Here is a 72,089-nt window from a genome sequence, read left to right as displayed (position 1 = left end):
TGATAAGAACTTCATCATAAATACATATACTTTATTCATTTTACTCACGAAGCTAAACGTCTTTTCCCACACGTTTTTCCAACCATGTTACTAGTACAATATGATCAGTTTATCATGAATAAAAGGCATAAACCAAAAAACCCAGCAATTTATGTCAGAATCTTCAAAGACCCATCATTTGCCAAGCAATTCTTTTTACGCCTTTGTCAAATTAATTCACGACAATCGGCTATCTAATCCAGTAAAAAATACTGACAATAAGACACGTGACAAAAAAAAATATGAATGTATGGATCGGTATAATTTTTCGGAGTTGTTTTGGTTTCACATGATGCATATATATTATGTTCAAAATTAAGAAATTGTAAACTTTCTATGATAGTGAAATTTTGAAATTTCGTCCTGTTCGTCATAGCCTGTACTGATCTAAACAATGTTCTTCTATCTCTTTATAGGATATATATAAAAAAAAAACGTGGAATGAAAAATGAAATTGAAAAATTATTTTATACGGCTATTTCTTCTTACCCATGAAAACAAAAATGAAGTTGCAATTTCATTATTTTCGTCAATTTATATATTTATGTCTTGTGCAATTGCTAACATACCAAAGAAATACCAGGTCTTTAATGATTTTTATTATAAATGAAGTAATACATATATTATATGTGTATAAAAACAACTACATGTATAACTGGCGTTCTTTTTGTCCTTCTGGAGACGTAACCTTCACCATTGAAGATATCACCCAATGACTCACAATATTTATTGAGATCTACCTCCGTTTCAGTGTTTCAGACTTAGATCCTTCATTGTTAAACAGAGACACTGAGTGGCTGAATTAAAGATGGCGGTATAAATGATTCAAATTTTAATCGTGTTTCTCTTCAGACACTAGCACTTGACACAGTAAGGAATATGAAGGCTTTGACAAAAAGGTAGAGGACTACAATACGTTTTTCTTTACTTTGCCTTTTCCACCTCTTTGTACGTAATGTCAACTTTAACAGGTGCTGGTTTCCACAAAGAACTCAGATCAAGATGTTGAGTAATATGGCGATTAGTATGTGAATTAAAACGTGGAAGAGGTGGCTTAGTCGGAATTGGCGGTTGTGTAGGAGCACCGAAGAAAAGGTAGTCGAAAAATCCCATTACCGAATGGGTTGTCGTTGGAGGCCGAGTTGTAGAACATGCGTACCACTTATACACTCCATTTTCTATATACCAGTAATCACAATTTGGAGAATGGTATTGTATTGGAGCAGGTGTTGTAGTTTTAGTCGTGGTCGTAGTGATTCGTGGAGTGGTAGTTACCACTTGTTTGACGGTAGGTGGTGGACCAGTCTTTGGCAACTCACAGGGGAACCATTTTAGTACCCCTCGATCTACAGTAAAGTAATTGCACTGAGGATTTGCCGGTGGTAACGTAGTTTGAGTGTGCATGTGTGTTTGTTGTTGTATTGGCGGCTCTCGTTGAGCCTGTGGTTGTATCTGAGGTTGTTGTGAAGGCCTGAACTGTTGCTGAACCTGAGCGATCGGCCTATACTGTGGTTCTGTTGGAGGTTGTTGTGATGGCAGAAAATGTGGTTTTTGATGTACTTGAGCTGGAGGTTGCTGAGGCGTGGGGATTCGCATATATTGTGGATGCACCGGGGGTTGTTGTGAGGGCTGAAAATATGGTTGTTGATGTACTTGAGCTGGAGGCTGCTGAGCCTGGGGAATTGGAATATACTGTGGTTGCGGATGAGGTTGTTGTGATGGCAGAAACTGTTGCTGTATTTGAGCTGGAGGTTGCTGAGGCTTGGGGATTGGCATATATTGTGGATGCGGCTGAGGTTGTTGTGATGGCAGAAACTGTGGCTGTTGTTGAGCGGGAGGTAGCTGTACATACACTGTTTGTGGATGTACTGGAGCTTGTGGTACAGGGTAATAATATGGGTATTGTTGCTGCATTTGTGGCATTGGAACACTTTGTTGCTTTGGTTGTGATGTTGTCGTGTGACCTTTTGATTTGATTTCTGTTTCTCTTTCAATTTCTGGTGCAGTGGTGGTAGTAGTTGTGGTGGTTGTGGTTGTTTTGGCTTTAGTCGTCTGTGGTTGTCCAGGTGCTTGATACATCGGCTGATAGTGAATTGGTTGTGGATGATACATAGGGGGAGGATATTGCTGGGGTAATCCATACTGTGGATGGGATTGGCTCATCATATGCTGTGGTGGTGCAACATATTGCTGGAACTGTTGCATCATTGGCTGCTGTGGTGCAACATAATGCGGTTGAGATTGTTGTATTTGCTGATTTTGGGGTATTTGTAACTGTTGTTGTGATGGCGGAACATAATGAGGTTGTGGCTGGGGTATTGGATGTTGCGGCGGTGCAACATATTGAGGTCGGGTAGGGGTTTGTTTTGGTTGGGACTGGGGGGATGGTTTGGTAGTCTTCTGCTTTTTATGTTTTCTTTTTCGTTTCTTTTGATTTTTTATTTGCTGTGTCGGAGATACTTTGCTTTGAGGCAAAGGAGGCTGTTGGAATTGTGGTTGTTGGTATGTTATTTGAGAGGGAGAGAATTGAGGTTGAGGTGGTGGGTGAAATTGCTGAGGAAAGACCTGATGCGGGGGTTGCTGATTTTGCGGGGCTTGGAAAGACGGTTGAGGTGGTGGATGGAAAAGTTGTTGTGGTTGTGCTTGATGTACACGTGGGTGTTGAGCTGAAAAAAAGAACACAAGTAAAATCATTTGGAAATATAAAAGTCAGTTTCATGGTCAAAGAGATAAATTTGAAATAGTGAAATGGTAACAAAATAGTCTTAAATTTCATCATTGTATCTTTATGAATGTCTCCTCCTCAAATAACTAATCACATGTAAAATGCAACTACAGCATGTTATCTAGTCGTTTTAAATTTATGAAAAGTTTAACTTTAGATTGTATCCCCTTGCAAGCACCTCTCTTAGATTATGAAATATGATCTAAAAAGCTTAGATTGCTTCATTGACAAAAATAACACTTCTTTCCTAAATAAGTTTTCCTAAACAAGCAGAAATCGATGGTGTTTATTTGAATATTAGTACCTGCAACTGAAATTAATTTTAATAATGTCAACAGCAGGTCACATTATTAGATTGCAAGTTTTGCATTCCCTATAAATAAAGTCCAAAAACATTCCTCTGCGAGATTGTAGAGTGCCTTTAAAAAATGTAAGGTGAGCTAGCGTTGTAGGTATTTCTAGTGAATGCATTATACACAGAAGTAGATATCTAAACAATTGTTAGGGAAGCTTAGAAACAATACTATAAGTTCTAATTGTATTTTATGCAATTTAAAAACATTTTTATTTGAGTACGTATTACTGGTATCAGAAAACCCAATACATATGTTACCAATATCTTTAATATTTTATGCCCCTTTATTCGAAGACTCGGGGTATATAGTTTTTGTCCTGTGTTGTCTGTCAGGTTGTTTGTCCGCAAAAACGTGGCTGTAACTTTTAATTGTATGGAGATTTGGCTTTCATATTTCATATGTTTATTACTTGGGAAATACCAACGTATTTGATCTCCTGACCTTGGAGTTTGACCAGCTTTAACAAAAATTACCTATCTTCGCCTTGACTTCTGAACAGTCGAAGCTAGGATTTTCACACTTCAGATATGTACTCATTGTGACAGGACCATCCCTTGGGTATAAATATTTTTTACGTTTTCACCTTTACCTATGACCTACTTTGAAAACCTTTAACCTTGGTCATAACGTTCAAATAGTTAGCACAAGGAATTTCATCTTTCACTTGCGTAAGCTATGACTGTTACAAGACTTTGACCCCCTTGGAGTTTAACCTATTTTTGAAAAAAAAGTTTCACTTGGCCATACATGTATATTTGTACAGTTGTAGCTAAGGACTTCATATCTTAAACATGTTAAACATGCATTTTTCTTATGAAAAGGCCTTCCCATGAGAACATAAAGTTTCACCATTTTTCCTTAATCTAGGAGTTGGATCAACAAAAACAATTATAAATATGGCCATATCTTTTGAACGCTTAGTTCCCAAAACTTCAAACTATAGAGATGCATTTAATAGTAACAACATGTCTCTGGACTTCGACCTTTGAGTTTGACTTGTATTAAAGAAACAAATCTTCGCTATACGCTGCCATATCCGGGGCATAAAAATTTTACAAACACATCTTGTTTGGTCGTGGATTAACTGTATGGAATGGACTATAATCCTTATTCATATTTATTTATTTTTGTTTATTTTTTATGTTCAGAACATAAAAAGTTCTCATTGTTTTCCCCGATTTCTTAAAGTTTTACATGTAACTTCGATTACAAAATTGAGAAAATTACCGCACAACAGTACTTTAAGTACGTTTCTTGAATTGTATTGAACATAAAGACACTCTTGTATGTTAAATATGTTCGCCCTTTATGCAAATTATCCCACGTTTCCAACTTTCGTTGATGCCCTCGCATACTCTACTAACTAGACAATTCCTTAAATATCCCTCTATTTATTTTAATGTTCATGAAAATTCGGGTTTTCATGGATGCCTAAGTAACACGTTCGAGGTTCTTTTCCAAAAAAAACTCAGAAAGTTGCTAGCGCTCAAAATCAAATTTTGATATTACAAATTTATTAATTATATTACAAATTTAAAAGATCAACGATTCTAAAGAAGACAAAGATGCTCATTAGTATGTGTTTTTGCGTTTGTGCTTGTATAGTGTTAAATATCCAGTATTTGAGGGTTAAAGAGTTGAAAATTACTACTGGCATATATATTACACCTAGAAGGAAAATCTGTCAAGGACAAAGCTGCAGAACTGTAGCTCTTCGAAAAAAAGATAACATGTATATTGACAGAGCTGAGAGTTACAGTCCCACCCATTAAAAACCGTATATTTATTGCGCACAAAAAAGTGCGCGCTCGGTTCTTGATTTTTCTATCTCAGTGTTTTTAAAACTGTCATCTCAAAATATTACTATTCGTGTGTTCCTAACATATTCTTTCATTGTTTCCACAACAAAACATTTTGTATAATTGTTTTTTTAATAGCCCTCCTGGTCCTGAAATGGAGACCATCGAAAATTTCGCCTATTTATACTGCCATTTTGGTTTGCTAGATAAATCGGTCCAACGTGCTTCGTACAGATTTAAACTACGAGAGTAATTGATGGAGGAGTAAGGACGTTTTTTGAAATCTAGCTTCTTTGCAATTGAGGTAAGAATTTGGAAGAATTAATCAAGAACCGAGGGCACATTTTTGTGCGCAATAAGTATACAGTTTTTTCAATGGGTGGCACTGTAGCTCTCCGGGTATACTTTTTCGGAGAGCTACATTTCTGCAGCTATCAAGGACACGAATTGGTTTTCATATTTTCAACACTTTCTGTGCTATGTGAGAAGTGTATTTTTTCTTTGAATGAAAATTAATACATGTAATGTTACACACTTCTTCATTTCAATCATGGCGGGTAATGTTGTGTACCTTGATACACGTTATCTTGTCCTTTAATTTTTGCATTTTATTACTTAAAAAGAGAGTCACGTATCCTCAAAACTTAATGAAAGCATTGGATTTCTGCCTTAAAGAAAACAAACATCTCCTTTCAAAAAGGGAAACTGGTAATTTATGCCACCATACTCGTATCCTTTATTCCTTTCATTGTTCTTGTTAAAGGATGGCTAGAAATGTCTTCATTTTGATTAAAAATCAATGAAAAATATCAACAACATCACATACATGAACATTTCTAATCTACAAGAGTGTCACTATGTGTATACTGCTTCTTCTTACCTTGATCTGTCGAGAAGGCAGCACGGAGATGCTGAGGGGGCGGATGTCCCTGGGCTTGAAGTGTGGGTGGTACCGTGTGGTACACGAATGTAGGGTGAGTCGCTTTAGGAGGAGGCTTATTTCGTCGTCTGCCTGGTGCTCCCCATGGTTTAGGGGGTGGGTTGCTTGGTTGTGGATTCACTTGAACAAACTGAGGTTTTGGTACTTTGCTTGTCGGTAAAAGATTGAGTTGATTGCGTATGAATATCCGGTCTCTTGCCTTTACTCGGGGAACGATCTGAATATTCTTTGATTTGGGATAATTCAAGTATTGACTGTTTCCATGGATACTAAAGGACGGGGCAGGACTTGGGGCTAAAGGCTTATGCGCCGAAAATTGTCTACCACGTTGCTTAGCAGACAACGAAGCATTTGGTTTATCCGAAATAGGGCGTAAAAACTTAGCACTACTTTTGCCTGAGATAAAGTTCTTGATTTGCGTGGATAATGAAGGTAGACTAGGGAAATTCCATTCACCGATAAAATCCACATTTGGCCTACCTTTTTTAGCCGCGTCTACTGCGACTAGAATTGATAGCAGCAGAACAAGCCCTCGTGTCATCATGTTGACAGGGACCTAAACGGAAAAGAGAAAACAATGCATTCAATGTACAAGACTATCTGTAGCTCAAGTTACAAGTAATTATATTTTCTTTAACTAAAATGCTTCATTTTACACTTAGAAATAGAAATACAGCTGTTAAGGTTTGGTCATTGTGTAGGTTATATTTTTTAATACTAATTTTTAAGAACGATACATATCATCTACATGGAAATGATTTTGCTATTGTAGCTTTTGAAGTAGTTTCGCCTACTAACTTTGCCAGAAAAGCTGTATAAGGATTTCTAACAGTGAAAATTTACATTGACATTACGCATTTATTATTGTTTGGTGGTCAAAGAACAGTAAAAACATTTCTTCTCAAATTAATTTCTTTCAAAAAAATGTTTATTAAATCCTTCTCGAGAATTTTTTTTCACTCATACACCATTTGCCGGTGGAGAACTTCAAATTTTGTCCTTTACTCGTCACTTAGGGCCATGAAGCAATGAGGGATCTTTTTCGTGCCAGCACCTACTGTGACATGTGACATGAGTTTATACGGTCCCATCCGAAGGACAGCTCACCATATTATACAATGGGATTCGAACCGGCGACCTAAGAATCACCAACTTACTGCGCGACTCGAGCGCAGATGCTGTTACCACTGCGCCACGCGGGCGACGTTACGATGTGTAGTAAAAAGAAATTTTTCTATGATTTTATTTTGATAGACAGATCAATGAAATATGTCATATCTGGTCCAGACATTAGCAGTCATTTTCCTGATTTTTGCGTCTGTTTTGGGCCACGTAAAATTTGGTTTCAAAACACTATCTCGTTAATCACAAACTTGCTTTTATTATCCAAACCAAATAAACTGATTTTTTTCTTTTTTCAAAACTAAGATTCCTACCTTTTTCTGCGGCTACAAGTATGTCCAAGCTAAGTCAGTAAGTATCAAACATTGAGACGCTTTAAGGGTTCACTGAAAAACCTCGGACAATAAAGAGATCACTAGGCTCAATCAGTGATTGACGGCCATAACACGCCAACGGACCATAAACCGGGACAAAACCAGATCAGGGGGATAAAAATAAACCAATGACTGATCAATAATAAAAGGCAAGTAGTTGTAAACGGCACAGTTTAATGATGTAAAATATTAAATAAACAAAAAAAATTAATAGCATTCAACGTATCGATGCATCAAATGCTAATTTCTCAATTCTCAAAAAGAAAAAAAAGAAGCTGGTTTTGGATTTAATATCGATTCTTTGCAATTGGTATTTTGTCAAATCTACGTGAAAGTTATTTTCAAATCAAGGTACATGTACCAAGTACCTGATCTCCCAATGAATCAAAGATTAGGGGCTACATGACTTATAGTTTTTGCCCTGTCCGTATGTCTGTTTGTCCTCAAAAACCTTAACCTTGACCCTAACGTTTAGTACTCTGGCTTTTATATTTCACATGCGTATCCCTTGTGACAAGACCTTTTTTGGGTACCAACCATATTGACCTCTTGACCATGGAGTTTGATTCATTTTTGCAAAGAATTACAAAACCTTTTGAAGAGGTATGATTTACTAGGAGTTTCATACTTAATATATGTATTTATTGTGACATGACTTTTCCAATGGTACACAAATTTTTGAACTTTTGACCTTGTCCTTTGAGTTCGGCCAATTTTTCAAACTTTAACCTTGGTCGTAACGTTGAACAGTCAGAACTAACGCTTACAATTGAATGTGACAAGACCTTTGTTTGGATACAAGGAATTTTGACCTTTGGACCTTGATCTTGGAATTTGACCTTCTTTTGAAAAACTTTAATTTTGGCCATAGTATTTGGAAAGTTCGTGTTAGGGCTTTTATATTTTACCTTACTTGGCACCATTAAGTATGACCCTTGTCCTTGGAGTTTGGCTCTTTTTATTTCATATCTAACCTTGGCTACAGTGCCGCTCATTGAAAAAAGTATTATACATTTATTGCGCACTAAAAAAGTTTCTCGATTAATTCCACCCTACTATCTGTTTTATCACGCTCTTCTTGGGATCAAATGCAGCATACTGTAGGTCTTTAATTTTTTTTTTTCTGATTTTCTAATTAGTAGAAACATAAAGAACAAAAATGCAAAGTAAAAATGAGAAATTTATTACCATTTCGGTCGAGGCTATCTGGTACCGCTTGCACGGTGTATCCCTCCAAATTCGTATGGATACGATTTTCACGTTTTCTATGAAATGGTCACGCTTCGGTTAACATTGTAGTTATTTATCAATTAAGACATTTAAATGCTTTATTTTTTGTTTATGTAGAATAATAATATATCAAATACATCATAAACAAGTTTTGAAAAGTAAAATATAACTTTCGTTTGGTGGTGCGTTAGCATACGTAAAAATCCCCAAATTATTTTTGATCATGCACAACATTTCATGTGGCATGTATACAATACAGTAATCATATACAAATGGCATATTTGCTTTGGAATAAATCACTTCAGCTTCAGTTTGATATAGACTAGAGAAAATGCATCATGTTGAATTTTCATGTGTTTTAGATATATGCAGGAAATATTCGATAAAAGGACGGCTGGACTGTCTTTCCTCTTTTATGAATTTGAACCCGCGTAACGTTGGCGATGATGTGTACGAGGGCTGTTCAAAAATTACGCGGACTGTGCTATTATTTACTCTTACAGACGTCATATAGTTATGAAATTTCACAGAAAATTGTATGTTAAAGATTCCAATAAATTTAGGGCAAAATTTCTGTTTTTTTTAAATTCTACTAAAATTATCGGTATGTTGATATCGCTGATGGAGAGGTACGGAGCACGACAAAAAACTTGAAGCAAAAGCATGCGGAATTCAAAATTTTACTCATTAATATTCTATAATTCGCGATATTTTTCGACGTTCTATTAATTATTATTAATTTAGATTTCTGACGTGATATTTGAAGTACTAACAGAAATATAGTGATTTTTCTCCGATGCGATTCCCGTGAAAACGACTGTGAAAATGACGTCTCCTGATTTGACGGCGCACCACATTTTGTTAAACTAGTGCTAATTGTAACGGGAATTGTTCTCCCCATTTTTGGTGCCATATTCCCTATTCATTAAATAAGACAGCCCCTTTAGATTTTAACAACATTAACAAAGAAGTGTACAAAAATCATTTAAACTTTAGCATTGCACGATATTTGAAGTATCATAACAGAAATTATATTTAATCCAAAATTATTTAAAAAAAATACGTGATTTTTCTGCACGCATGCGATTCCATACGTGAAAACGACTGTGAAAATGACTGTTTAAAGTTTCTCAGATTGCAGCACATGTACACGCACGTTTGATTTGCATGGTGACCATACCTACTTGTAGAAGTCCATTATATCCATGTTCCAAATTTCCTGTTTGGTTGAAATTATAGCTGTTTAAAGTTTCAGCCAATCAGAGATATGCACGTGTTTTCATGATAATTGCTTTATTTCACCTAATGCATGATGTTCAAAATTTCAAAGGATTTCGTCAAAAAACAAGAAAGATATCCATCAATGCAAGCGCGTGACATGTATGTCAAACTAATATATCCCCACATTATGAGTTTCAAAGCATTTCATTTAAAAATAGAACAGTTGACTATTATATTGGTCATTTCACGTGTTGCACGTGCACGCTCTTGCAAGCACGTGCGCACAAAATGACCTTGATTCCGCAAATCTACATAACATGTCTACTAACCCTAAAAAGGTTTTACCTATCGGACGAACAGTTTACAAGATCATTCCCGGACAAAAAAGTTCCAGGAAGAAGAAGAAGAAGAAAAATAATAATAATAATAAGAAACAGAGTAAAAACAATAAAACTTTATCCGGACCCAAAATATCCATAATAAGACATGTAAAACTAGATTCGCATTCGTCCACAAATAGCAAATTGAAATTTTAGATCGTAAGATCTATGTAAAAAGGCTATACGGGGGGACAATATTTATCACAAAAGAGCGCGTGATATCACCAATATCACACTATATCTCATAAATACCTGCAATGTTTGGTTTTAAAACAAAAAAAGAATGTTCTTTACTTGTTTAATAGATTCTAAGCTTGACAAGAAATGGTGTTTGGATGTTGAGTAGATAAGGTAACTAAAACTGTACAGGTACTCTTGGGAAAATATTGAGAAAATGAAAGCTCAATCACATATTTTTTATAATGCCTGTGACGTCGAAGATTTTGCTGCTCCGTGACTTAGTGATATGTCCTGAAACCAATTTACCAAATTTTGATATCAAATTTTGAAGACCATATAAGCAAAGATTCTTTTGTATTATGTGTGACATTTTGCCCGATTATGTCGTCAAATATTTTTTTCTGTGCAACAAGTCCGCGTAATTTTTGAACGGCCCTCGTATATTGCATTTGATCTCGGTTACTTAATTCCTTTGATGTGGTGACAATGTGACGTAGTATTTAAACTTCTCGATGAGCAAAGCGTCAGCACGTCACGAACAGTGAAATCCTTAAGATGTCACAAAAGCTCCGAAGAATCCTCACCCACTACTCAAAGACCTTGTGTAAAGGTCTTATTTGGTATACGAGGACGTTTCTGTTTGAGTGAAATATTCTTAAATGCGTGGGACGTAAAACAGCATAAAATCAATCACCAAGCAGATAAAGTACATACGTGCTCCCTTTCAAAATCGCCTCTCGATCTCTTTACTTGTGATCTATGCTTTGTGAAACAAAAGCTGTTGTTTATTTACATGTACTATTTTTCAAGAACGAGTTTTAATTCATACATTGTTAGTTAATGCTCTGATATTATTTCAGGTCCTTTTTTGATACTGATTGAGACACTAACCAAGATTCTTTCCCTATTACGACCGTCTAATTACGCGTGCTGTTGGGGTATTTAATGCTTGCGCAGGTGTATCTGTGGTCATTGCTAAGTATCCCGTGTGTCAGAGAGACAGTCGAGAGTGGGTCATTGCATGAAATTTGTGTAATTTGTGCCTAATAGGCACATAAGTAGGACCAGTCTGTGCGATGCGACAGGACGAAAGGTAATCATGTTTTGTGGTCTATAGCCGTTTTCACACAACTGACATTAAGAGGAATCTATTGTCGTTCGTACAGATTTAGTGTTGGAGTTAAAACGTCCAGTGTAAAATAATGCCGGGATCAGTTTACATGTACATACATGTATATCATAGCATTGAGTGGCTTCCAATTTGTAAAATATTTTCACTGCTCATAATATGCATGATACTAGAACATCAGTTAAAGCTGGCAATTTTTTGGTCACGAAAGGCATTTGGAAAGGAAAAGTAAGGAAAAGTTTCATTCTATATGTTTACAATGACCTTGACAGAACAATGTCTGAAGATCCTAAAAAATGGTTGCTGGAATCGTGGCATTAATGGGGGATATCTTTATTGACTCATATCGCAATTCTGGCAAATGTCCCGTGAAACACAATAGTATATTTATTGTATAGACACGGTATGATCAATCAATTGGTATGATCGTACATGTAATCTATACAATAATAGGAGACTATGTTCAATATCCGAACATTCCTACCATGAATTCCTTTCAGTTTTTTCATCAAAAAAAAAAAAACTCAAAGCAATCATGCAGGTCCAAATTTGCAAGTCATTTGTATTTATGACATTAATGGTTTATTGATCATGTTAATTATGACAGGAAATAAAAAAAATTGTCCCAAATATTGTCGCCTTTTCGGTCTTGTAGATTGAGACATCCCCTATAGTCAGACTTCTACTCTAGACCGAGTCTTCCCCAGAACGTTTTACTACAGAATGAACCTGGGGAATTAATGACTTTACAACAGAAGAACTACCAGGGAAGTACCGATCTAGAGCCTAATTTTCAGTAGACATCCAAGGGGGGTAATGTTCTAGTATCCTCGAACCAATTCTTAAAGGGAAAGTGAGGCTCTGAAGTGAGGCTAGTGTGCCTCTGAAGAGAAAGTATAGTTCTAGAATGAGACTTCCGCCTTGGGGTCACTCTAGAGCAACTTCTTAGCTGTGGAAGAAGGATCAGGAGATAACGAATAATATTCAATATGAAAGTCCATGAAACAATACAAAACAGGAGCAGAGCAAACACGCGGACCTCCGAATCATCAGAGGTGGGATCAGGTGCCATGGAGGAGTGAGCTTCCCCTGCCGACCGGTCACACCTGCCGTGTGCTCATTGTCATGATCATGAAATAACTGAAAAATCCGTCGTCAATTCAGTGTATAAACTAGAGGTATTGTGAGCAATGAGCTCACTAAATGATACCCCCCGCCTCCCATAATGTCCATGTTTTGCTATATATTGTTTTACGGTAATGTGTAAAGGGGAATAACTCGCCCTATCAAATGTTATCCAGAAGCTTCTATATGTGACGTCATAGGTAAAACTAGAGGTATTGTAAGAAATTAGCTCACTAAGGGACCAGGCAAAATTTATCACAATGATGGGACCGGTACAAACAGGCATGGGACAATGAGTTTTTTCATCGAAGGAAACCATTGGACAAAAACAATTTTTAGCATTAAGTATACCAATGGGACCCAAACATGACTTACAGTACTTAACCCTAATGAAATATTCATTTACTTTAAAAAAAATCAACCAAAAAAAAAATCATATCTTTAAAACTGAAGTGAAGGATACAAATGACTATATAAATCTTTTAATGGAAAAAATTACAACAGATGAAAATAAACAAAAACAAACAAACAAACAAGCATTTTTTTTCGATGTTTGAAATATTTATAGTCTGAAAGAATCCTTACTTTTGTTCCAGTTATCTCACTAACACTAAGATATAACCATGGGACCGTAACTTTTAATATTTCTTAAGGCATGGGACAGAATTTTTTTTAATACGAATGCCATGGGGCACGAACTTTTTTGAAATGAAAATTTTGTTTTGTACTGGTCCCATATCATTGTGATAAATTTTGCCTGGTCCCTTAGTTCGTTTTCCTAGACTTTAAAAAAAAATATAAAAAAAAAATGAATTTAAAAAAGGTTTTTTTTCAACCATATCTTTAATTTAAAAAAAAATGTAAAACAAAATTGCACTTATTAATCTTTGATTGACATAAATGAAAAATACATTGTAGTGCAATATAAGTGTAGGTAAATTCTTAATATTGAGATAAGAAGCATTAATATGCATGCAAATAAAAATCAAATGACTCAACAGTCACATAGGAGTTCATTCCTTCCAGATATTTTTCGCTTACCCAAACTAGTCGCTCGATAAAAAATTATCACTACATAGCTTTATCGAAAGAGTCCTCCCACATACGCGTAAGTGCTGGAGTGTTTATTGAGATTTGTATGAAAGAGAACAGTCACATACTAATTAAATATAAATAAAATATTTCATCCAGTTTGTTTGTTTTGTTTTGTTTTTCAAAAAGATATTCAAAGCACTAATTGAGAAGAAAATTTAAGGATTTTTTTGCGCATACCCAAACTAGTCGTTCGATAAAAATTATCAATATGTAACTTTATCAAAAGAGTCCTTCGACATACACGTAAGTGCTGGAGTGTTTATTGAGATTTGTATGAAAGATAACAGTCACATATCAATTAAATGGTAATAAACTATTTCATCTAGTTTGTTTGGTTCTTTTTTTTTTTTTTATAAAAGATTAAATAATTCAAAGCACTAATTGAATAAGAATATTAAAGGAATTTTTTTTTGCGCATACCCAAACTAGTCATTTGAAAATAAAATTATCAATGCGTATAACTTTGTCGAAAGAGTTCTTCGACACAATTCCTTGATTTGCATGAAAGAGAAATAGTCATATATTAGTTAAATTTGAATGAAATATTTCATTCAACTGTTCTTAATTTCCTTTCAATACACTAAATAAACAGTTTATAATCATATTTTCAATTCATTCGATTACAACAAATTGACTAAGTTGATTTTGATTGGATAACTTGCTAGGCACCACAATGTGTTGCACTGCATTGCAGCAGAGTGCATTATGGTGCAGGTATACTTGTATTTCAACAAGCACAAATATTTCACTAGTCAATGCTTTAGAAACATTCCCCACCATCCACCCTCCAAAGTTACCCTTTATATACAATTTTCTCTTGCGGCTGATTCTAAGTGGCAAAATTTGCATAATGTAAGTTTCTAACAAAGTTCGATAATCAAATTATGCCCCTTTGAACAACGTGGACAAAACGCTTATGCAAATGTTCAGGCAAAATTAACGAATAACAGGCTTGTATACTATAAAAGACTAGAGAGTAACTCACTCATTAGCAATGTCGCATGTTAAGTTTGGTCTTACAATGCTTTGTGAGTTTATCTCACTAAACAAGTACTGCTAACTGGCAAAGCAGTACCCATACAGAACAGCGCCTTTGATTGTTCTACGGAGTAATTGGGCGCTTTGTTTGATTGAGTTTCAAACTGTTAACTCATCTATCAAACAGGAAAAGTCGAATTTCTTTTAATGTTGAATTTAATAAAAATAGACCATGTATGATTTAAGTAGACGGTACCTTAAGCAATCACAATGAGATGCATTGCCGTGCACCATTTTTTATGTTAGAGCATTTTAATAGTTCGTTTCGCTAGACTTTAAAAAAAATCAAAAAGATAAATGAAATTTAAAAAGTTTTTTTTTTCAACCATATTTTTAATTTAAAAAAAATGTAAAACAAAATTGCACTTATTAATCTTTGATTGACATAAAAAAAAACAAAAACATTGTAGTGCAATATAAGTGTAGGTATAAATTCTTAATATTGAGATAAGAAGCATTAATATGCGTGCAAATAAAAATCAAATGACTCAACAGTCACATAGGAGTTCATTCCTTCCAGATATTTTTCGCTTACCCAAACTAGTCGCTCGATAAAAAATTATCACTACATAGCTTTATCGAAAGAGTCCTCCCACATACGCGTAAGTGCTGGAGTGTTTATTGAGATTTGTATGAAAGAGAACAGTCACATACTAATTAAATATAAATAAAATAGTTCATCCAGTTTGTTTGTTTTGTTTTGTTTTTCAAAAAGATATTCAAAGCACTAATTGAGAAGAAAATTTAAGGATTTTTTTGCACATACCCAAACTAGTTGTTCGATAAAAAATTATCAATATATGTAACTTTATCAAAAGAGTCCTTCGACATATACGTAAGTGCTGGAGTGTTTATTGAGATTTGTATGAAAGATAACAGTCACATATCAATTAAATGGTAATAAACTATTTCATCTAGTTTGTTTGGTTCTTTTTTTTTTTTATAAAAGATTAAATAATTCAAAGCACTAATTGAATAAGAATATTAAAGGAATTTTTTTTTGCGCATACCCAAACTAGTCATTTGAAAATAAAATTATCAATGCGTATAACTTTGTCGAAAGAGTTCTTCGACACAATTCCTTGATTTGCATGAAAGAGAAATAGTCATATATTAGTTAAATTTGAATGAAATATTTCATTCAACTGTTCTTAATTTCCTTTCAATACACTAAATAAACAGTTTATAATCATATTTTCAATTCATTCGATTACAACAAATTGACTAAGTTGATTTTGATTGGATAACTTGCTAGGCACCACAATGTGTTGCACTGCATTGCAGCAGAGTGCATTATGGTGCAGGTATACTTGTATTTCAACAAGCACAAATATTTCACTAGTCAATGCTTTAGAAACATTCCCCACCATCCACCCTCCAAAGTTACCCTTTATATACAATTTTCTCTTGCGGCTGATTCTAAGTGGCAAAATTTGCATAATGTAAGTTTCTAACAAAGTTCGATAATCAAATTATGCCCCTTTGAACAACGTGGACAAAACGCTTATGCAAATGTTCAGGCAAAATTAACGAATAACAGGCTTGTATACTATAAAAGACTAGAGAGTAACTCACTCATTAGCAATGTCGCATGTTAAGTTTGGTCTTACAATGCTTTGTGAGTTTATCTCACTAAACAAGTACTGCTAACTGGCAAAGCAGTACCCATACAGAACAGCGCCTTTGATTGTTCTACGGAGTAATTGGGCGCTTTGTTTGATTGAGTTTCAAACTGTTAACTCATCTATCAAACAGGAAAAGTCGAATTTCTTTTAATGTTGAATTTAATAAAAATAGACCATGTATGATTTAAGTAGACGGTACCTTAAGCAATCACAATGAGATGCATTGCCGTGCACCATTTTTTATGTTAGAGCATTTTAATAGTTCGTTTCGCTAGACTTTAAAAAAAATCAAAAAGATAAATGAAATTTAAAAAGTTTTTTTTTTCAACCATATTTTTAATTTAAAAAAAATGTAAAACAAAATTGCACTTATTAATCTTTGATTGACATAAAAAAAAAAAAACATTGTAGTGCAATATAAGTGTAGGTATAAATTCTTAATATTGAGATAAGAAGCATTAATATGCGTGCAAATAAAAATCAAATGACTCAACAGTCACATAGGAGTTCATTCCTTCCAGATATTTTTCGCTTACCCAAACTAGTCGCTCGATAAAAAATTATCACTACATAGCTTTATCGAAAGAGTCCTCACACATACGCGTAAGTGCTGGAGTGTTTATTGAGATTTGTATGAAAGAGAACAGTCACATACTAATTAAATATAAATAAAATATTTCATCCAGTTTGTTTGTTTTGTTTTGTTTTTCAAAAAGATATTCAAAGCACTAATTGAGAAGAAAATTTAAGGATTTTTTTGCACATACCCAAACTAGTCGTTCGATAAAAAATTATCAATATATGTAACTTTATCAAAAGAGTCCTTCGACATATACGTAAGTGCTGGAGTGTTTATTGAGATTTGTATGAAAGATAACAGTCACATTATACATATCAATTAAATGGTAATAAACTATTTCGTCTAGTTTGTTTGGTTCTTTTTCTTTTTTATAAAAGATTAAATAATTCAAAGCACTAATTGAATAAGAATATTAAAGGAATTTTTTTTTGCGCATACCCAAACTAGTCATTTGAAAATAAAATTATCAATGCGTATAACTTTGTCGAAAGAGTTCTTCGACACAATTCCTTGATTTGCATGAAAGAGAAATAGTCATATATTAGTTAAATTTGAATGAAATATTTCATTCAACTGTTCTTAATTTCCTTTCAATACACTAAATAAACAGTTTATAATCATATTTTCAATTCATTCGATTACAACAAATTGACTAAGTTGATTTTGATTGGATAACTTGCTAGGCACCACAATGTGTTGCACTGCATTGCAGCAGAGTGCATTATGGTGCAGGTATACTTGTATTTCAACAAGCACAAATATTTCACTAGTCAATGCTTTAGAAACATTCCCCACCATCCACCCTCCAAAGTTACCCTTTATATACAATTTTCTCTTGCGGCTGATTCTAAGTGGCAAAATTTGCATAATGTAAGTTTCTAACAAAGTTCGATAATCAAATTATGCCCCTTTGAACAACGTGGACAAAACGATTATGCAAATGTTCAGGCAAAATTAACGAATAACAGGCTTGTATACTATAAAAGACTAGAGAGTAACTCACTCATTAGCAATGTCGCATGTTAAGTTTGGTCTTACAATGCTTTGTGAGTTTATCTCACTAAACAAGTACTGCTAACTGGCAAAGCAGTACCCATACAGAACAGCGCCTTTGATTGTTCTACGGAGTAATTGGGCGCTTTGTTTGATTGAGTTTCAAACTGTTAACTCATCTATCAAACAGGAAAAGTCGAATTTCTTTTAATGTTGAATTTAATAAAAATAGACCATGTATGATTTAAGTAGACACCTTATCACAATTTTGCCGTGCACCATTTTTTATGTTAGAGCATTTTAATAGTTCGTTTCGCTAGACTTTAAAAAAAATCAAAAAGATAAATGAAATTTAAAAAGTTTTTTTTTCAACCATATTTTTAATTTTAAAAAAATGTAAAACAAAATTGCACTTATTAATCTTTGATTGACATAAAAAAAAAAACATTGTAGTGCAATATAAGTGTAGGTATAAATTCTTAATATTGAGATAAGAAGCATTAATATGCGTGCAAATAAAAATCAAATGACTCAACAGTCACATAGGAGTTCATTCCTTCCAGATATTTTTCGCTTACCCAAACTAGTCGCTCGATAAAAAATTATCACTACATAGCTTTATCGAAAGAGTCCTCACACATACGCGTAAGTGCTGGAGTGTTTATTGAGATTTGTATGAAAGAGAACAGTCACATACTAATTAAATATAAATAAAATATTTCATCCAGTTTGTTTGTTTTGTTTTGTTTTTCAAAAAGATATTCAAAGCACTAATTGAGAAGAAAATTTAAGGATTTTTTTGCACATACCCAAACTAGTCGTTCGATAAAAAATTATCAATATATGTAACTTTATCAAAAGAGTCCTTCGACATATACGTAAGTGCTGGAGTGTTTATTGAGATTTGTATGAAAGATAACAGTCACATATCAATTAAATGGTAATAAACTATTTCATCTAGTTTGTTTGGTTCTTTTTTTTTTATAAAAGATTAAATAATTCAAAGCACTAATTGAATAAGAATATTAAAGGAATTTTTTTTGCGCATTCCCAAACTAGTCATTTGAAAATAAAATTATCAATGCGTATAACTTTGTCGAAAGAGTTCTTCGACACAATTCCTTGATTTGCATGAAAGAGAAATAGTCATATATTAGTTAAATTTGAATGAAATATTTCATTCAACTGTTCTTAATTTCCTTTCAATACACTAAATAAACAGTTTATAATCATATTTTCAATTCATTCGATTACAACAAATTGACTAAGTTGATTTTGATTGGATAACTTGCTAGGCACCACAATGTGTTGCACTGCATTGCAGCAGAGTGCATTATGGTGCAGGTATACTTGTATTTCAACAAGCACAAATATTTTACTAGTCAATGCTTTAGAAACATTCCCCACCATCCACCCTCCAAAGTTACCCTTTATATACAATTTTCTCTTGCGGCTGATTCTAAGTGGCAAAATTTGCATAATGTAAGTTTCTAACAAAGTTCGATAATCAAATTATGCCCCTTTGAACAACGTGGACAAAACGATTATGCAAATGTTCAGGCAAAATTAACGAATAACAGGCTTGTATACCATAAAAGACTAGAGAGTAACTCACTCATTAGCAATGTCGCATGTTAAGTTTGGTCTTACAATGCTTTGTGAGTTTATCTCACTAAACAAGTACTGCTAACTGGCAAAGCAGTGCCCATACAGAACAGCGCCTTTGATTGTTATACGGAGTAATTGGGCGCTTTGTTTGATGGAGTTTCAAACTGTTAACTCATCTATCAAACAGGAAAAGTCGAATTTCTTTTAATGTTGAATTTAATAAAAATAGACCATGTATGATTTAAGTAGACGGTACCTTAAGCAATCACAATGAGATGCATTGCCGTGCACCATTTTTTATGTTAGAGCATTTTAATAGTTCGTTTCGCTAGACTTTAAAAAAAATCAAAAAGATAAATGAAATTTAAAAAGTTTTTTTTTAACCATATTTTTAATTTTAAAAAAATGTAAAACAAAATTGCACTTATTAATCTTTGATTGACATAAAAAAAAACATTGTAGTGCAATATAAGTGTAGGTATAAATTCTTAATATTGAGATAAGAAGCATTAATATGCGTGCAAATAAAAATCAAATGACTCAACAGTCACATAGGAGTTCATTCCTTCCAGATATTTTTCGCTTACCCAAACTAGTCGCTCGATAAAAAATTATCACTACATAGCTTTATCGAAAGAGTCCTCACACATACGCGTAAGTGCTGGAGTGTTTATTGAGATTTGTATGAAAGAGAACAGTCACATACTAATTAAATATAAATAAAATATTTCATCCAGTTTGTTTGTTTTGTTTTGTTTTTCAAAAAGATATTCAAAGCACTAATTGAGAAGAAAATTTAAGGATTTTTTTGCACATACCCAAACTAGTCGTTCGATAAAAAATTATCAATATATGTAACTTTATCAAAAGAGTCCTTCGACATATACGTAAGTGCTGGAGTGTTTATTGAGATTTGTATGAAAGATAACAGTCACATATCAATTAAATGGTAATAAACTATTTCATCTAGTTTGTTTGGTTCTTTTTTTTTTTTTATAAAAGATTAAATAATTCAAAGCACTAATTGAATAAGAATATTAAAGGAATTTTTTTTTGCGCATTCCCAAACTAGTCATTTGAAAATAAAATTATCAATGCGTATAACTTTGTCGAAAGAGTTCTTCGACACAATACCTTGATTTGCATGAAAGAGAAATAGTCATATATTAGTTAAATTTGAATGAAATATTTCATTCAACTGTTCTTAATTTCCTTTCAACACACTAAATAAACAGTTTATAATCATATTTTCAATTCATTCGATTACAACAAATTGACTAAGTTGATTTTGATTGGATAACTTGCTAGGCACCACAATGTGTTGCACTGCATTGCAGCAGAGTGCATTATGGCGCAGGTATACTTGTATTTCAACAAGCACAAATATTTTACTAGTCAGTGCTTTAGAAAAATTCCCCACCATTAACCCTTTAAAGTTACCCTTTATATACAATTTTCTCTTGCGGCTGATTCTAAGTGGCAAAATTTGCATAATGTAAGTTTCTAACAAAGTTCGATAATCAAATTATGCCCCTTTGAACAACGTGGACAAAACGATTATGCAAATGTTCAGGCAAAATTAACGAATAACAGGCTTGTATACTACATAAGACTACAGAGTATCTCACTCATTAGCAATGTTGCATGTTAAGATTGGTCTTATAATGTTTTGTGAGTTTATCTCACTAAACAAGTACTGCTAACTGGCAAAGCAGTACAGAACAGCGCCTTTGATTGTTCTACGGTGTAATTTGGAGCTTTGTTTGATTGAGTTTCAAACTGTTAACTCATCTATCAAACAGGAAAAGTCGAATTTCTTTTAATGTTGAATTTAATAAAAATAGACCATGTATGATTTAAGTAGACGGTACCTTAAGCAATCACAATGAGATGCATTGTCGTGCACCATTTTTTATGTTAGTATTATTTAGAGAACGAGACAAATTTGTATCGTAGATACAAATTTGGGGGAAAGAACTATATGCGAAAGCAACATTTGCCGCCCCCAAATTTGTATCTAGAATACAGAACCTTAGTTCTTAAATGATTTATGACACGATCCAATCAAAATCAGCTCAATCAAAATTAACTCCGCCCACTATGTCAATAAGATGTTGATGTATATTTCATTTCTTTCTGAATCTCTGGTAAATCTTTAAAAAATGAATTCCCATGCCAATTAGGATTCGATGTAAATTTCACTGTATCCGTAACAGCGTGAGATTTCTAGAAATTTCTAGTGTTTTGTCACATTAGTTTTGGAAAGGACGAGTAGCAAGATGGACGTAGACTTAGAAAATTGTGAAAAAACGCTTGATTTTTTAATTGATGAAGTTGACGACGTTACTTTATCACAGATCTGTGCAGATATGGAAACGGAATACCATGTGTTTGAAGGCATCCAAAATCTAAGTTTTTCTGAAAACTTTAATTTCGATGAAAATGAAGGCCTTGGAGAAAGCGGTTCAAATTTAATGGAGTTCGATATCGGGGATTTATCTTCTTTAATGGAAACCGAATGTGAAGTTAAGAAAGAACTGAAAGAGAGCACCAGGTTTGGGCCAGTCGTCAATGATGATGAATTGAAATGCCTCGTTGAAAATCAGGAAAACAAAAATACTAAAAGTAATACAAAATGGGCCGTTAAAGTTTTCGAAAGTTGGCGCGAGCAGAGAGCGGGGGACATTATCGAGCTTCACTTAATGGATAAAATCGATGAACCATTGGCTAGAGCGTTTTATTGTGGAAGCGCGGAAGAAAGACGGGAGTGAATACCCTCCAAAAACGCTGTATCTCATTTTATGTGGACTTTTGAGGCATTTAAGACAAAAAGGTGTCTAATAAAAATTTTCTAGACGAGAAAGAAATAGCTTTTGTCGGACTAAGAAAAGTTTTAGACGCAAAGATGAAATCACTCGTTGATAGAGGCCTGGGGTGCGAGATCCGGCAAAAACTAAAAATCCAATCAAAATGACTCAATCAAAATTAACTCCGTAAGCTGACCCCATATGGCCCAAAGATGAGGAGAAATTGTGGCAAGAAAATGTTTTTGGGAAAGAAAACAGTGAACAATTACAACACACGATGTTTTTTTATTCATGTAAATTGTTCGGTTTGAGGGCACTGTGATGAGCACCACAAACTGCAATGCGAACAATTTTCTATTGGAAACGATATCCATGGACAGTTTATTCAATTTGTTGGTAGAGCATCAAAAACCTACAAAGGCGGATTTGGGCAGATGAATTTACAGACAAAGAACCTGAAGCATTACTGTGAGCCTGGTAAGTAAAATTCATATATATTGTATAATGTTACCTTAAGACACTATGCTTTAATTTAGGTTAGCGGAATGGGGGGGGGAGGCATTGCTGTGTAAGCCTAATATTTGAAGTAAATATTTATGTATGAAAGTAGCATTTAGAAGATAGAAAATATTTACTAGAATTTGGATATTTTAAAAGACTACCATGTAGTTGTTAGCGGTGATAATCTAATTACTCATAATTAATCATTTTACAGGTGATCGGTGCTTAGCAGAGTATTTCCAGATCTATCTTGATGCGCTAGATGGCGCGGGGCCATTTTATAGGCGTCCGCTTTGGAACCTCGGAAAAGCCTGTGCGTTACGGGACACAAGTCGTAGGAATAAACAAACTGAAAACTTTCATGAAGTCAATTTCGAAAAAAGGAGGACTGGAAGGGAATTATACGAATCACAGCGGGAAGAAAACCTGCGCTACTCAGTTGTATATAGGAGGTGTACCAGAGGCAGAAATCATGAATGTTACTGGTCATAGGTCAGAACAAGGCGTAAGAAAATACATGAAAAGCAACGTGGAAATGAAGAAAAGCATTTCTAAGATCTATCCACCCATGAAACAGGAATCGCAGGAACCGTCTTCCGAACAGACTACTGGGGGTAAAAGAGCGCTGTCTCCATGTACTACAAATCGTTCCGAAGGTGACGCAAAAAAATTGTGCAGTGAAAGTAATCGTGCTCTGCGGGATTTAACAAACACGGCATCTGTGTTCCAAAATTGCCATTTCAACTTTTCATTTGGATCAAATTAAATGACTGCGTAAATTAGTGCGTGTGGTATTGCATTGAAAGTTAAAAAAAAATCCAGAGAGAAGTGTTGTTCACTGTATTGGAATGTGTGTTTTAATTTTTCTAATACGTTTCGTTTGGATAAAAGTGACTGATCAAATGTGATTGGAATAATTATTATATTGATTACATAAGAGCGAAAATTTTACTAGTATTTTAAGGAAATAATTTTATATGATTCCAAACAGGAAAAAATCGATTTATTTTATTTTGAAAACTATTGAGCAATTAAAATACTGAATGCTTAAAATTGACTTTCTTGGTTTATTTTTAGATCGTTCTGTATTTCAGTTAAGAACGGTTGGTAGGCTAATACAGTACAGAAGATAGCTCCGCCCACTATACTCCTGTACTGTATTGCTAATACAGAACAGTAAACTTCAAAGAAAAACACCGCTATCGTGTCACAAGAGCATTTTAATAGCTCGTTTCGCTAGACTTAAAAAAAAAATCAAAAAGATAAATGAATTAAAAACATTTTTTTTTAACCATATCTTTAATTTAAAAAAAAATGTAAAACAAAATTGCACTTATTTATTTTTGACATAAAAAAAAACATAGTAGTTCAATATAAGTGTATGTAAATTCTTAATATTGAGATAAGAAGCATTAATATGCGTGCAAATAAAAATCAAATGACTCAACAGTCACATAGGAGTTCATTCATTCATTCATTCATTCTTGATGTCAACTTCAGAGTACTTGTGTGCACAATCAGAATCTTTTTTAATCTCACTATGGGGAAGTTTCACTCTACAACACTGGCAATCTCTAAAAAAAAAATGTAGCACTTGATTCGAGGTATTTCTTCTTGTACACACTTTCTGGTTGACGAGCAAGCACATACTTATGACCCTTTAAATAAAAAAAAGCTTTTATTTCGACTAATTTTTTTTTAATTTCACCAAGATGAAATTTTAAGTAGATAATCTTAATTACAATGTACAGTATCTATTAACAGTGGGTCCTGCCATCCGAGTTCAGTATAGGCCAATAAAAAAGAACCTATCTGTTGCGTTTCATTATTCGTTTGCATTTTCATATCTGTTACATTTGAGAGAAATGAGCTTGTTGCTAATTTGTTTTGTTAATAATGTTCATCAATTTTGTAGTTTCTGTACTAAGATATATTAATTGTCATTTTTTTAAATATGCAAATTGTAATAGAATTAACGTAAGTCTAGCGAAAAGTAGAAATTGTGAGGAATAGATTGATTTTTTTTTATCAGTCGTTATGTAGGGCACAAAATAAGTCCTGTTTTCAATAATCACAAAATAAGTCCTGTTTTCAATAATCACTATGTAGTAAATCAAATGATGGATGTGAGTTCAAGTTCCAGTCTTTTTAGATCATTTCTGGATTCTTTTACTGGATTCACAAATCCAATAAATGGCAATCATGATGACGTGCACATTAATGTGGACATACCAAGCTTTCTAAAAGTCACCACCAATAAGAGGAGCTTTACTGTGAACTTTGACCAAGAAAAATATGAAACTATTTTTTCATATTTGCAACAGGAATTGTTATGTGAGAAAACTACTAAGGGAGATGGCCATATTTTTAAGACTAGTTAACGTTGTAGATCTGTTACAGCTACAATTTACAGAAGTACCTCGGTACTCCATATTCAGGGGAGTACAGCATCATCATGGTGCGAGAAATTCATTGAGGAAATAAGTGTTTACGCATGTGACATAAATGAAACAAATATCATTATTTCCCAACCGCCGCCACAAATGGCATCTACGCCAAGGAGGAACCTATCGAATTATGCTCCGTGTAATGAAACTAAAGAATGCAGCAGGTGCTGTAATTCTGCCTTACGCGTGGAGGAACTTTCATCAATTGTTCAACGCTTAACGCAGGAAATCGAGTCGTTAAAAAAGGAACTGAGTGAAAATGCAAATAAACGTGTAACCAGTTCAAGTACTCAGACAACCTGTACAGTCCTCAAACATAAAGGCAATTGTACAAATGATCTGCCAAAGGCTTCTAACAATGTCACTTCTAGACATGTACAGTGTAATGAAGTTATACCAGAAGTATCTATGAAAGAAAGCTCTACAAACACAGAACCACAACAACCTGTGCACCGGAAACTAGGAAACAATTCCGTCCAGAAACAACGTAATTCCACATCTAGCAACCAGCAGAAAACTACACTCCTGATCGGAAGTTCAATTCTGCAACGTATTAAAACCCGTGGGTTATGTTCAAATGTTAGTGTGAGTACCAACAGAGGAGCCAGCATTTCTTATATTCGTAAGAAATTGCAGCAATACGATGTGTCTTCTCTAGAAAATGTCATAATTCAGGCTGGAGGAAATGATGCCTCAAATAAACGGAATATGGAAGCAGTAGAAAATGACTTTTCCGAGATAATAATGGATCTGAAGAAGAGGAATTCAAATATTAATGTTTTCATTTGTGAAGTCATGCCTCGAAAAGATGCATTGATCATTGATGTGAATGAAGCTATCCGATTTGTGTGCGAAGAGTATGGTGCGACAGTGATTAAATCAAGTCAAATTTTCAAAGCCTGGAATTCCCCTTTATACTGGAAGGACGGTATACATTTATCTGACCAAGGAACCGCCTCTCTGTTGAAACTATACAATAAGCATGCCCCAGTTCTGAAGCAACATCAAGTACCGGCTCCCTCCGCATCGATGAAATATACGTGCTGCTACTTCTGTGGAGAACAAGGCCATTCATCCCGGAATTGTAGACATGGGAGCAAAGTAGACTGTTGGCAGTGTGGGGAACCTGGCCACAAACAAAAGTTCTGTCCGTACTAGAACAGGGGCAACGAATGTCTGGCCGAATATACAGAGAGTATTTCATTAAGTCTGCAAAATAACTTTTTACCTCTCGAAACTTTATGTTCAGAATGTAACAAAAATTCATGTAAATGTATCTTAAAAAATTCTCAGATAGAATTTTCAGCTGCCAAAAATATACATTATCTCAAAACTAAGCAAAAATCTAATTCTAAACAGGAGATAAACAAAAGCCCTAGCCCTGAAAGTCTAAATTCTACCAAAGCAATAAACATCTCTAATAAATGTGCCCCGACAAATTCTGGTTTTGGTCTAGTTAAAAAAGGTTTGCGTTTCGGAAATTTTAACGTGTGTCATCTTCTACCAAAATTAGACGAAATGAAATTAATTTTACAAAATGAACGATCTATGGATGTGTTGGGGCTTTGTGAATCTTTTTTAAATGAACAAATTGGTGACGCAGATTTGAATATAGATGGTTATGTACTTGAAAGAAAAGATCGACAAAATAAGGGAGGTGGTGGAATAGTTATTTATGTCTCAAATAATTTACCTATAAGCGTCGACAAGATTTAGAAATTAGTAACATAGAAACAATATGGTTAGAAATCAATTTAAAAAACACAAAGCCTATCCTCTATTGTTCTGCATATCGCCCACCATCTGCACCTACCTGCTGGGTGGAGGACCTAGCTAGGGAGATAAATCGTGCCTCCTGCTGTGATGACCAAGAAATCATACTTACAGGTGACTTTAATATTGATCTACTAAAAGACCCCCCTCTATCCTGGACATCTGCACTAGAAGAATTTGGACTAACTCAATTAATTACCACACCTACTAGAATTACTAACACCTCATCTACCCTTATTGATCATTTCTACACTACCCAACCTGACCTCATCTGTGAAATCCAAGTACCACCCATAGCTATGTCTGACCATTACCCTGTTTGTGCAACACGCAGATCTAACAGCATGCAGCGTAAGGGAAAACACACTGAAATTCAATAACGCGACTTTAAGAATTTTAATGAAGAAAAATTTCTTTCCGATTTAAAAAGTGTCAATTTTGATGCCCTTACGAATTTGGACAATCCTAACGATATCTTAGCGAACTTTTACAATATGTTTAATACTATTCTAAATAGTCACGCTAAAGTAAAGACTAAACGTGTGAAAACTGAGTCTCGTCCAAAATGGTTAACACAAGAAATTAATGATGCTAGACAATTACGAGATTACTATCATCAACACAAAGACTTTGAAAATTTTCGACATTGGAGGAATAAAGTTACGCTTTTGATTAATAATGCTAAATGTACTTATTATAAATCAGCTATTGAGGAGAGCTCTAATCCTAAAGAACTCTGGAGCTATCTGAACCATTTATCCTCAAAGCCAAAATATTTTTTTCCTACTCATATTAAGGACAACGGATCAGAAATTAACGATACACAAGGTATTGTCAATGTTTTTAATGAACACTTTACAAAAATTTCTAGCAATTTATTAAATGAATTACCAAAGCGTAACTTTAAACCAGAAAAGTTGAAAGAATTCACAAAGTCAAAACTTAATGATGAAAATGTATTTAGCTTACTTCCTATAAGACAAGACGAGGTCTTCTCAATGCTATGCAAACTTGACATTAATAAATCGGCAGGTATAGATTTCATTGGTCCCCGCCTCTTAAGACTCTCTGCTGATATAATTTCTAAGCCTATAACTCATCTAATTAATACTAGCATTACTAATGGCATCTTTCCTTTGCATCTGAAACAAGCTAAAGTCACAGTCACCCCTATATATAAAAAGGGCGATAAAAATGATCCAAGTAATTACAGACCAATATCAATCTTACCGACTTTATCAAAAATTTTTGAAAAACATGTTGCTAATCAAGTACGTGAATTCACCAGAGCTTTTGACCTCATTACAAACTCACAGAGTGGCTTTAGGGAATTCCATTCTTGCCAAACGGCACTAACCAACTTACTGACAGCTGGTTGCAAGCAATGGATCAAGGGAATCTCACTGGCATAGCATTTCTAGATTTCAGTAAAGCATTTGATTTAGTCAGTCATGATCTCTTAATTGAGAAATTGAGGCACTATAACTTTTATTTACTTACAATTAAATGGTTTCAGTCTTATTTAAATGAAAGAACCCAAAGTGTTATCAAAGTACTGAAAGTACTGTTAGACGGAGGCTTCATGTATGAGAGAACACAAAAGAAATGTATTTGTCATACATTGCTGTTAAGAATATTATGAGGAATAATGTGTATTTTTTTTTCAATTCAACATTTTTTAAAAGGACACTCCAATATTCATGAGATTGTTGGGATATTATAATTTCATCTTCACCTTGATTAAAGTTCACTGTTATTTAGATCAGATACTTTCAATATTAAACCTTTCAACGTAAGAAACAGTAATTGACTAGGCCTGGTTGACATAAAACTTAGACGGGCTAACTTTTTATCTCAGTCTCACTTAAGGAATATATAGTGAGACTGAGATCAAAAGTGAGCCTGTCTAAATTTTATGCCCCCAGGCCCGGTTTGATGAATGTAGGTCTAGTATGTTCTAGTCATGAGCCCACTGGCGGAATTAAAAGGGGCTCCAGGCCCCCTAGGCCTCCCTTTTGAGTCCAAAAATACACAATATTTGATAAATGAATGTTTTAATTGTGGCTCTGGGCCCCTTCCCTGACCTCAAACTGGTCCCCCTTTTTCAATATTTCTGGATTCAGCACTTGGCCTCAGCCAGTCAGGAGTTTCCATATTTCAAGATATCTTATTTATAGGTCACAGAGACTTACTGTTAACATAGTAACATGTGTGTATGACATGTAACAGCTACCAAAATCAAAATTTCTCGGCCTTATTGTAATAATGTTATGATATGAGCCAACATGGAAAAAGAAGCAGCCAGATAATTGGACATGAACAAAATAATACTAGTATAATATTGTACAGTTTGTCTTAAATCTCTGTGATACAAAATGGGGTGACCTAGCTTGAAAGCAACACAGAATTTTTTTTTAAGTAATACAACTTCATTAACATGCAAAAAATGTTCGTGCAAGAACACAATTTTTTGAGTGGAATAAAATATTTTACTTTTTTACTTTATGTAAACAGAACAATAAAATTCATCAGACTTGTTATTTCACAAGTTTAAATTGTCTTTGGAGAACTATAATATCGCTTACAATAACAAAGAAATATCTTGACAAATTTGACAATCGATATTTCTGGAAGTATTTTATCATATGACAGATTTAACCCCAAAAATGTCTTTCTTTAATCGTATACCAGTTGAAATGGTTGTCCTTTTCAGTTTATCTGTTTAAAACAATCATTAACAATGAGAAATGATTACAAATTACGTAGAAAAAAAATTATAAATATATAACTATGATTTCTGCTTTTCAGTAACTCTGTTAAAACAATCACTTTACCAATGATGTAGGGTAAAAAAAAATTGACATGAATACCAATGATAAGAAATACATGTAATCTTGTATATAAAACAAATAATTAAAGTTTGAGATGTGAAAGAGGTAAAACACGAGTATCAAATGCAAATAAGGATAAAAGATATGACAATTAGACAACTTATCAAATGCAAATAAGGATAAAAGATATGACAATAAGACAACTTATTTTCAGAAGATATAATTTTTAATTATTAATCAGGATACAATGTGATAAATCATGTAAATCCTATGAACCAAGATTTGGGTTGTAACCAAGGGTCAAACGTAACAAATGCATATTGATCTCAATATCAGAGTTGCCGTTTGTTTCTCTCTTACATGTATCTAATGTGAGGGTACGCCAAACACTCAAACCGCTTGTAGAAAGTGTAAATTTATTTTCATGTGTTTCCTAAAATTATACATATCAAATAAACAATTCAAAACTAAATACTATGCATTTGTTTATTCATCGATCCTTGTCAGATTACAAAACTCACAAGAAACCTATTGACGCAAGCGTCAAAAATCGGCCGCAAACCAATTTATCGGTCCTTTCAAGAAGAAATTAGAAAAAGGAATGAAAAATGAGATTACAAACAGCAATCAAGCACAAAAAATTCCATTAAAACTGAAATGCTTGATCTATTATTAAAATATCTTATATTTATCCCTGCGACATAAAACATTTGCATGCGACATTGCAGGATTTTCTTCAATACATAATACGTACATTGCATAGTCATCTGCGTCTCCACACTTAGTTTGATACAGGCGAATTCTGGTGGAAGTTTTTACAATTAAATATAAAACTTAAGTTTAAACTTATCTGTAATTAGAGATAGTTTTTACTTTAATAAAAGAAACAATTGATAAGTGGGGCTCCTCGATCACTCTCCGTGGATGTTACCCCCCGCCCCCCCCCCCCCCAAATTCCCTCTAGATCCGCCACTACATTTCTTCTCGTTCTTGTTTTGGTGTAAGAATCGGCGGGAAAAGGCTCGGCATATTGTAAAACGCGCTTTATCATAGTCTGTTGGAACAAACCTCCTAATATTCTATCTGATAAAAAATTAATAGTAAATCCCATCTTCTTTACATATTCCGTATGAAATGTATTTATATAGGGTGAATTCACCATGCATCGGATACCCTTGTACTTCAACAAGTTCTAGCGATATCGCTACCGACGGAAAATTATCAAAATGGAGTTTAACATTTAGTTTGTGATTAAAATATCAATTTGGGACACAATTATATGCCCTTTATTTAGAAAATATCCTCAAAAATCGAGTTTTTAGGAATAACTCAAAATTCACCATGGATCGGACATTGTTTACCATGCATCGGACAGACGGTATTTTGACTGGATAAATATCATACCTTTATTAAAGTGCTTTAAAATCCTTGATATGGATATATTTTTATCTTTTATCTAAGAATTAACCCTCAATTTAAATCTAATTGACGATATCGTTGCACAAATGTAGAACGATTCAAGAGACCTCACTCTGCCTTAAAAATGCTTTAAAATGCTTATAATGCGGTAATTCGCGCCTTTTTTCATGGTTTATCATACTCTGGTTTGTAGAAATAAATTGAGTCAAATTCCAGACGTCATACATCGATAACCTGTATTTTGACTGAAAATATAGAGTTTTTATTTTCCTTTTCCGCAAAAAACAGCTATCAGCTGGGTTCTGTATGAAAATGGTAGTGCTTACCTTTGCATCGGAAAGTGTCCGATGCATGGTTAATTTGTGTCCGATGTACGGAGAAATGAACATACTAGTGAAAACCAGCTTTTAAAAGAATTATACGAACATTGAAGTGAAATTTCTTTAAAATTTATGTAAAATTATCAATCTTTGACTTTATTCACCAAAGTCTGCCTCGTTCCGTTGAAGTCGAATTTTAAGAACGATAACTCTAAAAATCGCAAAATCTTAAATTCCTGGTTGTTCCCCTTTGATGATGTAAAATATGACGTAACTTCAAGGCCATTCTTGGGGTATTTTTATCACAACATGATAATAACAATCGGTATCATTAAAAAATTTAAGTCTTCAGCTTCAAGACAGAAACAAATAAATACACGGAACTCTTAAGTTGAAAGAGAGTTTATTGTCTAAAGTTGTCCGATGCAAAGTAGTAGTATGTGTCCGATGCATGGTGAATTCACCCTACACGTCATTTTAAATATATTCGACAAATCCTGTTTATTTAGAAAAAGTAGAACTGTTTGTTTATACTTGTATGTGACGCGATCTTTGTTTTAGACTATGCCTATCCTGGCTGCCGGTGTACCAGTGAAACTCAGAGACGCTCTAAAAATAGAATTCCCAAGGTAAAGAAAACAATTCCACCGATAGATGGTGCTTGGTGAATCCACATTGTTTACATTCTTGGGCAAGACAATCCCTATACACGGAGGCTGTCATACAGCCTCCGTCTAAAAATTGGTGCATGTTCTTCTGATATCTTACCTATCACAGCAGGGGTGCCCCAGGGATCTATTTTAGGTTCACCGCTATTTTTATTGTACATAAATGACCTCCCCCTATGTGTCAATCACTGTAATATTGATATGTTTGCAGATGATGCAACTCTGCATTTATCTGATAACAATGTACATAATATTGAAACATTTTTGAATTATGATTTATGCGAAATTGAAAACTGGTGTTTACAGAACCAAATGATTCTGAACACGAACAAATCAAAATCTATGCTTATGTGTACACAACAAAAAAGGTCAAAATTAGATATTCCAGAACTTAATACAGAAATTTCTGGAGAAAAGCTTGAAAATGTTAATGTTGAAAAACTCTTAGGTGTCTATATAGATCAAAATCTTCATTATAATTATCATGTAGATTCAGTTTGTAAATCCTTAACATACAAGTTATTTACACTCCGTAAAATTAAGAAATTTCTTCCATTAAATACCAGAAAACTTTTTTATAATGCATATATTTTGCCTCCAATAAACTATTGTCTTACAATATGGGGCAATGCATCTAAAACTAGCATTGAAAGAATTCATAAACTTCAGAAACGGGCTGCTAGAATTATTCTTGATGCAGCACCCGACGAACAATCAAAACCATTGTTTGAAAAACTGGGATGGCTAAATGTATTTGAATTAGTCACACTACATAAACTACTTGTGTATTTTATTGTACAAAACTTTTTATGGTATGAGCCCCGAATATCTCCAGGACCTTTTTGTTTTTCATAGCAATGATTCCTATTCCTTACGTTCAGAATTAAATTATAATCTTCGTTTACCAAAACATAGAACAATTTTATTTACAAATTCTATTCAATATTCAGGTGTAAATTTATGGAATAACCTACCATTACATATAAAATTATCACCAACCTTACCTATTTTTAGACGAAATGTAGAAAAAATTATAATTAGCCAACGTATGTAAATAAATTTGAATATGTCCTTTGTACAAGATGTTTGACTATTACTATTGTTTAAGACAATGTCTCTTGAACAATTAATATTGACTTCTTTATTAATTTTGAATCTATATCTCATTTAGATGTACATTACATTATGCACTAACGAACTCTACATGTTTTATCTTTGATTGTATCATTTTATGTAATATGTTGTTTGAAATTAGAAGGCCCCGGGGAAGAATAGTACCTGGTACTAATCGGGTTACCTTCTCTAAATAAAGCATTATTATTATTATTATTATTATTATTATTATTATTATTATAGGTCGGTTTATCCCACCAGTTTGTTTAAATCAGGAATTGACATATTGCGTATAACCACTAAATTACAAGGAACTCTACATTTTTATGTACTTTATCATGTCACCTTACGCTTTGGTTACTGGTTTTATTTTTGTGATTTGACCTGATGTCATTTCGACTTATTGGCTGTGGTAAGTTTTTTGATTTATGTTTGTATGAAGCGGACAATGTGGGGACATTATGATAAGTATAATCTGTCCAGCCAAGCCCGAATTCAAAGCATGTTTCATCAAATATAATTTGACTGAGATGAAATCCCCTGGTCTTCGCAAAAGAAAAAAAAAAGAAAATTGCATATCCTGAAAATTAAGCAAAAAATTATTTAATATACAAACTGAGAGACATAAAGATTTACAACTACATATAGACAATCTGTATATATTTTAGTCAGTGGTACAGTGTATATACCGGTATACTAAAAAGAAATTATTTTAACACAATAACATTCGTGGATGTCACCGTGCCCATTCTGCATCTAGAATTTATGAAGCATAACATTGATATGACCATCTCATACATGTACCATATGTACGACCTTGTTCATTGTTAAACTTTAGGCATCTTCTCCGTTACTACATGTAAGACATTGAACCATTCTCTTAACGTTGAAAGGTGGTAACATTTTAAAGTATGTTAAAAATATACATTTACCGAGAAATTTTAATCTTAGTTGAGCACACATTTTGTTTAATTATATTTGTCTCTATACAGTAGATATTGAGTAAATGAGGTAGAGAACCTTTTATCTATAAATGCATACGCTGAGCGCTTTTTGGGGGAGAAAAAGAAATAGATATCAGAGTTATTTAACTAAAGTTACTGTATTTTTCTGATGACATTGGAAATTAAAAGCCTTCCATACTTAAAGCAATATAAGCTGATTTGTGATAATTTTATTTTGCTATAAAAATGTGTCATTATGATTAATTTATATGTAACTTAAACCTTTATGTGCAATTAGACTAAATTAAAGAATTAAATTGTTTCAAAAGAAAGATCTCTGAACAATCAAATATTTTTTTTTTATTATTTACGAAAACAATATTGTACAATGTAATTTTGTATCATTAAGAGCTTGTTCTTCTATTACAAATATTAACAACAGACGTTTATAAATTTTCTTTTTCTTTGAAATATTTAATGGCAACTTTGCAACAGAAAATTTTAACATCAAAGTCGCAGCTTATTTTACTTTTAAGGAGGTGAAGGACATCTTCTTCAACCTTTGACTGAAGCACTCGAAAGAGCTAGCGGGCCATGAATAGAAAAAAACAAAAACAAAACAAAACAAAGGAGTATAGTCCACTGGATGTTATTCAGGCAGGTGTTTCGCAGAGATCTATTCTGAGACCCTTCTTTTTAGTTTACATAGATTATTTTGTTAATGACATTTATTGTATTATGTCTCTTTGTTGACGATATAGGTAAAAAAAAAATCATGTCAGAACAAGGCAATTTATCAACCACATGTGTCCAAGAAAAGAAATCTGCGATGGAAAGTCAAATAGTTAGCTAATATAACTGAACGTTTTCTCTTTTCTACTCAAAAGCAATTTCAAAAACAAATCAACCCACGTTATTGTAGAAGCCCTTTCCAATTGCAAGATTACGGTATATTTCACAATTTCAAGGCAGTTGAAATCGATTTCAAAACAAATGGTAAATAATTTTCTTCTTAGACAAAAAGTTTTATGTTTTTTAAATAAATAATAAATATTATGTCAATAATTGATATAGATGTTTAACGTCCCTTTCAAGAACTTTTTACTTACAGGTACAATCATGTACATCGAGACGCTTGCCGATGGAGGGAGGCAAATTTTAAACCTGTACTAGCACTTAGGGCCATTGAGCAGCTAGTTAGGGATTACTGCGAATCGGGAGCTCGGTTTGTATTGTCCCATCCAATGGACCGGTCTCCCCGTCCCGCTGTGGAATTTAAATCCGCCACGTAAGGATTGATACCTTCCTCTGCGACTCGATCTCAAACGCTCTAATCACTGCGCCACGTCTGAACCGAACAGAATTTATTAATCTCAGTCTGTACAATTTTACAATTGTATTCAAATATATAAGTTTGAACAATGGTGACAAATAAAAACAAATTATAGCACGCGTGAGTATGAGGATAGACAAACAGTACAAATATAGACTTAATATAGATCTTTACTCTTTAATTCGGAGGGAACATTTTAGCATTTTTTAAAAATAAATGTACACAGTTTTCTTATAAAGAATTGTTTTTTCTGAATTCATTATTTCTGTGAATTCAATTACATTTTTAAATCGCATGATATCGCCAAGTACAGTGTATTTTTTTTTCAAATTTCAGTTCGTCTTTGACATTGTATACTACTACTAGTATTATGTAATTTAGAGTCTTTGATAAATTTTGTTTAAGATTAAGGACAGATGATACAAAAAATGGATGCCTGGTCTGGTATATATATTTTTGGGTCTATTTTTGTTGCAAATGAAACAAATAATGAATTTCTAAAAGACTGGAAACCTTTCACGATGTTCAAAGTTCTAACTTTCTGCAACCATCCTTATAAATCTTTTCAAATATTTTTCACTTTAAATCCCATTTCTGTGAAATTTTGAATGAAAAATTAAAAACCACGCGGTGAAACTTGTTACTCATCTAAACATGACTCAAATTGTTATTTAATATTTTTTGACAAAAGTCTGTTTGTATCATCTGTCCGTAAGAAGTAATTCACATAATTCACACAATTTTATGTGTATTCTGTCTGCAATTTCATCATTCGGAAATCCCCAAACTTCACATCCAAACAGCAATATAAGCTGAACAATTTTATTAAACAGGTCTAACTGACCTCGTATTGATAAATTATGTATGCGACCTTTCTTAAATTCTTAAGAATTTAAAATATTGCTGTATTTGCTTTGTTTTGTTTTGTTTTGAACATATTTTATTGACAAGCAAAAGGATAAGAAACAAGTTCTAACAACTTACTAGTCCTTCTCCTTAAAAAAACACATAATAATTGTCATGCAAAATAGTAGCAAAAACGTGTACAAAGATTCAATAATCTACAGGATTCATTTATATACTTATGAACATGTATTTGCTTTGCCAACTTGTTTCTGTTTTGCTTCTTTCAATGAACCCTATGCGCTAATTAAAATAACCAAATTAATCTTCAAAAAACTGTTCGCCGTATTTATATTCTAGTTTTTTCTTTTTTCTTTCCTTTACTTATTATTAAAACCTTTATTTTGTTAATATTAATCTTCAAATTCCATTTTCCGCAGTATTTCTCAAATCAATGACTTTTACTTGTAAGTGCTCAGCAGACTAATTGTCATTAATATCATTTTTATCAACTTTGTCCAAGAAAAAAAAATTAAATTAAACAGAGAGAAAGTAGACGACTAGTAAGTGAAATTGAATTTGTTTTCTGATTTCCACACAGAAACTCAACCGAAGCCCGCTCAAAAGATATATCACAATTAAAAGACATTTGCAATGAATTTCAAACATGTGGTAATTTTTTTCTTCTAGACGAAAAGTTTCATGTTTGCCAATAAATACCATGTCAAAGATTTTCACTGATATTTAAACATTTAGGTCTGAATCAAAATTGTTATACCCAGTAGTACTCTAAGGATGAACCTTCGTTTTGATATGTAGCCATATTTCAGGGTAATGGGATCAATCTACGGAGTACTATATATATATCTCAGACTAAGTGTAAATTAATCAGAGACCGTGCTGACGTTGACGAAGATGCACTTATCTGTATAAACATCTCATTAACGAAAACAGTGATTCATAATGACTTTTACACTTGGTTACTGATCTTGAAAACTATATCATTTGTTAACGTCATTATGATTAATATTTAGCGCAGGGGGGTGGGGGGAGGGGTGGGGTGGGGTGGAGAGATCGAAGATCCGCCAAAATCTATTCAATCACAGGCGCTTGACGTTTTTAACCTTAATTTTCATGAATAAAAATATCTTCTATACTATAATAACATGGCTTTGCTGTTCTTGAAAAGAAAAAAAAAACAACATCCTTTTTATTCCTATGTAAAACTTTGCTTATCCAGTGTGGCCCCCGCCCTACTCCAGGGGTCATGGTTTGAACAAAAATTTGAATCTACACTACCTGAGGATGCTTGAATGATATTATAGGGGGTATTCTTCTTAATGAAAAGAAAGGTTTAAAACTCAAGCGCCTGTGTATTCAATACTAGTATATGCAAGTAAATCCATCTTAGCACAAAGATTCTAAATTGCTGTATTAGTCCAATATGATGTTAAGAATGTAAAAACTGTCCCTACCGCTGTCTAACCAGACATGCAACTTTACGACAGTATAATGTAATAATGGCAACGACAAAAATAAGCATGCACCGGACCATTCTCTCTCTAAATTGCATAGTTTCAAATTGACCAAACATTTAACCATTCTACGATGCCGTTAGAAAACAATGGAATATACCTGGGCAATGCAGGAAATCAATATGAATCAGGATACACCATCTTATTCTTGTATGTATTTTTTTTTTTTTTTGGTCATTTTCATTGAAAAGTAAAAAGAAATTTTAGATATTAAAAAAAGTCCATAAAATCACAAAGATTAAACAAAGAAAAATATAATTATAAGACTATATTATATTATATGAACATACGAAGGCTCTGTCTCTCTCTCTCATGGGAGTCGGGAGCAAATTTAAAGTTGGGGGGGGGGGGGGCTAATCCCACAAACAAATATAAATCCAATTTTCAATGCCTATATAATGTATATTTTTGCAAAAAAAAAAAAAAAAAGAAAAAAAAGGAGGGGGTTCCCTCTTGTCTCCCCCCGGTTCCGACGCCAATGTTCTCTTTCTCTCTCTCATTGGACTTTTTAAAAATGTGAAGAACTGACGCATACATGTACATTTAGGAATCTCCTTAGAAAAGTGGATGTATGAGGTTACGGTTACATGTAAACATAGGCCTTTACAGGTGTACCTGTACCTGCACACAAATAGTTCACTTGTTAGATTGATCGTTCACAGTAATGTTTTTCGATTAATAACTTTAATCCATGGAATTTGCGGTTTTAGGTTACACTCACCTTATCCAAAATTAACGAAGATAACTGTCCGCCCTAAGGGTCTGTAAATCCTGGAGAGTAAGTTCCTGGAAAATCTGCTGTAGTCCTTTTATGCACAAAGAAAGCAAAGGAAAGATTCCAATTTCACATTTTTTGAAAAGTATAATAAAAACATTTAAAACAATTTCCCCTTACAAACTGTTATAAATTTTCTTTGTAAATGAGCATATGTAATTCAAATTTCTTAAATTTATCAATTTTATAATATTTCGATCGCGAAATTTAAAAAAAAAAAAAGAGAGAGAGAAATAAATGAATGTTTTTATGTTATGATTTCTTTGTTAAGTTACAGAAATACAAGCACCGCCTTATCCGTGTGTGGACTCGGGAAGAACTAATTGATAACAATGTGAACCATTTATTATTTTTTATTAATCAAATGTGACATTTATGAACGTTCATCGCGCATGTGCGATATTAGAGTCCATTTTATTTAGAAGTGTATAACTTGGCCGGCAGAGCGTAAGAATTTTTCATGTCGGCGTTAATTATCTCACTTGTCTATATATAGAAAGCTGTGACTGAAAGTTTGAAAATAAAATATGACTTACCATGAGAAACGCGATGCATTTGAATACTTTTATTACACAGAAATTGCCAAAAATAAAATAAATAAATAAATAAATAAAAAATAAAAAAATCTTGTTTTTATTTCTCTATTTATGACTCATAAAACGGAATCTTTATTTTTATTAGAGCGCACAAGAGCCTTTTAAGGTGCATAGACTGAAAGAACTATATGCGGTATTAACCAACATTTGCCCCCCAAAATCAAACTTTGATGGAGTAATATTTAATTAAGTCCTTAAACAGGGGAGTATATGCTGACTTCAAAGCACTGAATAATTTCATAAGTAATGACGTCATATGTACGTAATGACGTCACAAATATGACGTAAATTTCAGTTTTTTATGAATTTTGCAGAAAAGTGTACATATTTCGTCGATATTTTAAATAAAAGTCACCGAGCGCATGTGTGTTCAGGATTAAAATTTTGATATAATGTGTAGAATGATAATATCAATTAAATATGTCAATATTGTTCCTGAACACACATGCGCTCTATAAATTCTAAAGCTTAAATTGTTGAAATTTTGTCCATTTTGTCCTCTTTCTGAAAAAGGATATAAAATCGGACTAGTTTGTGACGTCATAAAAACAGAAATTGTGAATACACTGCTCTGGAACTATAATATTTTCTGTTAACTTATATTTCTCGTACAATTTATTGAATTCAGCACATTTCAGGAAGTTTTCAAATTTTGACTTTTGTGGAGGCAAACATATGCAATATACCGCATATAGTTCTTTGAGGTTAATATTTTCTCAAATTTTCCGTATATCATGACTTAAGCCATTGCATTTCACACGAATATTTAATAAATATCTTTTTTCATTTCGATTGAAACTTGAATATCTGGACGGGTTTGATTGACACATCCCTGAACTTTCACAACTTATAATTTTATTTTTAATACTTAAAAAAAAACCTTGAAATCCGACACATTACCCTTCTATATATAATATTTATAGGGGTAATGAATGTTAATAAAAATAGCATCTGCCTGGGATTTTTAAATTTTTATCTCTCTAATCTATATAGATTATTCATATTTTTAGAATATAATTAATAAAATAGTCTCAGTTTCATTGAATTTTTATGTCGATTGAATGAAATCCCCTCTTCTCCCCAACAACACTATCACATACCCACCGAATTTACTTTTCTCTTCTGAATCTACCATGTCTACTGTAAAACATTTTAAAGTCGACCCCACCTTATAACTTCAATAATTAACAGAATGACTTGGAATTAAAAAAAACTCTATAATTGATTGGTCCAATAACCAACCAACTGACACCCCTTTAAGAAAGATCCCGCAAAGGCGGCAGTGATACACCAGAGGCGATATAGTGAACACCAAATCATCAGTTAGAGTGAACCAAATACTAGTTATACATAATCAGATAATATAAAAAAATTTAATCTTTTATGGCCAGAAACATGCATGCCAACGCTAACAGGAATTAGAATCATTTTGTGAAACATTCACTATTGATATGTCTAATTGATTTAAACCAGTTTTATATTCATTGTCATACCATATGTATATACAGTTAATTCTCGATAAACCGCCACCTTTTGTAATTTAGAAATCATGGCGGTATAACGAATTTGGCGATGAATTGAATTTTCCATCTTTTAGGAAATAAGAGGTAGAGTTATCGTTCTTAGAAATACCATTTAGTGTTTCTTTTCTTATTATCACATGTACATGTATATATAAACATATTTCTAAAATTGAAAATACTTCAAGTAATTTTTTTATTGTACAATTTCGCTAAAACAAAATATTCAGTTATGAAATTAAGATAAGTACATGTGTATGCATGTAAATCTGCACGTCTGATATTGAAAAAAAAAAATGCAGGGTCGATCGTCGTGATATATTGCCTATAGTACGTAAAATAAGTTCTTGAATAAATTCATTGTTTATGAAATCATTGTTAATGAAACGTTCACAATTTCTGACTTATTTTTTTTATAAAGCAAAACTTTGCATTGTTTTTAAAACAGAGATCATCAAATAAAAATAATATCGTTATCGGCGTACTTTACAACGACCGCTTTCATGGCGAAGCCTTGACTAAATGATTTCATTAAACAGAGAACAAAATTATTCTAACAGTTCATTTTCAAATAATTGTTTACTTAATTGCATGTACCTTGACTGGCTTTGCATGCTTTACAACAGGGATAGCGTCAACCAATTAGCCGCGCTTCACTGACCACATGCACCTGTGGCGGTATTATCGAGATAATTATACCCGCACTTTCTAAAGAAAGTTCGGGTATATTGTTGTTACTCATGTCCGTCCGTCCGTCCGTCCGTCTGTCACACTTTTCTTCCCTGAACTCCTCTTACATTTTACACAGTAGCTTAATCATCTTTTGGGAGATGGTTGGTGGTGTCATGTAGATGTGCAGTAAGGTTTTGGAATTTTGATTTTGCCCCGGGGGGTCAAATGGGGGTCGAAAAATGACGTTTTTTATGCAAAAAGCCCCGTCTTCCCTAAACTCCTTCTACATTTTACTCAGCAGCCTAACCAGCTTTTGGGAGATGGTTGGTGGGGTCATGTAGATGTGCAGTAAGCTTTCGGAATTTTGATTTTGCCCCAGGGGGTCAAATGGGGGTCGAAAAATGACGTTTTTTAAGCAAAAAGCTCCGTCTTCCCTGAACTCCTCTTACATTTTATTCAGCAGCCTAATCATCTTTTGGAAGATGGTTGGTCGGGTCATGTAGATGTGCAGTAAGGTTTTGGAATTTTGATTTTGCCCCGGGGGGTCAAATGGGGGTCGAAAAATGATGTTTTTTATGCAAAAAGCCCCGTCTTTCCTGAACTCCTCTTACATTTTACTCAGGAGCCTAATCATCTTTTGGGAGATGGTTGGTGGTGTCATGTAGATGTGCAGTAAGGTTTCGGAATTTTGATTTTGCCCTGGGGGGTCAAATGGGTGTCGAAAAATGACTTTTTCAATGCAAAAAGACCCTTCATCCCTGAACTCCTCTTACATTTTACTCAGCAGCCTAATCATCTTTTGGGAGATGGTTGGTGGGGTCATGCAGATGTGTATTAAGGTTTCTGAATTTTGATTTTGCCCCAGGGGGTCAAATGGGGGTCGAAAAATGACGTTTTTTATGCTAAAAGCCCCATCTTCCCTGAACTCCTCTTATATTTTATTCAGCAGCCTAATCATCTTTTGGGAGATGGTTGGTGGGGTCATGTAGATGTGCAGTTAGGTTTCGGAATTTTGATTTTGCCCGGGGGGTCAAATGAGGGTCGAAAAATGACGTTTTTTATGGAAAAAGCCCAGTCTTCCCTAAACTCCTTTTTCGTTTTAAACAGTGGTCTTATCCTCTTTTGGGAGAGTTCACTCTTTTGAAATTTTGTTAAAACATCAAGGTCAAGGGGTAAAAAATCATAGCATGTTGGGAAACATCTTGTTATGGGTAATGTTCACTTGAAATGTGAAAGTCAAATCTCTTCTCAATGAAAAGGAAATACAACATTAATGAAAACTAAGTTAAACTTCAAGGTCAAGGTCGCAGAGTCAAAAAGTCATGATACATTTGGAAAGGTCTTATCACAGGTGATATGAATGCCCTTTCATTTATCTTTCAAAATGATTAATTCAAAGCAATTAATTTGTTTATGAAATTAGGTCAAACTTCAAGGTCGTGGGTAATAAAAATCATAGTGTATTTAGAATGGTATTGTCCCATTTAATACTAATACACATGTTTAATATAAAAGTCCTGTCTCTTCTCATTCAAAATATATGACCATGATGACCAATTGCAAGGTTAAATTTATTGTGACAGATGGGCAGATTGATAAACAAATGAGATTTAATGTACCCTACCTTAGCGAAAATGGGGGACAATAAATGTCTTTGCTGTTCTTGAGAAGAAGATTTATGTTGGAAAAAGTCCCCTGCATATTTAAATGTAAATTGGTTGAAATTGGCCCAGTGGTTCTTAAGAAGTTAATGTGAAAAGTTTGCAGACAAACAGATGGACAACAGAAATCAGTACATTTCAGAAAACAGTATGCTAAATAGTTAATCAAGGTGCTTTGGGTAGCAAAATTAAGCTAAACTGGTATATCTAAACTGGTATATCTAATTCATCCGCAGAGCTTAGTATATTTTAATATGCACAACCTTTTCAACTCTTATCATAATTATTTTTTAAAATTTATATCACCATGTCTCATTCAAGGGAGAACTAGAGATATGACCAGATGTATATCTGTTGAATATAAAATATGTACATGTATACTGTGTTTTTTAGTAATTTATTTGTTGTTGTGACAGCAACTGTTATGGCAGCTTTTGGCAAAGGTTGAAGTTTCTCAAATGTAAGTCAAACTCCAAGGTCAAGGTCAAAGGGTCAAAATTGTTGGTATCAAAGGGAAAGTCTTGTCACAAGAAATACACATGTGAAAAAAGAGAGAAATCCCTAGAACTTCCTCACCTGTTCAAAAGTTATTGCCAAGGTTAAAGTTAAATTGGGTTCAACTCTAAGGTCTAGGTCAAAAATAATTATACCTGTTGAAAGTTCACAATGATTACACATGTTAGAGCATGAAAGTCCTAGCACCACCTGTTCAAAACTTAGGCCAAGTTTAAGGCATTTTTCTTGTAAAAGTGGGTCAAACTCCAAGGTCAAGAGATCAAGAGGTCAAATTGGTGGTACCCATTAAAAGGTTTTGCCAAAAGAAATTTACCTATGAAATATTGAAGCCATGTGTATAGCTCAATCCACTTAAAACTTATGGGCAGGGTTAAAGTTTCTGTGGACAGACAAACATACATAAACATAGGAAACAAAATATGTATATATAGTCAAATGAAAAAATTTTCCACTATTATGGAGTCATAAGATCAATTGTCATTTCACGTACAGGGAGTCAGTGGCTAGGGAGATCAGACACCCCCCCCCTGGAATTAGCAGTTATTTAAATAAGACTATGTACTGTAGAGAATAAAAATGACTTTGGACATCCTCCCCCTTAGAAAACAGGGACTCCACCATCATTGTTTTTATTATTATTTTTTATTTGCTTCTCAGGAAATCTTGGGCTGATTTTTTTGACTGAGGTGTGACACCCCCCCCCACCCCTTTCTGAAAAAAAAAATTCTGGATCTGCGCCTGTATATACTGAATGTCCGCAAAGGGGGATAACTTGACAATGTGAAATTTGTCGACTGTGGCATGCGATGATCTTTGACCCTTTTTGAACTTCAACCTAACCATTTGCATTTATTTATTTTTATGCAATCTATACTAAATCTTGTACTTACCGAATGTCATAGGTCGTGACAACGAATTCATGAAATATAATCCATATAATCCAATTAAAACACAAATGATTTTAACTGACCACACTGCATCGTCAGCATACATGTGCTAAATAATCTCATTCAACAAACCTTTGCTGATTCCGTTGCCAGTATGAATCGGCCGCGGTGTGCCGAGAGGTGATATCTATAAAATAATATGATAATGGGTGACGCAAACCCAATGTGAATGTTCACACGTAAAACTGTTTAGTACAAGAACAAATTTCAAACTATCATAATAAACTATGTTTTAACATAACTTTGCCATCTAGGTCTATCTTTAAAAAATGTGAGAGTGAGAGAGAGAGAGTGTGTGTGTGTGGGGGGGGGGGGAGAGAGAGAGAGAGATAGGCATTGACAAATTAATCGGGTTGTATTTTCAATGGGTTTTTTTCCCGACCAAGTACTAAAATCAGTTTGCACATTTTGATAAATTCATCAAAAACGCTTTGTACTAAAATAATATGTCGTTGAGAAAGTAAATTTAAAAAGTTCCAAATTATGGGCAAAATATTTATCTGAATCTAATTAAGTAACTTACTTCAATCATTAATTAAATTCTGTTATTTCAGACTGGTAATGAATTAAGTATTCAAAATACATATGTGAGGCTCATAGATCATATGGTCACCTGAAAATTTTATGTTCAATTTGACGAATACATGTACGGTGATAATTATAGAATTATTTTGACTTCTTCCTTGGAAAGTCCAATATGAAGGAGTGTGTATTTAGAGGCAAACACCATAGTGCGGGTATTACTGTCTCATGACAGCATCTAGTTGACACTTAAAAATGGACGTTTGTTGTGAAAACAGGGTGGCGGATGGCGGTATGCGAATTTGGCGTTATAAAGAGAATTTTATATAGCAGGAAAAACGTTCTTGGGAAATCATGGCGGTATTGCGAAAATGGCGATGAATCGAATGGCGATAATTCGAGAATTGACTGTATTAAAGTAAAAAAAAAAATTTGCAATCTATACGTAAATAATCATATAGATTTATATCTTATGCAAATTATCTTAATTACCAATACAAGTTGCAAAACAATTTTGAACTAAAAATCTTGCATACACATACAATGTTTAAGTAGGAAATTTAAGGGGAATCGCACATGGAACTTTTAGTAGTTCAATAGCACTATTCTTAGCGTGAACGTTTTGTATGCGTTGCAAAAAAAATTCTATGGTTTATTTAGTAATTATAAATGAACAGATATGTTTCCTTGGAAATCTAATTTTTCAAGAATGTTTAAAATCATAATTAGAAATTATTGGTTATGATTTAGTTTGAATCTTACAAACCAGTACCGTAAATTTTGTCGATAATAGTAATGCCAGACTTAAAACACTATTACTTTTTCCTAAACTTTCCATATATAAAGTTTTTAAGACGAAAAGATGGTGTAATGTTGAAAAACATAAAAAAAAGGAAAAAATAAAGAAAGAGAGGGAAAGAAAGAGGGAGAGAGAGAGGTGTGGAAGAAAATATGCTTGGAGAGGGGAAATAGGATGGGGAAAAACGAAAAGGGAAAAATTTTCTCTTTCTTTCTACCTGCCCCATTCCTATGCTTTCTCGACTCCCTTCTCCTGGTTGGAGTGGGGAGAAGATAACTCTCTCAAACTCCGCCCTCGAGAGTGTAGAAAGGAAGAGTGTGGGGAGAATGGGATAGATAGAAAATGGGGGAGATAGAGAATGGGGGAGGAGAGATAGAGCATGGGGGAGAGATAGAGCATTGGGGAGATAGAGAATGGGGGAGGGATAGAGAAATGGGTGGAGAGAGATATAGAGAGTGGGAGAGAGTGAGTGGGGAGATGAGATATATATATAACAAGAGGCCCATGGGCCTTATAGGTCACCTGAGTATCATGCGATAACTTTCCAACAATTGAATTTGATTCATGTTTTATACTAGAGGCCATGAAATTCACAATTTTGAAAGAGGCACCATTGCTTATCATAATTATACACTCAGCATGCTTATTTTGGTTACTTAAAACCCAGAGGTAGATCAGAGTAACAAAGAGAAAATGCATTTCCACTTTTAGTGAATTTCAGGGCCCCTGGGTCAGGGCTTTTTCTGTTAGGGCGGGTCCACAGTTGAGCTCCCCATCCCACAGGAACCACTGACCCTGGGGCCACATCTTTGAAAATTTTGGAAATTTTTAAAAATTATTTTTCATCATGCTGTTGATTAATACCAAAATGCAGTCGTCAAAGCATTAAATTATTTCAGACTATGTTACCCCCCCCCCCCCCCCAAAGTACCTCTGTCCCAGGGGACAGGAATTTAACCATTTTTGGAAGAAGCAGGGTTTTTTTTCATAAAAATATACTAAGATCATTGGCAGTATACCCAATAACAAAGGAAAAGATTTTCAAAGAATTCAAGAATTCAAGCATTTACAATATATTAAAATTTAGAGCCCCCCCCCCCCCCCAACACAAGAATCTCTAACCCAGGGACCCTGAAATTCAAAAATCTCAAAGAGGCATCCTTCCTCCTCATTAATATGTACATAGTTCATTGGTTAAATACTCAGGTGCAGAAAAGAAGAGTTTTAAAGAATTTATGCATTTTCACTATATATTCTATAAAGCCCCGCCCTAACACCAGAACCCCCAACCCAGGGGCCATGAAACTCACAATTTTGGAAGAGGTAGCCTTATTCAACATAACCATGTACTTGGTTAGTTTATTTAGTACTCAGGAGCAAAGAAGAAGATTTTCAAAGAAATAATTCATATTTTACTATATAATCTATATAGCCCCGCCCTAGCACTATAACCCCTGACCCTGGGGCCATGAAATTCACAAATTTGGAAGAGGTAGCCTTATTCAACATAGCCATGTACTTGGTCAGTTTATTTAATGCCCACAAACAGAAAAGAAGAATTTCAAAGAATTTATGCATTTTCACTATATAATCTATATATAGCCCCACCCTACCACTAAAACCCCTGACCCTGGGACCATTAAATTCACAATTTGAGAAAAGGTAGTCTTATTCAACATAACTATGCACTTGGTTAGTTTATTTTAAATGCCCACAAACAGAAAAGAAGAATTTCAAAAAAAAATTATGCATTTTCACTATATAATCTATATAGCCCCGCCCTACCACTAGAACCCCTGACCCTGGGGCCATGGGCCATGAAATTCACAATTTTGGAAAAGGCGGTCATTTTCAACTTACCTATGCACTTGGTTAGTTTATTTATGCCCACAAACAGAAAAGAAGAATTTCAAAGGAATAATGCATTTTCACTATATAACCTGTTTAGCCCTAGCACTAGAGCCGCTCACCCTGGGGCCATGAATTTCACAATTTTGGTAGAAGACTCAATGTTGATTACAATCATAGCAACAGTTTAACTGCTTGATGTCCAGGAGTAAAGAAGAAGATTTTAAAAGATTGCACTAATTTTAGTGGTTTTTGCCCCCACCCCCCAGGCCCCAGGGGGGCAGGGACCATGAAATTCACAAATGTTATTCCCCTTAACCCATAGATGCTATATGCCAAATTTGGCTGAAATTGGTTCAGTGGTTTCAGAGTAGAAGCTAAAAATGTTCAAATGTTAACGCACGACGAACGACAGTGTCTGTAGTTAATTCTGACTGTGCGTAACGCTAGCTTTCGTTTCCATGCAATATCTCGAGAAGCCTTTGAGCTTTTCCGATGAAATTTTACACAATAACTACCTATGACCTAATAAAGATCCCTACTGATTTTTAGGTAAAAGGTCAAAGTCATCAAAATTTTATCTGTTTAAACAGTTAATTTTCCGCAATGTATACTAGTATATCAGTTCACCTTTGAGTTTTTGCAATGATATTTTAAACCACAACACTCTATGGCTTAAAGAAGACGCCTTTATAATTTGAGGTTAAAAGGTCAAAGCGCATGCATAATAACAACATATAAATGTTTCAAAAGATTATCGACGCAAATTGTTTTAAAGTAAAAATATATTGTACATTTATTGACTTGGTTAAAAGGTAAAATGTATTTTGTTGGAGCCCTGTGGGGATCCGGGTTAGAATAGGTCCTCAGTACCCCCTTGCTTGTCGTAAAAGGCGACTAAATGGGGCGGTCCTTCGGATGAGACCGTATAAACCGAGGCCCCGTGTCACAGCAGGTGCGGCACGATAAAGATCCCTCCCTGTTCAAAGGCCCTGAGTGCCGAGCATAGGCCTAAATTTGCAGCCCTTCACCGGCAATGGTGACGTCTCCATATCAGTGAAATATTCTGGAGAGGGACGTTAAACAGTATACAATCAATCAATCAATTATTTTGTTGGACTCAAGCATCATACTGCCTGAATATGAAAGCCTAAAAGGATCAATCTACGGAGTAAAAAATTAAAAGGCGTAATAACGCGTTCTAAAAGACGTAATGACACGAAAAAAGGCTAGTAATGCATTTTGAAAAGGCGTAATTATGCCTTTCTAAAAAGCCTTATACGCCTTTCAAAAAAGAATCTACAATATGCCTTTTCAAAAGGCATTTTTACGCATTTCAAAAAAGGTGTTACTTAGTATTTGATATTTTATTTTATTTTCAATACATGACTAACATAGCCCACCCCGGGGACTGAAAAATTACCCTCAGGGCATGAATTTCACAATTAAATATACTCAGTATCAATTAATATTTTAAACATGCAGATCGTATTTAGAGTTCCAGGAAAGATTTTTACATGCAAACAGATGTCTGCGAGATGTGTAGGAACATAGAAAACACTTTTAAATATTGTATAAATAAAGATAGCTTTGATTTAATCTTTTAAATAACTATTAACATAGAATAAGTAACGCCTTACCATTTTTGGTTACAATGTTTTTTTTTTTTTAACTGGCCGGTTATGAGTGCCCCCTCCCTCAACCTCACATTTGCAAGGAGAGAATAATCTTGTTATATAAAATTCATTTATTGGCAGCTTGGTCCCAGAAAACGTTATCTATAGATTGATCCTAATAAGCTTTCGAACCCTTAGGTCGTTAGGCCGAAAGCAAAAAACTTTGTTATGGAGAAACACTGGAAGCTCATTCTAATGACAAAAAAAAAAGCTTATGTCTCGAGGGTGTGTCATTACCTTAAAATTCTAAGAAATGCATAGCATTATTTCGCAATGTTGACCTGTATGTGACTGCATGGTCATACCGACATGTTCAAGGTCATTGGCAAATGGTTTTGCCCGGGATGGATCTAATATTCATATCTGATATACACTCAAGGTCCATTCTGTTAAATTCAAAGTGACTGACGAAAAAGTAAAAAAAATTCTTGTCAGGGGTATAACTTTGAAATGGAGAGTTTTTAGAGCTCATATTTGGTTACAGATATCATTAATGACCTAGGGGTATATCGTGACCTTCAACAAGGTCATTCCTGCATGGTCACTAGTATATAAATTGTAACGTTTATAAAAGGTTTTTAAATTTTTTAATGAAAAACATTCCATTTCTATATTTCACTGAAAGATTACTTAATACCAGATAATAAGTCATTTTTCCAAACCAAGGTCTTTTAGGCAAGTTCAAGGTCCAACTTAAAAATTTTGAATGGGAAAATTAAAATTGTAGCAGGGAGTATTATTATTTTGTGAGCTCACAGTACTTCTTTTTCAGAGCTAAGAAACACATCAGAAATTTTAGACTTCTTTAAACATAGATTTATATAATACGTAATTTTAAAGTTATAATGAAAACATATATCACACTTGCTGCTATATGTAATTTTAAATGTTAGAAATGTCTAGTACAATTTAAGGGTCACCTGGTAGGTACATGCAATAGGTTTGTAATTTTTATACCAATGTTTAGAATATTGCCTGGCACATTTACTACACTCCAGTTTTCGGCTATACTTGTAAGATCTATTAACATTGAAAAAACCAAATTTTGGTTTTACATCACAAACTATCAAAAATAGAAAATGAATTATTGAGAAAATCCTTTTTGCTAAATAAATTCTGGCAATCATAGGCATTTATGCCTGCTGTGCATTAATTTGAATAAATATTTTAAACCAATCACTTTCCGTTCAATTTTGCTGGTTTATTTACAATAACAATACAGTCATATTAAATAAATGATAAACACATAATACATGTACTATTGCAGCAACAATATCAATACATGCATAGATAACCAAAATCAGGGGCATATACATCCTCCCTATGCCAGAGGTACTGAAAACACATTGCAACATGTTGACTCCAGACCCCTGACATAGCGAGAATGGGACATAAATTAAATGTTTATAATATCTCTGATGAAAAAACAATTACAAGAACAAATAAAAAAAACATGAATTTAGTTTTATAACAAAACGAGGTACCCTAGTCCCTCCCATTCAAATAAGATCCTCCATTAAATCATATCTACAATCACTAATAACAAAAAATGCAGATATAAGCATGGAAGAATCTCTGTATTTTTGTCAGAAACAAAATCCACAACAAATATACTGTATATATAATTCAAAATCATTTGAATTTAATTTCATTTGAAAAGTTGTACACTAAAAATTTTCATTTATAGGTTTCTGCAATTTTACACCTGATTTGTAAGTTAACTGTTCAATAGTATATTCACACAGTTTCATGGTAACTGAGGTACTACTCTTTTGCAGGATAAAATGATACAGTTTGCTGAAATATGATGTAAAAGTATTTGTTTAACATGTACATCATTTAATTATTTATCAATAAAAACATTGCAAAAATATAAAACTTGCCATGAAAAAGAGAAATACCACATTTATCATGAAAGGGCCAAATTAGAGATCTAAAAATAGATGTAAATATCCTTGAAGCCATAAATACATAATAAAATCTAGAATTGTACAAAATATTTTCAGCAGAAAAACCAGATATGTGTGAATGAAGAGGCCATATGGCTTAGTGTGTAGAAAATATAGGTCACATAACAATGTTTAGCACCAATTAACGGGGTATAAATATGCCAAATAATGACCTTGGTCATCTTTAGAACAAGCACTTTTCTATAAACAGCCTAACACAAACTGTTTTGCTGTCACCTTCCAGTATATTAAAGAAGCCAAATCATCCGTCCCTGGTACTTCCTTGTCAGTGTGTTTTACTGTATATATTTGAAACTTTTAAAACAAAACTATTTTTCAGTAACTGTTTGGTTTGTTTATCAGCAGATCATATACTCAGTATTTTTTTTTATATCTATATCTATATAAATTTAAATCTTTCTCTTTTGAGGAGAGAGGGCCCTAAAACCTCAAGTCTCTCAGATTTACTCTGATAAATACATGTAATAGTCAAGATGTGAAAATGAATGTTAAATGTTATTTTTATTAATGAACAAAAAATACAATAAAAAAATCATAAGCTACTAGTATCCTTTTCAGTTGACCTTTTCCAGCAAGAGGCCAGTGACTACATGTACAAACTGAATGATCTTTCCTTCACTTTTCCAATTTGCTTTTCATAACACTGATGCAAACAGCAAAAGAGTATAACAAATTGTACACCGAGTATTTCATAAAAATAATTTAATAAATCACAGGGGAAAAAAATCAATTAAATAAGTCAGATATGTTTCACAATATTAAACCTTCATGTTTAACGATTTGTCATGCATAAATTTACAATTAATTCAGCCTTAGGCATGAAATACAGTCAAAACTCTTTATCTCAAACTCAACTGAACTGAAGGTAAACTTTTAGATATATCTGAAGATTCAAAACATTAGAGGTAAAATAATTTTAATAACAAGCAAATGGAACTTCAAAACAGCATTCTTTACCCATATGCTGTAACTTTTTTTTCAGGGATTTCAATGGAACATTTATTCTTGCACAGTTTATTAATCATGTTGTGCACCCAGTTGCCACTTTTCTGAAAATCTTGTATTTTCTCTGGGTAACTAGATATCACATTGGCTGTTTTTCATCCCCTTGAAAAGAATTCACTAGTAGAAGTTGTCAATCTAGAATTTGGATCCAAAATGCTTAGTACCAAAAGATATTCTGTGGATTACAACTACATCTAACTAACCACTGCTAACTATTTTAAAAATGATTTACTTATTTCAAATTCAAACTCATCTAGCTCTTTAGTACATCTCATTTTCTTTGATCTAAAAATCGAGACTAAATATCTAAAAGCTCAGTGAGTTTCGGAAGCTGCAAACAGCTGCTCTTTAGAAATTCTGACCTTGTCAATTAGAAATGGTATAACCTGTCACATTAAAACTCCAACCATAACATAACGACTAAACAAGGGCTTCCAAAAGGACCAGGAACAGGTGGTACTTCTATAAATTTAGAAGTTACCTTGTGGAAGCTATCATAATTTTATGGGTTTTTTGGTCAATTAATATTTTGGTCAGAACAATAATATTTTCAGCCAAATAAAAGTACTACTTACTAGCAGATACTGATAGGTTTGAATTTTCTCTCAAACCAGTCAATACTAAAATTTTTGGCAAAGTCTAACTACATGCATGCTTGATCATTTGCATGTGTGTGTAACTCAGAACTTTAAAGTGTCACCATAGCAACACTCTTACTCCTTTGTCTTAAACACTGACACATGTACATGTACTAACTAGCCAGATCAAGCAATTAAAGGATCCCAGGCCCAAAATATTGCACTTGACTGAGTTTTGTCAATTAACTGATCATCTCCAATTGTCTTATTTCTATATCTTTTAAATAACAAAACAAAATACCACAAAAATACTGAGCAAATGCATCACAGATATAGTTTACACACAACACCGATGTTTTAATAAATATAGATATATCTTCAAGGGCAGTTAACTGCTGGTTACTATCAGGACTGGGAACTAGCTTACTGCACCAGTTGAATGTGCTCCTCTTCTGGTGATGGCTGGCGTTTGTATTCTGGGCGGGTCACAACGTAGACAACCAGCCCAATGAGAGACACGATGGTCAGCCCGAGGAAATTAATGATGTAGGTTTCCGTGGGAAAAGCAGAATATTTACTACGGAAAGAAGAGACGGCCATTAATAAATAAAGAAATACTAGACTTTGTTATATACTGTAACTACTACTAGAATTAAACATAAGGCATCATGAGCTGCCTAGTGTACTTACAAGTGAGCGTAGAAGTCTGTAAAGAGAGCTTTCTCTGTGATACCGGTCACTGCACTAGCCCCGGCCAGACAGAGAATGGCCAGCCCCCAGAACACGTGGTGGGGCATGTAAGTCTGGCGGCCCCCCACACTTAACAGGGGGAACACAAAGGAAATCAGGCCACACACCCACTGAAAAATACAAATTAAGTAGATGAACACATTAATACAAAGATGTAAAAGAAACTGTACATGCATCCTGGATTAGAAAACATATAAAATTGATTCATTTTATTAAGTGGGTGGTGTAATTATGACATAATAATTTCCTTGCTGATATATAGAAATCTCCGTTACCTGGAGTCCAAACAAGACAACTGTGATAATTCCTAGCCAGCTGTGGAGACTGTAGAGGTTGGGGATGGGGGGTTTGGGCAGATTGTGAGAATCAAACACGGCCTTCAGCCCCACTCCCGTGAAGATCAGCACCAAGGCCTGGACTATCCCATGTACTGCCTTCAGGTAAGTCTTCTTCACATTCCGAAACACCCGGTAAGTCAAAATGGCTGGAAATATAAAGGAGAAACACATGGTAAGTCAAAATGGCTGGAAATCCAAGGCAGAATTAAGTACACATTGTGATGGAAATTCTGTATTAGTATACTTTTGTATAAGAGCAATTCTTTATAATATTCTATATTTGTGTTATTCTGTATATATGTATATCAAAAACACCATCTCCAGTTTACTATTATCAATCTTCTTTAGTACAAAAAATTAAAATTTATTTTAAATCATGTGATGTCCAAAATGAAATGCATTCATTAAACTTATTATCACAACTCATTTTTTTTGTAAAACTAATCTATCATTTTGTCTCCATATAAATTTTGAATGAGCTATCTAGGAACTTTTAATTTGGTACTGCAATCTGTTTTCTTTACCATCAGAATACAGGAATATCATGCCGGTCACCATGAACACGGGGTGATAGTTAAATTCATGTTTGGGGTCCGACTGCCAGGCAAAGCCCCCTCGGAAGGACCCCATCCACACGGCGACCAGAATAACCGCCGTCAATCCAAGCACCTGTACGACCAGGATCAGCACCGTGAAGAATGCCAGACTCCCTGACTGATTCTGTCTCTCAGAATTCTCCATACTGGGACGATTCTGTAAAGATAAGATTTAGAAATAAAATCCCAGCACGAAATAAAACAATCCCACAGCATTCCTCATAGGGAAGATAATATTGACATGCATTGTTCCGTCATTGTTGACCTGAGTCGTTTCTGTTTCCCTGATTAATGTTTTACAGATCCTGGTAATACAGACCTGTAATTCAACTTCCAGGATATGAAATGACAATCATACTGGTCTTAAAGAGAAATGGAAGAAATGAGTTAAGCAAATTGAGAGACTGTTTAACAAGTGCATACAGTTTCATAAGCATGCAAAGACAGAAAACTCTTTCTAAAAAATGTTTAGATATTAAAAGTGTAGCTTTGCTACTATGTATCTGAGGCCTGCAATTTCAACAGAGCAAGCACTCCCAAAAATTTTTGTTGGAGGTTAAAGGAATTTTGACAAGGGCTTACCAACATTCACTCTGTTGAACTGTTGAACTCTGATTCAACAAACTGATTCAAAGAATTGTGGTCCCCTGCTTTTTGTGTCTTAGTGGATCAGCTCAATATCAGCAAACCTTTAGAAAAAAAGTGCCAAAACCCAAGTGGGACAGACTGATAGACAGCTAGACAGACGGGCAGACAGTTAGACAGATGGACAGACTCAGAGGAAATTTATATAGTCCCCTCCAGTTTTACTGGTAGGGGACTAATAACTTTCAGTCTAAATTCTATTTAAAAATTTATATTTGCATGCTAGATTGTTATTTTAAATCCAGCTTGAGATAATTGGATGATATGAACTAGGTACAAAGAATTCATTCTATGTAAACTTATTATTTGAGAGTGTAAAGTTGCTACAGTTTTGAAAGTAATATGGATAAAGTAGAAGTATTTAAATTGAATCCATGAGGACATGATATATCCAATATACATCTAACTAGCCTTGCTGTTTCCCTCTTTACATACAGTGTCCATAATCTAACAAAGCTTAAAACAACTGACACACCGGTAACCATTACATGTAGATACTATATATACACTTACATGCTTGTCTGTTTAATACATAATCCTGGATATCGTAAACATTTATAACATTTACACACAGTAGTGTCCATCTGATGACATAAGGAAAGGTACTTAACATAAATATATATCATATGTAGACACTGAGACAAGAGGCCCACTTTACTCTACATGTCCATCAGGGTAAACATGTGCTTAGTGAGTTTTTTTGTCTCTAAAATAAGAGCTAAGGTCTATTCCATAGAAAGGTGATCAATTTATCATGTTTAATTTAAAGATATGCTGCACTTTTTTGGGGCTACAAATAATTTTTAGCAACATATAACAACAATTGTTTTAAGTAAATTGTGGATCCCTGTGACCTTGGTACAATCAAGATTTAATATACTTGAATGATTAGAGCATCTTAATTTGACAAACAAAAGGCTCTGATATACTATTGTATATAGACATAAAATTTTCAATTTAAAACTTCCAGCTGAATGAGTATAGGCCCCTGAATCAAAACAGGTTCAGTAAGTCCTGCCATATATCCTATATATACTGTAGAAGTACATGTACTTTTTTCCCACGTGGTATTAATTTACGCTATGTACGCAGTCACAAATTGTCCAAGCGTACTTAATATAAATGTAAGACATATAGTGACAGCCAAGGAAATCCGCGTATTTTCTACTGACTCGCGGATTAAACAGAAATTGAGATTCCATGGAATTATGACCCCTCGGAAAAAAGTACATCTACAGTATACATGTATATATTTTGGTCACTTTGCCTCATGTACTGTAATACTGTATGGAAAACTCATACATGTGATTCTTCCGACGGGAGGCAAAATCTCCCAATTTTTAACCCCCCTTCCGCCCCTCCCGATTAATTTTTAAATCTTCCGTGTTTAAAATAATTCTTCAAATAAAATATAGTTTGCATTAATTTTTATCATGTTTCTTATAATTGCTTAGAATGACAAAACATTGAGATAACAAAGGCAGTGCAATAATTTTTCACAGTAGTAGGCTTCTTAGTACATTTGTAATCAGCATGAGGTCGTATGATTCAGTTGTAAAAATTAGTGATATATCAACTTGATAAATGACCATCGATGTTTTGTAGCTGAAATGCTGATTGCAGAACATTGTAATTGGTTGCTAAAATACCCAATTGCCATCTTCTAATGCTGCGGTGGTCATTAAAAGATACAGTTATACTAAGGGTAACACTTTAGTTAAGGTTCATAAACCCTCTGCTCACTCACTCATAAAAAAATATTGCTTGAACCTTAATGATTTTCCCAAAGAAATGTATTTTATAAGTAAAATACAAACAATAATAGCATAGCTTGCGGGGCAAAATTGGACAAAAAAAGACCTTTCAACTTGTCAAATTTATAAAGGAATAATAGACATTTATGTCATTAAGAGTTATCTCTCTTATTAGAGTATTGATGTACCTTAAAAATAGATCAAACTACAGGGTGTTGCTAAAAAATATACCTGACTCTACTTTGTTGTATTTCTAGAGAAGTTAATTTTATCTCTTCATATTCTATTTAAAAAAAAAAAATTACTGACATAAAATATGTTACACAAGACCTATGTTTTACTTCACTTACTGCTAAAAAATATACCTCACTCTACTTTGTTGTATTTTTAGAGAAGTTAATTTTATCTCTTCATATTCTATTTAAAAACAAGTAACTGACATAAAAAATGTTACATATATGACCTATGTTTTACTTCACTTACTGGTTGATGTATCAATACCAAATCAAAAATAAAATTTTATTCAGAGTTTTAATGATGATGTTAACTCTTAATTAATTTCAATGAATTGATTTTATTTTTGACTCTATTTCACTTCTGATCATTTGAATAAAAATTCGAACATATTATTTCAAAGCTAAAGCTAGACTTTATGAAACAAAAATTATGAAGTAATATAGAGGGAGATGGCATTTTCTAGGGGGTTGGATGGTCTTTTGCGATTTGAAAATATGTCAATAAAAAATCTCCAGCTTTGAGACCCAAACTCCAGCTGAAAAATTTCAAATCTCCAGTTGTGATTGTTCAGTTCTGTCACATGTATGAAAACTCTAAATCTGAGGGCTCAGGGCTGCTTTGAGATATTAGTGATACAGGGTCTATGTTGATGAAAGAACTTAATTCTGTTCTATTCCTACACCTACAGGAGACTGGTTCTTTCTGTTTATATATGTACAGCAACATAAGTTGTAGTGAGGACAAAGAAAACATGAGCATGCATGATCATAGCCTCCATGTAAACAAGTTAAAATTATAAAACTTTTTCATTTAATTCAAATCAAGCTTTCACATATCTTAAATTTACACCTGTAACCATATTTGTGCCAATTGGGTAGTCATGCATGGTTCATTTAATACAGCATTAAATCTACAAGCCTAGGGTTAGATTTAATAAACAATAATATCTTACCGAAGACCTGGATGTCTTACAGCTACAAGTCTGACTGAAAGTATTGGATTATCAATACCAATCTAATTAAAATCAGACATCTTAGATCCGTGCCCTATACACCCTGCGTTAGAGTGTGTATACAGCATTGATCTGAAAAGTCTGATTTTTTAAATTACAGACTGGTATCAATACATTTTTGTACTTGCCAGTTTGGATTATAAACTAATAATATATAGGCTAACAACTATACTTAAAAAATGAATATAAACAGAAATATTCTCTGCAAGCAAATAAGAAGTATATATTGTTCATGTGTGAACTTTCAGATGGCATTGAATTTACTTCACATGCCAAAAGAAAGGGCAATTATTTTGAAATTTACTAAATGTAAAAATACAACCTGATCAAAATATTGACACCTGAAAAAATTCTTTTAGTCATCATGCTCATCACGAGCACCTGAATGCTGGTGATTAATCCTCATAAACATACTGGGGTATCTTTTTCATTCATTTCCTTCCTGGACAAGAACACATACTGACTACTGTAAGTGTAACCAATGTTATGCCATATGGATTGGAATATTTAAAAGTCAGAAAGAATATCTTGGTTTATTTCACAATGCCCTAGTCTTACTCCTATATTAGAATTAAAAAACCCATGTTTGCATAAATTGTAAATAAAATTTCTTCTCTGTTTTTGTATTCTTTTGACACTTCATAGGCTTGGGAATCTACTAATCAATGTTATTTCTTAATTTTGCACTAATGTGAAATAGAAACTTAAGTAAAAGATATAAACATATGGTACATTACCGAGTCAGGCAAGTGTCCGTAAATCTCTTATAATTCCGGCTGTTCAGCGCAGCCTCCGCACAACAATCGATTCCAAACCGTAATTAGGTCGTACGTAAAGTTGAGGAGATGTACCTTTAAATGCAAACCATTTTGTGCTTCAAATAAAGTTTACTCACATGTATCGTAGAGAATAATGTACATGTTATGACAAAAAGAACAAAGATCCATACATTCCCTTGTATAATATGATTTCAAATGTTTTCTACGAAATAACATAGTCCGCCTTATTGTCTTACTTTTTTTTACTTTCACTTTCACCAAAACAATATCAAAATTTCAAATTCTTTGAACTGATGAACGCTACTTTGAAAAACGGAAATTGTATACCCTTTGTTGGATGTAAGTTGTCTGATAAGAACAGTTTAAATTTATTTTATTACAAAAGCGTGACAACGCTTCAATGATAGCTCTGCGCTTTTTTTGAAAGAAAAACCACGTTGGGTGTAAGTGTATGGACAGATCAACTTTTAAATTATTTGAATATTACACAGTTCGGTTCAACTCCAATATAAGGATAAAGTAGAACTTTGACTGAAACAATATTAACATATTCATACATCACTGTATATTGTAGTAATGTTGCGGAGTTAATTATTTCTACATTCCACACATGGATTTACTGTCGACCAGGAAAGGTTGACGGTTGACAGTTGACACTGTCATCATGCTCATTCATAAGTTATGAGTTCATAAGTTTTTATTTTTTATTTTTCCTTGAATGTAAGTGAAAATGTGTCACACTGTCTACTCAGCCTTATGATCAATAAATTTTATTGTTCCAGTAGGGACATATAAAATCAGAGGAAAAGAAGATGTTTACAGGACACTGAAAGTAGCATTACAAGCAGGATACAGATTAATAGGTCGGTCGGTTTACAAGGAGTTTGTTCCAATGACCATGATAGATTTGTTAAATCTGACAAAGAAATGATAGAATTCTAAAAAAAAAAAAAATTGAAAGCCATGAAAATAGATTTTTTTTTTACATTTAATACTGTAAGTCATTTTAAATCCATGGTGTAAAAATGTCATGATTTCCCAAAAATTTACCAATCACAATGGTTTTAATTTCACGCTGCAAGAAATTAATTTTAATTTGGTGTAAGCATTTAAGCGTTTTTAACATGTGTTTAATAGTTAATGATACATACTGTAAAATGAGAATATTTGGCGCACTACTAATTTTAGCGCCTTTGGCGCAAGAGCCCCTGATTGCTAAAAGGAATTCTAAATATTATTTTGTTGTGTATGTTCAAAGCTTTCACATAAGTACATGTAAACTGGAATGTCGGAGGGCCGTTGGATCTTATATACACACTAGCAGTGTTAACATAGTAAGATCAATTCGAGAAAGTTCTGCCAAATCATAATTTATTTAATTAAACTATTGTTAGTTGTTACCGGATACTTATCATTAGCACCTTCAAAGTTTGGCTTCTTGGTGTGTCAATCATCTATCGCCTCGAGGTAAACAATGCAATCAGCATGGCGATTGAGCTTTCAGACAATACCTGATTATGATTATCCAAGTAACTTTCCTTTGATGCATGCATTGTTTTAATATGAATAAAATGCGTGAATGTTCTTTTTTTCTTTTATCTAAAATAAAATTAAACATTGTGCCATGTCTATGTGATTGCAACACCATGGTAAAGTTGACGATTGTTTACTTATATACGGGCCGGGAGTGCTATTGTGTTTCTATGCTTGACTAACCAAGAAGTCAAATACGGGCGTGGATTAAAAACATAATATCACATTTATATATTTTAATGACAAGTGCAAACGCTAAAATTTATTTGCGCTAATGCATTCCCAATTGCGTTTATGCTAAAATACGTATGTGCCAAATTTTCTCGTTTTACAGTACACAATGGGTTTAATTTCGCGGAAAAATGATGAGTCGCAAACATAGTGAAATAAAAAAATTGTGATTATTTGCCAATCTACAGTAAAACTTTCTTACGAGAACTTTTTAGATCTAATACAATTTAACTTATAGAAATTTAAACTAATAAGGTTTTAAAATAAAAACTTAGGGGCATATATGTACAAATACAGTAATCATTATCTTTCAGACACAGCTGCAGTTTACAGAAATGAAACAGAGATTGGTCAGAGCCTTGATGAACTGTTACCAGTAAATCAGCTGAAGAGATCAGACATTTTTATCACCAGCAAACTTGGTAATAAATGTAATATCCTAGTAGTAGTCTAAGTTAGCACTTAATCTTTATTTATCATGCATAGCTACATCATGGTGTATACCTATTTTTTCTTCAAACTTTACAAATTCAGGAAATATGTAATGGAGTACTTGATCTTTCTAATACTTTAACAAAAAAAAATTTCTTGACATCAATAAACCAAATACATACAAATTAATGTTTTTATTTTCCAGGGCCCAAGGACCAGGGAGAGGGGAACTGTTATTCTGCCTGTCTGAAATCTCTGTCTAACCTTGGCTGTCAGTATCTTGACCTTTACCTCATTCACTGGCCAGGAACCCAGGGGAAGAAGCCAGATGACCCTGGTCAGTATGAGCTACGCCTGGGCAGCTGGAGGGATCTGATCAAGTTACAAAGGGAGGGTAAGACAATGTAAAGTGGGGGGGGGGGCAGAAACAATGCTGGTAAAATAGAAAATAAGAAGAGCTGACTTTTCTTGGGTATTAAATAATTGTTAGTACCAGGTATTGAAAATATCCTTTTAAAGCAATAATCATTAAATATTTTGCCTAAGATTTATGACTCATTCAGTTTTTTTATTTCATGATTGAAGAATGTTTTATTTTGTTTATGTAGGTAAATTGAAAAACATTGGAATTTCCAATTTCCTCAAGCATCACATACAAGAACTCTATGACAAAACAGGGGTCTACCCAGATGTTCTTCAGGTATGAAAACTGAATCAATCATTTCTCTCTTTTCGTTTTCTTATATTAGATCAATTTATTCTGACTGATAAATCTGGGGGTATATCTGTTTATTCTCTGAGTTTTGTCAGTAGAATTAAAGTGATCCAAAAGCTTGTAATTTCTTCTATAAAAAGATACATGGTGTATTTCTTCTTATAACTTATGTAATTGAAACAATATCAATACACATCATTCTGTACATCTATCTAAAAGTTGATTAGTGATGCTAAAGTTTTGTTCAGATTTTAAAATCATGTTTTTTGCTGCACAGTGTTGCCCTGGCAACTAAGTTAATGTACAATATAGTCTATGAAATTCTTTAAAAATACTCTTCCACCTAAAGATGGCACAGATATATAGCAAATCAAGAATCAAGTGTATCATTCCTTGTATAAATTTCCATGGTTACTATTAAAAAATAGAGAGCTGTGTTCCTATAATTCAAAAAAAGGAAAGAATGATAAATTGGAAAACTAAATGTGCACACTTTTTCTAAGTTCAAACCAATGTTGGGAAGAACAAATCACTGCATACATAATGTTTTTTTTTAATTTCAACAGACAGAGCACCATCCACATCTGGTTCAGACTGATTTGATCCAGTTCTGTAAGGAGACCGGTATCTTCTACCAGGCTTACTCCTCATTAGGAACAACCACACAGGACAACCAGGTAGGTGTACAATCTGGTTCTGTCATTAGGAACAACCACACAGGGCAACCAGTTGGTATACAATCTGGTTATGTCATTAGGAACAACCACACAGGACAACCAGTTGGTATACAATCTGGTTATGTCATTAGGAACAACCACACAGGGCAACCAGTTGGTATACAATCTGGTTATGTCATTAGGAACAACCACACAGGGCAACCAGTTGGTATACAATCTGGTTATGTCATTAGGAACAACCACACAGGACAACCAGGTAGGTAAACAATCTGGTTCTGTCATTAGGAACAACCACACAGGACAACCAGGTTAGTGTACAATTTGGTTCTATCATTAGGAACAACCACACAGAACAACCAGGCTGGTGTACAATTTGGTTCTATCATTAGGAACAACCACACAGGACAACCAGGCTGGTGTACAATTTGGTTCTATCATTAGGAACAACCACACAGAACAACCAGGCTGGTGTACAATTTGGTTCTATCATTAGGAACAACCACACAGGACAACCAGGTTGGTGTACAATTTGGTTCTATCATTAGGGACAACCACATAGGACAACCAGGAAGGTATGCATTAAACAAGAAATTTAACCAGGAAAGCAGGAATCAAGGGTTTGGATTAACAAGGCTCAATGTTTATTCTTTATAAAGAATTTGTTATAATGCAGAACCAATGCTACTTGTAGATTTTGGCACTAGTTCCTTATTGGTCAATTTTTATTTTTGAAGAGATTGACACAGTATATTTTTGTAATTTTTAAATACCAACAATAATAAATGAAGAAAAAATTATAGATTTTAACAGACCCAGTTGTCTTGGAAGTGAGTAGAAAACTTCAGAAGAGTGTGTCTCAGATATTACTGAGGTGGGCAGTCCAAGAAGGAATTGGTAGGTAGTTAAGCTCCATTAACAAGCTTAAGATTTTGTTTACTCAATTTAAAACCCTTTATAAAGGATTTCATCAGCAATCCATTTCTACAGTAATATATTAATTGTTTTAATTCATCTCTAACCAGTATAGTTCACAAAAACTAATATAAATGTACAGATATCAAGTTTGATATGACCTCACTGTTGTTTTTCAGGTGTACTTCCAAAGTCGTGTAACCCAAAGCATATTCAGGAAAATATAGACATTTTTTCTTTTCAAATTCCAGAGGAAGATATGAAATTGTTAAATTCACTGAATAGAGATAAACATTATTGTTGGAATCCAAAAGATATTGTTTGAATGATTGCATGAATAAAATAATATACACTCCTAAATGTATTCAAGTTTGTTCGAATCATAACCCAGTAGATGGGGTTGGGCTACAATGGACAGTCAAATTTCCTTTTAGAAGGATCTTGAAAAATATTTATGTTTACTAGTATATTGAAGCATCCTTAGGTAGTATAGAAATATTCAAGATTGTTCAAATTATGAATCTTGGGGTAAGGGTTCAGGGCCATAACAAAATAGCCATGATAAATCTTTTTTAAACAAGAAGCATCCACAGATAGTGTAGATTCAGGTTCGTGCAAAACATATCCTCAGGGGCGGAGTTGGTCCACAGCAGGGGATCAGGTTTATACATGAAAACATAGAGAAAATTTTTTTTTCCTCAAGAATAGCAAAACCATAGTTATAGTCACATTAATTTAGAAGCAGGAAGGGTAAATTAGTTTTCTTTTTTAAATCATGACCTAGGGGGTGGGATAGGTGTTGGGTCATGTTATGCAAGGGAAAAACATTCTTTAAAAATATTCCCCAATCCCCATAAGATCAGCAAAGCTATGTAGTTAATCATTAAAACAGCAATGCATCCTCAGATAGATTGTAGATTCTAATTTGATCAATTCATATTCTCCAGGGTAGAAGACTGGGCCACAATAGATGAACAAACTTTAACATTTTCAACATTTATTTCTATATTTCAGTGGAAAATTAAACAAAAGTTACCATCCCCTATAGAAACAATTCAAAATATTATCAATATCACCTCTCTCTCTCTCTCTCTCTCTCTCTCTCTCTCTCTCTCTCTCTGTGGCAACTAGGAGTATCTCAGGGATCTCCCTTTTACTCAGTTACAGATATTGAGAGATTTAATAGTATGACATCATTTTGCTTTTGACTGTTAAAAAAATCGGATTTGGAGAGCCTGAAGGTGATAAACGATGCTATAGAGAAATTCATCATTAGGTGTCCCTCTCCGAGTTTTCGTGCTTTTAATATTTAAAAAAAACATGATAGCCTCTTAGCTCATTATCACTCAAACTATACAGTTGTATTTGATTGATGTGAGGGATGTAAAGGTAGAAGAGAAAAAGCAGGAGGAAAAAAGATTTAGATGACAATAACTGTGCGAGATGAGAGGGACAAACTTACTGGTTACATGTATTGTGGTTCTAGGGATTCTAGCATACACCAAAGCAGAATGTTGGGGGGATTCTAGAACCAACAGTAAAGGTAAATTCTCTGTAATTGGGAAAAAATCTAGAAACTATGTATTAAATTTTTTTTTACTGAAATTATACCTGGAAATTTTCCTATGTCAACCTATACCTTTTTTAGTCACTTTACTTACATTGAAAGTATGGATAGAAAAAAGTAATTTAATCTTAAATATATGAAGTTGCTATACTTATTTTAATATTTTAAAATTATTTAAACAATCATTTCTAAAATTGAGCATATCAGTTGAGTTACACATGTAAATAGTATGAGCAATAATTGATTTGATGTGCGCATATTAATTGGTTGTATACTGTTAAACGTCCCTCTTGAAAATGTTCAACTCACATGGAGACGCCACCACCTGCCGGTGAAGAGTTAAATATGGAACGCTATCACTGCCTTATAGCATACAACTATGCATTTATTATGTCAATTTATCATTACGTGATGTGAACATATCTTTACGTTATGTCCATTTCTTATGAGATAATGTAAATATATCTTAACATCATGTCAAAATTAGAAGATCCCCATTCTAATGCTCCATGCATTTTGTTTGTTGTTTACGTCTTATTTTGATGAATTTTGTTATGAAATACGTCACGGAGCATTGTGTTTTTGCGTCGCTCTATTATGACGTCACAATGAAAAAGCTTTCACGCTCGTTAATGCTCGTTTTACTGCTTCAAACCTCAGTGCATTAGCCAATGAAAAAGTGTTTTACAAAACAATTGCATTAGAATATATCTTAACATCATGTCAATGCTGCATTACATGAAGTAAATACATCCTTTCATTATGTCAACACTTCATAACTTGAAGTAAAAACTTCATTATGTGAAGTGATAATGTGTTTACATTGTGTGAAAACTTTATCACGTGAAATGAATGTTTCTTTACATCATTTCATTTCTTTAATATGTGAGGTAAAAATTGCATTACGTGAAGTAAATTGTGTTTTATAATTAAACTTATTATTACATGAAGTCAAAAGCCCATTCCTTTTTGAGAGTGTATATTTCTATTATATCAAAGCATTATAACGTGATATGGATTTATCTTTATTTTACGTCATGATGTGAGGTGAACACATCTTACCTGTATGTCAGTGCTTTATTACGTGGTGTAATTAGTGTATAACATAATGTGAACATATCTTTATATTATGTCAATACTTTATCACATTATGTCAAAGCTCCTTTCCGTGATGTGGATACATAATTACGTTATGTCAACTCTTTCTTATGTGATTTAAAAATATCCTTATATTGTGTTAACTCTTTATCATGTTGATTCCCAAAGTTCATTACCTGATGTTAAAATACATTTACATTATATCAATGCTGTATATCTAATATATAATGAATGTTGACGACCGTGTTTTAATGACTGGTAGGAAGAGGGGGGGGGGGGGGTCCTGATTGATTAGGACGAATTACAGGCACATAATATCAACCCCCCTCTTTTCCCGACATAACTTTATAACTTTACTATAGAAAATCTAATGTTCATTGAAACTGTACAGCCCCCACCCCACTTTTTGCTTAAGTATTGTCCACTTAGGGTAATGTAGTATATCTGGAAAAAAAGGACTGATCGAAGTTGAATCACTCTCCCTGAAATAGGATTTTCGGGCTTGGACAATTTTTTTCTTGGCTTGCCAAGTTTTTTCGGGTAAATAATTTTTTTTTTCTGGCTGACCTACTCTTTCAAAAAAAGATGCTACGTCACTGGAATCAGTATTTTTTAAACCATTCCAGGGCCAGAATTCTATTACAAAAAATCTACCAGTCGCACATCTAAATCAATTGAAATGCCTTGGTAAGCATGCATGGGCACATATCAGTGGCGGATATGGTAATCTTGAACAAGGAAGGGGGGCGGTATATGGCTGGAGACCAAGGGCGAAAAGCGGAGAAGCTCTCAGGCTTTATAGTTTTATAGAATAAAGTTTTCAACTTAATTCAGCTAAACTTAATGTGAAACTAATGCAATGTCCTGCAAAGTTTAAGACTTTTATAAAAAATAACCAATTCAAAATAAAAAGAAAAACAATTGCTACACGACTCATAATATTTGATTTATTTAATTATCAGATTAAAATAAACACCATTGAATTTCGAAGTGACTTGAATTCATAGTCGCAGTGTAAAGACCTTGCACGTTTCAAGATTGTCAACCATTTGTCGCTTAAAGTTTTCATTTAAAGATGCCATTCCCAAATCGCTCAGAATTTCTTCTACGACAGTTTTCTCTCCCCCATTTTTAGTGCTTGCGGAACGCGGAAAATACGTTATGCTCATATAAAGGCCGAGGATACCCGCGTTCGCATAACGTAATAGTGAATCGACATAATGTAGAAGAGTGCGCACAGTATGACATGAGCTTTTCGCATCAGTTAATAAAAAATAAGATGTCATGAAAAGTAAACATAACGAAATGCAAGTTGACAAAATATAATTGTAGTATGTGTAAATGTCATAAAGAGTTGACATAATGTAAAGGAAAGTTAACACAATGCAATAGTAGTGTGGGTAAATGTCACTAAGAGTTGACATAATGTAAAGGAAAGTTAACACAATGCAATAGTAGTGTGGGTTAATGCCATAAAGAGTTGAAATAATGTAATGGAAGGTTGACACAATGCAATAGTAGTGTAGGTTAATGTCATAAAGAGTTGACATAATGTAATGGAAGGTTGACACAATGCAATGGTTGTGTTCTGCTATAAGGCAGTGACGGCGTTCCATAAGTTACAAATTTTGTCCAACATGTATACTCGGCACTTAGCGCCATTGAGCAGGGAAGGATCTTTTTCATGCCAGCACTTACTGCGACACGGGACCTCGGTTTATACGGTCTCATCCGAAAGACCGTTCTTGACGTCCCACAGTGGGATTCGAACCCGCAACGTAAGGATCAACTCTTTACTTTGCGACTCTAGAACAGACGTTCTAACCACTGCGTCACGCGGGCGACTACACGTCAATCGAAGAAACGAGCAGAGAGCCACAATTTAATCAAATGCGCGCATTGCTTAAGAAATGAATTTAATTTTTGAAGATTCATGAGGTTATGAACTACGACGCTTCACGCCGGCATATTTCATGAAGCGCGTTAGCGCTTCATGATAAATATGCCGGCGTGAAGCGTTGTAGTTCATATACCTCATGAATCTTCAAAAAATTATATTCATTTCTTATATTTACATTATTTTTCTGATGACTTAACATAAATTTACGCCGTTCAACTGTCATTTTCAAAACAAAACAGTGTGCACTATATTTTTTGACGTCAAGAGCGGTATTATGATGCAACAGTGGAGATATTCATGCTTATTCGTGATACATACCTAATGTAGTTCATGAGAAAATGAACAGCATTTTTTTGTAAAGAATCATAGGGGAAATTAATTGGAAATGTAAATATTCTCAATTCAATGACAAAATATTTCTTGTCATAATCTACGCTTAGCTTAATCCAAACTTGAAATTAATGGCCCCTGTTTCAGTGTAAAATATGAAGATAATAAACAGTGATATTATTTTTCTTATATATTCCAAGCTCTCTGATTGGCTCAAACTTGATCACATGATCAATTATATAACAGCATAAAGACTTGCATTACAATTTATAGATTCTGAAATGCATATCGACTTAATGCTTTTAAAAATGGAAATAATTTCCTGTAAAACAACATTTATGCTGAATTCTTAACAGCTAAGACAGAGTATGACTTGATTTTTCTAAAAAAAAAAATGTACTTCAACTCTTTATTTATAATTGTGATGTTAGATGTATTAATTAGTAAGACATAGGATGCCTTGAAGAAGAACCTTCTTTATGTAAAAACATATAATAGATATGACGTTTTTTCAAAAATCAATACAAAACTTAATTAGACAAATTAGCCTTTTAAAAAAGGAAATCCCTTAAATTATTCTATCGGCACAAAGAATAACGCACATTACATTATAAAACAGATTTTTTAAAATCTCTAGTCTCTCAGTGTTGAAAAAAGACAAGCGAGTGGTGATTTTGTCAATCTCTGTAAAAAAAAAATAATATAACAAATGTAGCCCTTTAATTCGATCAATCCATAGATATATCAACTTCACAGAAAAGCATATCGACCTTGCACTTCGTGCTCGGTCGATATGCTTTTCTGTGAAGTCGATATATCTATGGATCGACCTCATCAAAGGGCTACATTTATATAATAAATTTCATAATCTAGTAAACAGATTGAATCGTGAACAGGGCAAAACATACCTGCAGAACTGTACGAGCTTGTAGCTCTCCGAAAACAAGAGGCACATGGGCCACATCGCTCACCTGAGCACTAGTTAAAAAACACAAATCAGCTCTGTATTGAAAAGTTTACTTGTTGAGGGAGGGGAGGTGAATTTTTTATTACTTTAGAATGTCACTATATCAATAAAACATACATGTATAATTTTGCCATACTTAAGAAGAAGACTTTTAAAGATTGTTCATATATATTTCCATTTAAAGATTTGATTGCCCATTATATTATGGCCCTATACCTTACCCCCAGGGGTCATGATATGAACAAAGTTAAATTAACTCTAACTAGGATTAATGTTTCCTTATTAATATCACCAATCATGGCATTGCTGATCTTAAAAAGAAGATTTAAAATTTTTTTTTTCTATATATTCCTATGTAAAACTTTGATCAGCCATTGTGGCCCCGCCCTATCCCCGGGGGTCATGATTTGAACAAATTTGAATTTAAACGACCCGAGGATGATTCCACATGAGTTTCATCTTTCCTGGTCCAATGGTTCTGGAGAAGATTTCTTTAAAAAAAATCCTTTATATTCCTTCGTAAAACTTTGATTAGCCATTGTTGCCCCGCCCTACCCTGGGGGTCATGATTTGAAAAAACTTGAATCTACACTACCTGAGGATGCTTCCACATGAGTTTCATTTTTCCTGGCCCAGTGGGTCTGGAGAAGAAGATTTAAAAAAAAATCCTTTATATACGCTATGTAAAACTTTGATCAGCCATTGTGGCCCTGCCCTACCCCTGGTGGGTCATGATTTGAGCAAACTTGAATCTACACTACCTGAGGATACTTCCATATGAGTTTTTTTCATCTTTACTAGTCCAGTTCTGAAGAAGAAGATTAAAAAAAAAATCCTATATATTCCTATGTAAAACTTTGATCAGCCATTGTGGCCCCGCCCTACTCTTTGGGGTCATGATTTGAACAAACCTGAATCTACACTACCTGAGGATGCTTCAACATGAGTTTCATCTTTCCTGGTACAGTGGTTCTGGAGAAGAAGATTAATAAAATTCCCTATATATATAAGCTATGTAAAACTTTAATCAGCTTCCACATGAGTTTCATATTCCTTGTCCAATGTTTCTGGAGAAGAATTAAAAAAAATATTATCAACAGTGTATTTCTAATATATTCTTTCACTGTTTCCACAAAAAAGCATTCCTGATAATTGTTGTTAATAGCCCACCCGGCTATGAAATTGAGACCATCGAAAATTTCGCATAATTATACTGCCATTTTGGTTTGCAAGATAATTCGGTCCAACGCGCTTCGTACAGATGTCAACTACAAGAGTACTTGATAGAGGGGTAGGGAGTTTTTTTTAAAATCTATTTGTTTTTTTTCCAACTGAGGTAAGAATTTGGAAAAAATGATCCAAAACCCGGCGCACTTTTTTGGTGTGCAATAGATATACAGATTTTTCAATGGGTGGCACTGTAACTCTCCGGTCTGTCAATATGTATATAATTATATATTTTTCGGAGAGCTAAAGTTCTGCAGCTACATTTCGGACAGCTGGCAAATTAATACAAATTTCCGAAAGTCGACATATAATTACATGTAATTGACAATGAAGTGAACAGATGACAGAAGTATGCCAACACAACAAACAGCTTTTCATTTTGATTTATAATGCTTGAGCTCTAAATGCTGTTTTCCAGGACACTGTATCATGACGAGACCTGTACAGTTACACTTACCCCGGGGGTCGTCCTATAAACAGGGCTGCATCACATGTAGATGTAATCTGAGGGGAACACTATTTTGTTGCAAGTAAGTAATGCATTTCTAATTTGATTTATTTTAATTTGAGGCAAGAATAAAATAAAAAGAGGCCCAGGGGCCATATCGCTCACCTGAAGCAACTGGCTAGGTAAAAGCAAAAATCAGTTCAGTATTGAAACGTTTAAATATACATGTTAAGTCGGTTCAGGGGAAAGGCGGGGGAATTTGAACAAACTTAAATCTATACTTCCTATGGATGCTTTTAAATTAATATGATGCTTAATGGCTTTACAGTTTGTAATATGAAAATAGAGGGAGACTCTTCCGCATCACCAGAAAAGCTGGCTCACTAGCGAGGCAGTATAAGTTCCCTATATACTGTCCGCTACAATGATTAGCAAACAAACAAAATAAGAAAGGAATCAAACACAATAAAATCAATACAGTAATCAAACCTAAAACCCATTTTTGTAGTTGCAGACTGAGTGGTATAACGAACAATTCTGTTGTTTCCCGACACAGTCTGCAATTACCCAAAAACACACACTAAAAGTGCAAACCTATTACAATATCCCTGTAGCTGCAGACTAAGTGGTTTAACTAACAGGTATGTTGTTTCCCGACACAGTGTGCAACTACCCTAAAACACACCCTAAAAATCACAAAGTCAAAGATACATCTATAGACACACAAACACAAGCTAAAGTCACCAAGAAACCATGGCTATCA

The 72,089-nt window shown here is 33.8% G+C and overlaps 3 protein-coding genes across 4 annotated transcripts; 1 reads left to right on the top strand and 2 right to left on the bottom strand.

Annotated features, from left to right (window-relative positions):
• Positions 1-963: 963 nt before the first annotated feature.
• Positions 964-6,403, bottom strand: LOC134253825 (uncharacterized). Its single transcript, XM_062736416.1, has 2 exons — positions 5,800-6,403; positions 964-2,705 (listed from the first exon to the last, which is right to left on the bottom strand). Exons 1-2 carry the CDS (start codon positions 6,401-6,403, stop codon positions 964-966), a joined length of 2,346 nt encoding a protein of 781 aa, XP_062592400.1.
• A 44,408-nt stretch (positions 6,404-50,811) lies between these two features.
• LOC134253829 (transmembrane ascorbate-dependent reductase CYB561-like) lies at positions 50,812-59,314 on the bottom strand. Its single transcript, XM_062736421.1, has 5 exons — positions 59,248-59,314; positions 54,791-55,019; positions 54,204-54,412; positions 53,869-54,038; positions 50,812-53,755 (listed from the first exon to the last, which is right to left on the bottom strand). Exons 2-5 carry the CDS (start codon positions 55,005-55,007, stop codon positions 53,602-53,604), a joined length of 750 nt encoding a protein of 249 aa, XP_062592405.1. The 5' UTR covers positions 55,008-55,019; positions 59,248-59,314; the 3' UTR covers positions 50,812-53,601.
• Positions 59,315-59,491: 177 nt separating this feature from the next.
• LOC134253828 (glyoxal reductase-like) lies at positions 59,492-64,133 on the top strand. Of its 2 annotated transcripts, none has more exons than XM_062736420.1 (8): positions 59,492-59,628; positions 60,072-60,152; positions 61,368-61,475; positions 61,691-61,822; positions 62,094-62,185; positions 62,767-62,877; positions 63,678-63,771; positions 63,969-64,133. In XM_062736420.1, the coding sequence occupies exons 1-8, from the start codon at positions 59,583-59,585 to the stop codon at positions 64,112-64,114; spliced, it is 810 nt and encodes a 269-aa protein (XP_062592404.1). In that variant the 5' UTR covers positions 59,492-59,582; the 3' UTR covers positions 64,115-64,133. The 2 variants fall into 2 exon arrangements, with proteins under 2 accessions (XP_062592404.1, XP_062592403.1); XM_062736419.1 differs by having other exon boundaries at positions 61,691-61,879.
• Positions 64,134-72,089: the final 7,956 nt, after the last annotated feature.

Source organism: Saccostrea cucullata, unplaced genomic scaffold (genome assembly GCF_032062105.1).
Source record: "Saccostrea cucullata isolate Sc308-1 unplaced genomic scaffold, CSIRO_AGI_Scuc_v1 ctg1308, whole genome shotgun sequence".
NCBI classification, from domain to species: Eukaryota; Metazoa; Mollusca; class Bivalvia; order Ostreida; family Ostreidae; genus Saccostrea; species Saccostrea cuccullata.
The sequence above is the reverse complement of the archived record's forward strand: the minus strand, read 5'-3'. Positions and strand labels throughout refer to the sequence as shown.

Excerpts from the sequence above, each read along its gene's own strand:
- LOC134253828 (XM_062736419.1), top strand. The coding sequence starts at position 59,583 with ATGAACGCTACTTTGAAAAACGGAAATTGTATACCCTTTGTTGGAT. Across the intron at positions 62,186-62,766 it reads TCTACCCAGATGTTCTTCAG|ACAGAGCACCATCCACATCT; the intron begins GTATGAAAACTG and ends TAATTTCAACAG. Across the intron at positions 62,878-63,677 it reads CAACCACACAGGACAACCAG|ATTTTAACAGACCCAGTTGT; the intron begins GTAGGTGTACAA and ends AAAAAATTATAG.
- LOC134253825 (XM_062736416.1), bottom strand. The coding sequence starts at position 6,403 with ATGATGACACGAGGGCTTGTTCTGCTGCTATCAATTCTAGTCGCAGTA. Across the intron at positions 2,706-5,799 it reads TGCCTTCTCGACAGATCAAG|CTCAACACCCACGTGTACAT; the intron begins GTAAGAAGAAGC and ends TCTTTTTTTCAG.
- LOC134253829 (XM_062736421.1), bottom strand. The coding sequence starts at position 55,007 with ATGGAGAATTCTGAGAGACAGAATCAGTCAGGGAGTCTGGCATTCTTC. Across the intron at positions 54,039-54,203 it reads TTGTCTTGTTTGGACTCCAG|TGGGTGTGTGGCCTGATTTC; the intron begins GTAACGGAGATT and ends TGTATTTTTCAG. Across the intron at positions 53,756-53,868 it reads ACAGACTTCTACGCTCACTT|TAAATATTCTGCTTTTCCCA; the intron begins GTAAGTACACTA and ends TTCTTTCCGTAG.